General features: G+C 42.2%; 3 protein-coding genes and 1 pseudogene across 4 annotated transcripts in view; 3 read left to right on the top strand and 1 right to left on the bottom strand.

Annotated features, from left to right (window-relative positions):
• The window catches only part of LOC118837568 (zinc finger protein 2 homolog), a 16,832-nt gene extending 7,568 nt beyond the window's left edge, over positions 1-9,264 (top strand). For both annotated transcript variants that reach the window (XM_036744527.1, XM_036744526.1), the window contains exons 3-4: positions 4,230-4,356; positions 7,054-9,264. In XM_036744527.1, coding sequence (XP_036600422.1) covers positions 4,230-4,356; positions 7,054-8,804 — 1,878 coding nt within the window. In that variant the 3' untranslated portion in view covers positions 8,805-9,264. The remainder of the gene's footprint in view (positions 1-4,229; positions 4,357-7,053) is intronic.
• A 33,844-nt stretch (positions 9,265-43,108) lies between these two features.
• LOC118837576 lies at positions 43,109-44,938 on the top strand (annotated as a pseudogene).
• Positions 44,939-49,146: 4,208 nt separating this feature from the next.
• LOC118837564 (zinc finger protein 658B-like) lies at positions 49,147-63,662 on the top strand. Its single transcript, XM_036744519.1, has 5 exons — positions 49,147-49,229; positions 52,074-52,223; positions 52,783-52,865; positions 57,048-57,174; positions 60,260-63,662. Exons 2-5 carry the CDS (start codon positions 52,109-52,111, stop codon positions 63,271-63,273), a joined length of 3,339 nt encoding a protein of 1,112 aa, XP_036600414.1. The 5' UTR covers positions 49,147-49,229; positions 52,074-52,108; the 3' UTR covers positions 63,274-63,662.
• Positions 63,663-66,152: 2,490 nt separating this feature from the next.
• Positions 66,153-70,922, bottom strand: LOC118836189 (biogenesis of lysosome-related organelles complex 1 subunit 2-like). Its single transcript, XM_036743548.1, has 2 exons — positions 70,864-70,922; positions 66,153-66,658 (listed from the first exon to the last, which is right to left on the bottom strand). Exons 1-2 carry the CDS (start codon positions 70,920-70,922, stop codon positions 66,247-66,249), a joined length of 471 nt encoding a protein of 156 aa, XP_036599443.1. The 3' UTR covers positions 66,153-66,246.
• Positions 70,923-71,644: the final 722 nt, after the last annotated feature.

Here is a 71,644-nt window from a genome sequence, read left to right as displayed (position 1 = left end):
TAAGGAAAGCAAGGTTAAAGGGGTTGACAAGCTTACTTTAATTCAGCACACAAATATCATTCACTTAGTTCAGGGAAAAAAGCCAGCACCCTGAACTTCAGAGCAAATTACAAAGTACAAAATCAACAGACAGACCCAATACAGATTCATAGTTACCAGCATCTAGGTTCAGCCCCGGAGCTCAGAACAAGGGCTGGCCCAGAGTCACATGCACCACCACTGCTGTGAGTAAGAGAGCTCCAAAGGACAGACAGCCAACCCCTGATTTTTATATCTTTTTCACCCACATGACCTAGAATCATCACAGAGAGGCAGACTTAAACCCATGTGGTCTAAAAGCCTCTGCTGTCCCAGACATGTAAACTAGGCCCTCCCTGGAGTAAGCCCCACCTTGGGTCCCACCTTAGTTGCCAATCCACACCAACATAGGTTTTACACCTAATAGGGTTTTGGGCCTGGGGCTTAGCACCTAGTAAGACCCAAAGACACTGAATTAATCAAAGGAAACAAAGGCCAAACTCTTCAAGGGCACTTGTTGAACTAAGTGCTAAGGAGCCCGTTTTGATTACCAACACAAGCATTGCTATTTACACCAGTCCAAAGAAAATGGTACCTGCTTGATTAGTAGTTAATCAACATTTGCCACGCCCTCTGTGCCTTCTTAGACCGAATAACAGCACAGGAAGTGAGTCCCATGAGTTTTCTCAAAGAGAGTGGGGGAAGGGAGGTACTGAAGGGGACACTGAGGACATTGACCTCAGGACATCCAGTATAGCAGCAGGAGGAGTCAGTTATGGTTTCTCAGAAATTCGCTTTTATAAGCCCTCACCCACTTACTCTGTGAAAGCCTCAGTAGTCAGATTTGGGGATATGAGTGCCAAAGGTGGGATTGTGCTTGCCAGAATTTAAGGAGGAAAGAGATTTGGGAGGGGGTGGCATAAAGATGGCCAGAGAGTAGCAGTAGGGAAAGAAGGGTTGGGCCAATTGAGAAGTCTCCCCATGAAGGAGAGCACGGCCTCTGCGGGGCTCTAGAGGGCTGAGTGAAGCCGGAATCATGGCGTGATGGTGGCATCAAAGAACACTTCTTGGTCTTTGAAGGGTAGTCAGAGTACAGGTAGGCCATCTGATCTTTTTGACCTCCTGGGAACTCCAAGCCCAGCACTGGATTTTTAGAAGACATCTTTATCTCAAGGAAAAGGGCTGCTTCTTCCAGCCAGGGAGTCTGCCAGGAGGAGGACTAAAAGGCAGAAGTTGCCTAGAAATGTGGGCCCTATGGAAAGCCTTATGGCTTATGACCTCAGCGACCCAAGACCTTTCTGAGAGCATCCACCAGTCTCTTTCTGCCTCAATCATGAGGTCCCAGGATCATCCTCTTCCTCTATTCATACTCATGGTTAGAAACTCAGACCCCTGCCTTCTTCTCTACTCCTATTCCTGGTCTCCATCAGCTGCAATGCTGTGGGCAGGGGAATGACCCCTCTTCTACTTTGACCTTCTCCTAGTACACCAACTTCCATCCCAAGGTTCACATTGTACCTGGGCCAAAATGCAAAACACTGGTTCCCCCTGAGAACTCTTCTTCCCTCATCTGTCCATCAATTCCCGTTCTCCCTACTTTATCCCATTTTCTGACTGAGTCCCTTCTGCTTCTGAGTAGGAAGACTGCCACAATAAAACTCTGGCACTAGGCTAATCCAAAGGAGTGGGCCCTATACTTTGAGGTCCTGGCAGCAAATGGAACTGAGTGTGTCCTAAACAAAATTATGATATGGTCTCCTATAAAGTCACATAGACACTTGTGGTGTTTTACCCTCTACCGGTGCGTCATACTTTCTTGAAAAATACTCTTAACTTTTGATATTAAGGCCATATGTTCAGAAATTCTAAAGATAAGAATGAAGAACATCATTGGATCCAAATGACTCTTTCCTAATATCTGAATCCAGTCAGTCTAGAGCAGGGGTGGGGAACCTGCGGTCTTCTGGGTCCATAAGTGCAGCCTTTTAACTGAATTCAAATTTTACAGAACAAGTTCATCAGATTTGGTAATTAAAGCATCAGTGCTAAGTTTGCAGAGAGCCCTTTCAGGAGAAGGATGGAAGCCAAGATGGGAAAAGGGTTAAGCAGTGAGTAGAGGGCATGAAGGTGGCCCAGTGGGAAGAGCACTGGGCTTGGAAACAGGAAGATTCATGTGCACGAGTTCAAATCTGGCCTCACACACTTACTAGCTGTGTGACCCTGAGCCACTTAAGTCTCTTTTTGCCTCAGTTCATCATTTTTAAAATGAGCATGAGCAGGAAATGGGAAATCACTCCTGTAGCTTTCCTCAGAAAATCTCAAATGCAGTCTAAAAAAGTCAGACAGAACTGAATAATGCTATCTATGCACTGTGTTAAGGCCTGGGGATTTAAACAGAAAAGAAGAAAGCTTCTCCTGTCCCCATAAAGATTACACTCTTTTTTTGGAGGCAGGGAGGCAAGGCAATTGGGGTTAAGTGACTTAAGTGTCTGAGGTTAGATTTGAACTCAGGTCATTCTGACCCTAGGGCCATTGCTCTACTCACCTAGCCACTTAGCTGCCACAAGATTATACATTCAGTGGGAAGACAACACACCAAAGGAAGAGATTTTGGACAAAAGACACTTGGGCATGGTGGCAAAGTCAATGAGAAGTTCTAAAATAGTGCACTAAAGTGCAGATGATCCAGCGAGGAGACGTGTGAGCTGACCCTCTTCTTACGTAGGTCTTTGGAGTATATGAGCTCTCCCCATGGTGGGGGAGAGAGAATGTGGGAGAATGGGGAAGGAAAGAGATGGGCAAGAGCTTCTGAGAAGAACAAGTTACAGATTCAGTGAATGTGTTATCGCTGAAGACAAGCATGGCCTTCCTTTACGAATAAATAGACTCCAATGAAGAATCATGACTCAGAACACCCAGTGAAAAGAAAAGAATTGTAAATTCTTGGGAATCAGGAAAAGACTAAAACTTTTATTGCTCAGAAGTTCAATAATAGACATAAAGGAAGCTGTAAGTGAAATGCACCAATACAAGATAAATCAGATGTTTTCAATGAAATATAAAATGATAAAAAGGTGAAGAGATGTACAGGAAAGAGAAATGTTCCACAATAATACAACTTCTTAAACAGTGAATCATACCATTCTGCTAGAAATAAACAGCATCAAATGCCAAGTGCCTTGGCTAAACATATGTTTTGCATGTAGCAGATTGGAAAAATAGATGAGCCCTCCCATACATCAAAGGATTTGAAGAAGTGGCCACATTCTGGTATGATCCTCTATCAGTCTGCCTTTTGATTCATTCTTTTCACTCCCTAAACCTAACCCCAGTGTTCTAGAGTTGCAGTAGCATGTTGAAATAATTTTATTTTTCTTGGATTGTCAATGTCTTTCTCATACATTAGCTCAATCTCTAACCTCAGTTGATAACATTTTACATTTTTAGTGAAGGAAGGAACTCTCTTTTTTCCACATAGTTACTTTTATTTCTCTATAATTATTAAGATGAAAGAATGTATTTCATGAACAACTGAAAGCAATCATACAGGAAACATAGAAGATGTTTGATTGTGATTCATCATACCTAGGGTCGTGGTAACATTTCCTTGTGAGAATAGAGAACTCTTCACTTGGGTGGAAACAGTCTCATTCCACTCAGCCGAGGCCAGATTGTGAGTGATCTCCCTTTAGAATCCTTTTCATACTCTTCTCTACTTCAGACTTTATTACAGACTTTTAGCAAACTTGATCATGTCTTCCTTCTGTCCTCAGGGATTACTGTTAAGTTGGTTTTTTCTCCCAGAATGCACAGTACTTACCAACTTCTCACAAAGTGTTCATAGAATATTCTTAATATGTCCCTAAGGACACAGGAGGACACATGACCTCGTTATCTCCTCCACAGATTTTTGGGCATCACTGATATAGCACACATCTTGTCCCTAAGTCCATCAGGAGAAGCAATGTATAGTAAGACATTTTTCTAGCTTTTATTATTCCATCATGACTCTCACTTCAAATGTAAACTGCTTTTCTTCATATTTCATTAGATTCTTAATAACTGATTTCAAGTGTTGGCTCATAAAGGTTATGTGAGTTTTAGGAAAATCCTTCTCTGAGCTTCAGTTTCATCTTCTAAGTTGAAGAGGGTTGGACTAGGTGAATTCTGGAGTCTCTTAGCTCTAAATCTTGTGACTTTTGATGGTTTAGGAGTTGGTGACATTCAAGGATGTGTTTGTGGAGTTCACTAAGGAGGAGTGGGGCCTCTTGGACCATTCTCAGAAAGAGCTGTACAAGGAGGTCATGATGGAGAATATCCAGAACATGCTATCCCTGGGTAAGGACTATTCTTCTCTTAAATGTTACTTGTCAGGCCAAAATTTTCACAAGTTGCAGCGAATGGATCCATATTCTGACACATCTCAACCTCAGAAACTTCATTGAGTGCAGTCTTCTGGGTGCACCCATTCTACATCCACTGAAAATGCTATGCTAAAAGGAATGGGAGGGGTTCTGGCGAGATGTCAGAATAGGACAGGAATTACTTGGCTCTCCAAGAATCTCCTTAAAGGAAGAAAACAAATTGCCTCAAACTGTACATGCTATAAAATACCTGGGAGTCCAACTGCCAAAGCAAAAACAGAAACTATATTAACAAAATTATTAAAACCTTTATATACAAATAAAGTCAGACTTCAGTAATTGGAGTAATATTCATTGTTCTTGGGTAGGTACTGCTAATATAATAAGAATGATAGTTTTATCCAAACATTTCTACATTCAGTGCCATTCCACTTAGATTACCAGTATTATTTTTTTACTGGATCAGAAAAAGTAATAAGAAAATTCATTTAGGAAAGGAAAAAAGTCAAGAATATCAAAGGAAAAATGAAAAAAAGAATGTCAAGGAAGGAGGTTTAGCAGTACCAGATCTTATGCTCTGCTGTAAGGCAGTAAGTATGAAAACTCTGGTACTGGGTAAGAAATGGAAGGAAAGATCAATGGAATAGTGGGAACATACAGCGGGAAATAAATATAGTAACCTTGTGTTTACGAAGTGTAAAGACTTAATATTTGGGGATAAGAATTCAGTATTTGGTAAAAAAAAAAAAAGTTGGGAAAACTGTAAAGCAGTGTGTCTGAAACCGTGTACACAGACGTACAACCACAGAGACATACGTACCTATTTATATGTAATGGTAGCCAACCCCTGAGGGGAGGGACCAAAAAAAGAAATTTATTTGTTTATTCTGTTCTCAGTTTGAAAGGAATAGAAAGTTGTTCATAGTAAATTTGCAGTTTCATGTACAATCATCTTTTTTATGCTACTATATTATGGAAATACTTGTTTCATTCAATAAATTAAAAAAAATTTTAAAAAGTAATTTGTCAAAGAGGTGGAAATAGTTTATTTCCCTGGCCTGTGAATTCACATAATCTAAGCAATATTGAAAACCTCTGATGAGCTATGATGGGAATCAGGGCAAGTAGTGCTAGAACCTTATTCTCATGAGATTAACAGAGGAGGAACTAGCAGACCTAAGTAAACCTATTTTAGGTAAAGAAATTAAATAGGCCACAAATGAGCTTCCTGAGAAAAAAGCATCAGGAGCAGATGGATTTGAAAGGGAATTTTACCAACCATTAAAGATCAAATAATTCTAATATGAAATCAGTAATTTGGAAAAATAGGCAAAGAAGGGGTACTACCAACTCCTTTCATAAAATAAATATGTTATTAATACCCACACCAGGAAGAATGAAAAAGAGAAGAAAAGTGAAAGACAATTTTTTGATTGAATATCAAAATATTTGATTGAATAGCAAAAATCCTGAATAAAACACTAGCTAGGGAATTAGCAGAATATATTACAAAGATTGTGTACATTGAGCCCAAGTTGGATTTCTACAGGGAATGGAGGGATGCTTGAACTTACAGAAAATTATTCACATAATTATGTCAGTAGTAAGTAACAAAAGTCATATGCTTTTATCAATAGCTGAACAATAAGCTTTAATCAAATATAATATTCATTTCTATTTTTTAAAAATGCTTAAAACTATAGGTAGTTATAGATTTTTCCTTCAGTTGATTAAAAAAAGAGCATTTACCTAAAGATATCAGCAAGCATTATTTGTGTTGAGGATAAGGTGGAAGCCTTCCCAGTAAGATCTGGTGTGAAAAAAGGATGCTCACTGTCACCTATACTAGTCAATATTCTATTGGAAATACTAGGAATAACAATAAGAGAAGAAATAGATGTAATCAGAATAGGGAAGGAGGTAATACAACTCACTTTTTTTTTTTTTTGGTAAATAAGATCATATGCTTGGAAAATCCCAAAGACTCAATCAAAAGTTTATTAAAGCAGGTAATAATTTTAGCAGAGTAGTAGCAGGGTATAATTTAAACCCATATAAATCATCACCATTCCTATATATCACCAACAAAACTCTGCAGGGAGATATAGTAAGAGTTACCCCATTGAAAATAACTCTAGACAGTTTATAATTCCTGGGAGTACAGCTGTGACTACAAACCCAGGGACTGGTAGGCCCTGTAGAGTTTTCATTATTTCTTTATTAGGTTTGGCATTTCTCCATCATTTCCATCAAACCAGTTTGGATGGTTACAAGTGTTCTGACCCAAGTGAGTAAATGTGATGCTGTACAATCAATCTCTGAAAGCCCAATAAGTCCATCCCATCCAAGCAGCCAGCAAATCCCCAAACCAATAAGTACACTTTATCATAACAGCAAAGAACTTAAAACACAGCAGTTCTAACTTGCTCTGAGCATTTCCTGCTGCACCCTTTCCTGTGCCTCTTATTCAGCAAGCTCCTCCAACCAGATGTGACTTAGGTTTCCTGTGACATGAGAAGGTCACATGGGCCTATTAATGAGTGGGAAAGATCTTCAAATTTACATTACTATTATAGAAGGTCATGAGTCACATAAGTCTCCACTACCCATTGCAATTGCATATACTTATATTTGTATATCTTTTGGTATATATATGTTTGTTTGTTTTCAGATTTAGAGACCAGCTTGGAAGTAAATGAGGTGACTAGAAGTCTTGGAATTTTTCTGGAAAAATGTGACCTGCATAGATTCATGAATGATGGTCCCTGGGACTTCAAATGGAGAGAAATCTGTGATTCTGATCTCAACTTAGATAAAAATCCAAAGAGTGAATATGAATTTGATGAAACTGGAAAGAGATTCAGTCAATCTTGTATCCTGAATCAGTGTAAGAAAATGACCTCAGGGAATGAGTCTGTTCAGGAGAGTGAATATAGCAAATGCTTTATTGAACATGTAGAGCTTTTTCAGTCCCATGAGAAGGCTCCTGAAATGCCAGTATATCTAGGTAATCAATGGGAAATGGCCTGGAACTGGAGTTCAGACCTCATGAGACATCAGAAAAGTGATACTGGAGAAATGCTTTGTGTAAGTAACAAAGATGAGGGCTTGAGTCAAAACTCTAAGCTCATTACTCATCAGCAAATTCCCATTACAAAGGAGTCTGATGAATATAATGAATGTGAAGCAGCCTTATCCCATCATTCATCTCTTCCTTGCCAGCTTAGATTTCACCCTGGAATGAAAAGTTATGCATGTGCTCAGTGTGGGGAGGCCTCTAGGTGGGACTCCAATCCTGATAGATCTCATAAGATTCATACTGGGGGGAAATTTTATGAATGTCATGAATGTGGGAAGGCTTTTTGCCACAGATCACTCATTATTCGCCATCAGAGAATCCACACTGGAGAGAAACCTTATGAATGTAATCTGTGTGGAAAGGGTTTCACAGAGAAGAGGACTCTTGCTGCACATCAGAGAGTCCACACTGGAGAGAAACCTTTTGAATGCAATCAGTGTGGAAAGACATTCATAGATAGGTACCGTCTTGCTGCACATCAGAGAATCCACACTGGAGAGAAACCTTATGAGTGTAATCTATGTGGAAAGGGTTTCACAGGACAGGGCAATCTTGCTGCCCATCACAGAATTCACACTGGAGAGAAACCTTTTGAATGCAACTACTGTGGAAAGGCTTTCACACAGAGGAGCAATCTCACTACACATCAGAGAATCCACACTGGAGAGAAACCTTATGAATGTAACTTATGTGGAAAGGCTTTCAGTGAGAGGGGCAGTCTTGCTGCCCATCAGAGAATCCACACTGGAGAGAAACCTTTTGAATGTAATTTATGTGCAAAGGCTTTCAAAGACAGGTCCAATCTAGTTGTACATCAGAAAATTCACAGTGGAGAGAAACCTTTTGAATGTAATCAATGTGGAAAGACTTTCAGAAAGCATGCCCATCTTGTTTGCCATCAGAGAATCCACAGTGAAGAGAAACCTTTTGAATGTAATCACTGTGGAAAGGCTTTCAAAGACAGGCACAATCTTGCTGCACATCAGAGAATCCACACTGGAGAGAAACCTTTTGAATGCAATCACTGTGGAAAAGCTTTTACACACAGGGGTAGTCTTTTTGCCCATCAGAGAATCCACAGTGGAGAGAAACCTTTTGAATGCAATCACTGTGGAAAGGCTTTCATACAGAAGGGCAGTCTTTTGGCTCATCAGAGAATCCATACTGGAGAGAAACCTTTTGAATGCAATCACTGTGGAAAGGCTTTTACACACAGGGGCAGTCTTTTGGCCCATGAGAGAATCCACACTGGAGAGAAACCTTTTGAATGCAATCAGTGTGGAAAGGCTTTCACACAGAGGGGCAGTCTTTTAGCCCATCAGAAAATCCACAGTGGAGAGTAACCTTATGAATGTAATCAGTCTGTAAAGACTTTCCGAAAGACCTTCCATCTTGCTGCACATGAGAGAATCCACCCTGATGAGAAACTTTATGAATGAAATCAATGTGTAAATACTTTCAAAGAGAGGCAGAGTCTTGCTCCAGGAGGCCAGTGTCAGTGGATGGAAGAGGAAACACGGGGGGAAAAGGTATAAGAAGAGTGGAAAGGTGGGAGAGGGTTATTATATAGGGTTTTGAATGCCAAACTGCATTTTGTATTTGCTCCTGGAAACAGTAGGAAGATACTGGATATTGAGTGGGAGAGGGGCAGGACATGGTCAGACCTGCATTTTAGGAAAATGTCTGGGACTGGACTGGAATGGGGAGAGACTTGAGGCAGGCACACCCCTCCCCTAGCAGCCATTGTAATAGTCCAGGTGTGAGGTGATGGTGTTTTATTAAAAGCTGATTGAGAAACTTTAATGTGGAGTATAGAGGTGAGTGATTCTAATTCGTTATTGTTTTGTAGGGAAGAAGGGGGCCTGGGTAAATGGGGAGGGGAGCAGGTTACAGGTCTTTGTTTCCTTCCAGGCACAGAAGAATAACTGAGATCTCTCTGGGGAGTCCTAATTTTGATTCAATCTGGCATGGGGGTGGATGGGACATCAGATTCCCAGTCTCAAAGGAGGGAGTATCTGCTGGAGATGCCTCTGCATTATTGGGGCATGGCTGGCAGCTCTCTACACAAGCCACCTAACTAACTCAGGCTGAGTGAAGTGACCTTTGGACTTTCAGCCCTCCCCCGCCACTGTTTCCACAATCTGGCTAGCAGCTTCTGTGGGGTGTAAGATCCACCCACAGCTTCTGTGGGGGTGTAAGATCCACCCACAGCCAGCACCCAGAAAGCTGCCAACAGCAGCTTTAACTAAGGAAAGCAAGGTGAAGGGGTTGACAAGCTTACTTTTAATTCAGCATACAAATATCATTCACTTAGTTTGGGGAAAAAATCCAGCACCCTGAACTTCAGAGCACAAATTACAAACAAAGTACAAACATCAGCAGACAGACCCAATACAGATTCATAGTTACCAACATCTAGGTTTAGCCCGGGAGCTCAGAACAAGGGCTGGCCAAGAGTCACACCACTGCTGCAGGAATGAGCTCCAAGAAGAGAAGGCCAACCCCTAGTTTTATATCTTTTTCAGTGTCAGGGGTGAGTCACACATGCAACTCACCCAGGTGACCTAGAATCGTCACAAAGGGGCGGACTTAAACCCACATGGTCTAAAAGCCTCTGCTGTCCCAGACATGTAAACTAGACCCTCCCTGGAGTTAGCCCCACCTTGGGCCCCACCTTAGTTGCCAATCCACACCCACATAGGTTTTACACCTAATAGGGGTTTGGGCCTGGGGCTTAGCACTTAGTAAGACTCAGTGAAATACACTGAATTACTCAAAGGGAACAAAAGCCAAACTATTGAAGGACACTTTTTGAACTAAGTGCTAAGGAGCCCATTTTGCTTACCAACACAGCCACTTACCTCTTCCACACCCAGACTAAGTGGAGCCCATCCAAGCAGGGTGGAACTCAAGTTTTTACTTGTCTGTTGATAATACCCCCTGAGATTAATATGTCCATTTTGCATGAGTTACCTTAATAGGCACATGTACTGGACACAGAGTAATAAGCATGTTTGATGGAAGGAGCCTGCAGTGAGCCATAGTCTTGTTCACATCCAGATGCCTTTGCTGCTGTTCACTGGCTGACCTTGCTGTTGTACTTCCCCCCCACCCCCTTCCCCAAAGTAGGCCAAGCCAGCCTTGCAGTCCACTGTTCTTGCTAAACATCCTCCTACTGTGTCCACCTGATCCTGGGAAAGATCATCTATCCTCTTCCCCGACACCTCTCTGAACTTCCCCTTTGTGGTTCCCATGCATAAACCTCTGTCCCTGCTGGGCCATTGGGTTTTTGTGTGGCACTAATACCTGATTTTCTTCCTAATAAAACTTTTCTATTTTCAACCTAGCTTGGACTTCTCTGCATTTTGAGGGATAGGCTTCACCTGGTTGACAGAATACAACAACCTCTGTAAGGAAATGATAATTTTCATATTAATTGTTATGATATATGTAATCACTATACTAATAATTTTGTTTTCTCAAGACCTGCATCTCTGGTTTGTGAGTCAGAGCTTACAGTGGAGGTTGTACTGATTAATCAAAGCTCTGACTCCTCACAATCACTCTACCTTTAATGAAGGGAATGAAAGACTGTAGAACCTGTCCCTGTCACAGAACTCTGGTTCGGTACTATAGGGGAGTCACAACCGCCAAAGAATTGACTCCAGAATTGTTCAACTGTGGGACTAATTTGTCATGGGACACCACTAAATAATTGTTCCTAATCCACCTCCTTCCCCAGATATGACTTCAGTATATAACCTGAGGTTTTACTTGAGCTAAGAGAAAAGTCCTCACTGTGAAACTGATTAATTCAACTACTTGTTTACTGGTACTCCAGTCTCTAGGCCTGCTTTGTGGGGCTCAGAGCATTCTTAGGTTAGAGACTGACTCAGTAAAAATCCTAACACTGGTGTCAGAAGTTTGTAAGGGCTGGAGGTAGGTTGAAGCCTTGAACTCTAAAGTACAGGGAGAAGGGACAGGTGCCACTGGCATTTTCCTTCCCAGAAGTCTCGGCTCACTTGACTGACAAGTTCAATGCTCCCAGCTGTAGCTTCATTACAGGCCCCAGCCTCTGATCAGGCCCAGCTTTTTACTGTGAGGAATGCTCCACAGCCCCTTTTGTTGAGCTGGATCACTTTTAAGACTTCTGGGATTTTTTTGTTTGGTTGGTTGGTGGTTGGTTTTTTGGCACACAGATTTGGCTTTGCCTATGTCGTTTCACTTACAGTGCAGGTCCAGACCTGTACAGACCTCTGTTCTACTCCTGCCATTTTTCCTGGAGTTGTCAGGCAGCAAACACCATATTGACCATTTTTTGGCCCTTTCTGAAGCCACACTGGCTCTCAGATGACCATTCTCCAGATGAAGGATCAGCCTGTTAAGGAGGACTCCGGCAAGAATCTTGTCTGCACTGACTGAAAGACTGAGCCTCTCCCCACTTCCCACCCCTCCCCGTGATGGTCACAGCACAATCTATTTCCTTTGCCTTTATAGAGATGGACAATGGAGGCATCCTTAAACTCCTGAGGGATAGCCTCCTCTTCCCATAGAACCTGGAAAATTTCAATCAGTTTTTGTATGAGCAATGGATCCCCTTCATTGTAAACCTCAGCTGGAATAGAATCAGCACCAGGTCCTTTGCCACACAAAAGGAGCCTAATGACATTCAGTTGTCTTCTTCAGTTGGAACTTCAGCTAGGGAGAGATTGACTTCAACCTGAGGTAAAAGGTCAGTGGCCTCAGCATTGATTGATGGTGGTCTGTTGAGAACTCTATGGAAGTGTTCAGGCCATCTCTCTAGGATCATGTCCTTATTACTAGTCATTGCAGGTCCATCAGCACTGAGCAGTTGAGATGCACCACAGGTCTTTGGCCCAGAAATAGGCTTCAGGACGTCAGAAAGTGCTTTCTATTATTCCTATCAGCATAAAACTGAATTTCATCTGCCTTCTTACTAAGCCAAGAATCCTACATCTGTTTAAGTTTCACTTGTACTTTACTTTTGATGGAGTTAAGTGCTGCCTTCTTAGAGATGGATGAACTATCCTGCTGGCTAACCCTATGGAGTTCTCTTTTCTCATTTAGCAGCTTCTGAATTTCCCCATCATTTTCATGAAACTGGTCTTGATGTTTGTGAGTGTTCTTTCCCAGATGAGCAAATGCAGTGCTATGCACCAAATCTCTGAAAGCTGCCCACTCCTTTTCTGCTCCACTGTTGCCAACTGTGTGTTAGCTCAACTTTCCCTCCAAGTTACCAATAAACTTCTCCAGCTCAGAGAAGTGCTCTAATCTGTTGACATTGATTGTTCTGGGACTCATTTTGCCTTGGGCCTGATGCTTTTGTCGAATGGGAATATCTACCTTGGAGATAAGTCTGTGATCAGCACTCTGCACCACACATTGCCTTTGTCACTCTCACATCCTGTCTGTCTCTTCTCTTACAATCACATAGTCTGTTAAATGTCAAGGTTTGCTGTGATGGTGTGTCCACAAACTTTTATTGCATTTAGGTAAATGGAAGACAGTGTTGGTGATAAGAAGGTCATGAGATGCACAAGTTTTCATTAGTAAATGACCATTGTTGTTTCCAACTCCATTCCTCCCTAGGACTCCCTGCCAAGTCTGGTAGTCTGAGCCTATTTTAGGACTAAAGTCACCCAGAATTTTAAGCTTGTCCTCTTTGGCACATTGGTGATAAGGGTCTCCAGGTCTTCATAAAATTTTTCTTTGATCTCATTCGAGTTCATAGTGGTGGGAGCATAGGCACTAATGATACTGTTGTGATGCTTTCCTGCAAGTGTCAATAGCATTATCAGGAGCCAGTCATTCACTCCTTTTATCAGGAATACAAGCTTGTTGAGTAGATGAGTTTTGACTGCAAAGCCTACACCAGCTCCATGGCACTCCCCTTCATAGCAGCCACTCCAGAAAATGGTATGTCCAGCTCCAACTTCAATAAGCTGGCCTTCATTTGCGAGCCTTGTTTCACTCAGTGCTGCTATTTGGATGCAATACCTGCTGATTTCTCCTGTAACAAGAGTTATTTCTCTGTCTGGTCTCCTGGATTTTGTGTTGTCTATAAGGGTGCACACATTCTATGTACTGATTGTCAGTGGAATCTTTACAGACATTATTGTACATTTTTGTTTCTGTTTTGACCACAAAGTGGGATTCCTTGCCTGCCCTGGTAATCGGGCCAAGGTTGGGTAAGCAGACGGTTTTTAGGGCACATTTCTTTTTTTTTCCCCCTTTTTCTTTTTAAATTTATTTATTTTTAGTTTGCAGCATTCACTTTTTTAAATTTTGAGTTTCAAATTTTCTTCCCTTCCCCACTCCTCGAGACAACACGCAATCTGATATGTTCATATTAAACATATTTTCTTATTAGTAATGTTGTAAAGAAGAATTAGAACCAATGGGAGGAACCACGAGAAAGAAGAAACAAAACAAACAAAAAAGAACAAATCGTATGCTTTCATCTGCAATTCAGATTCCATAGTTCTTTCTCTGGATGTGGATAGCATTTTCCTTTTGGAATTGCCTTAGATTCTCGCATTGCTGAGAAGAGCCAGATCTATGAAAGTCATCATACAATGTGGCTGTTAATGTGTACAATGTTTTGGTTCTGCTCACTTGACTCTGCATCAGTTCATCTAAGTCTTTCTAAGTTTTCCTGAGGTCCACCTGCTCCTCATTTCTTATAGGACAATAGTATTACATTATATTCATATTCCACAACTTGTTCAGGCATACCCCGGTATTTATATTTTTTTTACATGTGGGGTTTTCCTGCATTTTTATAATATCGTTGGGATACAGTCCTAGAAGTGGTATTGCTAGGTCAAAGGTTATGTACATTTTTATAGCCCTTTGGGCATAGTTCCAAATTGTTCTCCAACTCCACCAACTATGAATTACTGTTCCAGTTTTCCTACATCTTCTCCAACATTTATCATTTTCCTGTTTTGTCATGTCAGCCAATCTGATAGGTGTGATGTGGTACCTCAGAGTTGTTTTGATTTGTATTTCTCTAATTAATAGTGAGTTAGGGCCTTTTTCACATGACTGTAGATTTTTTATTTTTAATTTTTAATTTTTTCATCTGAAAGTTGCCTGTTCATATCTTTTGACCATTTATCAATTGGGGAATGACTTATATTCTTAAAAATTTGACTCAGTTCTCTGTATACTTCAGAAATGAGACCTTTAGCAGAGACATCAGTTTTTTTTCTTTTTTTTTTACATTTATTTATTATTTTTATTTTTAATTTAACACACTCAGTTCCACAAGTTTTGGGGTTCCAATTTTTCTTTCCCTCCCTTTCCTCTCCTCTCCCCCTCAAGACAGCATGTAATCAATTGTAGATTGTACATATACCTTCACATTTAACTTTTTACATAATAGTCCAGTTGTAAACAAGAATTATATTGGATGGAGTGAATCATGAGAAAGAACTAATGACACCAAAAAAGAAGGACAAAAGGAAAGAGAGAGCAAAAAGTTTGCCTCAATCTGCATTCAGATTCCATAATTTTTTTCTGGATGTGCATAGCTTTTTCCGTCATGGGTCTTTGAATCTTGCCTTGATGAGAGGAGTCAAGTCTATCAAATATTCCTTACAGATACCGTGTGTCTATAATTATGTATAATGATCTCCTGGTTCTGCTCCCCTCACTCAGTATCAGTTCATATAATTCACTTCAGGTTATAATGAAATCTGTCTGCTCCTCTGTGTTGGTAACCAAAAATGGGCTCCTTAGCACTTAGTCAACAAGTGCCCTTGACTAGTTTGGCTTTTTCCCCTGAACTGAATGCTGTTTGTATGTCGGATTGGAGTAAGCTTGTCGGCCCCTTTCACCTTGCTTCCCTTGCTTAAGCTGATCGAAAGAACCTGTGCTTTCCCGGTCAACCCCTTCACCTTGCTTAAGCAGATTGAAAGAACCTGTGCTTTCCCTGGCGTACCTTACTCCCCCGAAGAAGCCGGATGGTTAAAAACAGCTTCCGTTGGAGCCAGAGGCTGCCACAGCCACAGCCACAGCCAAAGCTGAAGCAGGAGCTGCCGGTAGCAGAGCTGACCTACGGGAGGAAGCTGAACAAGGACTTGAGGCCAGTGGGTAATCTTTTTACCATAGAGGGGGAAGCATGATTTTGCTTTACACCATCATGCTTCTCTGTAGCCTCCTGGTTATTCTTGTAAGGCGTACTTATTGGGCCTGGAAGCTTTTGATCAATATGTCAAAATGGGGGTGCTGGTTCATGGGTTGGTTACTGTGGAGCCTAAATATATGCTTTGATTCTTCTGCCTCTTATCTTGAGAATTTCTTATATCCAGCGGTTCCGAACCTTTCAGACATATATATGATCCTCTTTGAGATTATAAACTCTGCCCTCCTAATACATCCTCATTTCTTATAGCACAATAGTATTCCATTACATTCATATACCTCAGTTTGTTTAGCCCTTCCCCAACTTATGGGCATCTCCTTGATTTCCAATTCTTTGCCACCACAAAAAGAGCTGCTATAAATATTTTTGAATATATGGATCATAGATACTGGTTTTAAAACTTCTTTCCCAATTTTCTGCTTCCCCCCCAATCTAGATGGCATTGGCTTTAGGGCACTTTTTCTAGCCCCTTCCTCACACTAGGAGGTGAGCAGTGGAATCCTTAAAAGGCTGTTCAGACACCCAGGGGGCTGCTAAATCCTACTGCTGCTTCCAGTGAGAAATGACCTTATGTTGTAGCCCACCTGTGTGCAGGATTGTGACTACAGCTCCCAGTGTATCCCCACCTGCTGCTTAGTCACTTGCCTGTCACCACAGGACTTTGAGATTGGTAAAATGGCATGGGTGATGTCTTTTGATTTGTGCATAAATTAGATTTAAGTGAGGCAGAGTTGCACAGAGTTATCAGCCTCACTCCTCCAGAGTCATCACAGCACAGTGGCCAGACAAAATCAAGATGGCTGGTGATGGCTTGAGATGCAGGGGATGACTTTGGTCTCTTTGATATTTAACCAAGCTTTAAGTGGTCCACAGCACCTCCTTCAGCTGTCTTTATGGCTGTTGAAACAACTTGTTCTCATCCACCCATTCCACCAGGGGAAGTCTTCATGTTTGTGGTAGACACCTCCCTATTTCACCAATGGGTTTGAGACCCCTTGCTTATCCCACCCCCCACCCAGTTTAGCCCATCTGCCCAAATGATTTAACAGGGTGTAGCAGCTGTGTTTGCTACTCCTTGGAGCCACAGGTGAGGGGTAGGTGGAACAGGGGGACACCAAAGGTGGAAAGCAGGCCTGAGAAGGGCTTGGTAGCCATAAAACCAGAGGTACCAGTCTTCCCTGAACACACCCTTTACCAATAAATGGAATTAAGAGCTGGTTTTAGAAAAAAAAAAACAATGGATAAGCCTTCGGTTAATTTAATTGCAAAAAGGAAGAAAACCAAATTATCAGTATCAGAAATGAAAAGAGTGAAAATGCCACCAATGAAGAGGAAATTAAAGCAATAATTAGTAGCTGTTTTGCCCAACTATACAGAAATAAGTCTGACAACCTAAGTGAAATGGAGGAATATTTATGCAAATATAAGTCACCCAGATTAACAGAAGAGGGAATAAAATAACCCCATTTTAGTAAAAGAAATCAAAGCCATTAATGAACTCCCTAAGAAAAAAATCCAAGGATAGATGGATTTACAAGTTAATTCCACCAATTATTTAAAGAACAATTAATTCCAATGCTATGCAAAGTATTTGGGGAAACAGGAATAAAAAGAGTTCTACCAAATTCCTTTTGTGACACAAATGCGGTACAGTTGCCTGAACTGGGAAGAGCTAAAACAGAGAAGGTTGGAGATCTAATTCAACTAAAAACTGACTTGAAACAACAACTTAAGCAAAGTTGCAGGATATAAAATAAAGCCACATAAATCATCAGCATTTCTATATATTACCAATAAAGCTCAGCAACAAGAGATAGAGAAATTCCATTTAAAATAATTGTAACAATATAAAATATTTGGGAGTCCAACTGCCCAGTTTAATAAAGTTGGAAAGAAATTGACACAATATTCAGTTTTAAATATCTGTAAGAACATGACTTTATTAAATTTACAGTTATTGGGATTTTTATCCACCTTTCTATCAGAGCCAGTATTTCTCACAAACTGGTCACTCATGAATCTAAGGTGGCAAGATTCTTTCACAGAAATGCTGAGGTTTTTTTTTTTAGCATTCTAATTCACTTCAGACCTGGTCCCTGCATCTGAAGAAACAAAGAAATATAAACAAACACACACAAATATATCCTCTATCTTCTGATGGCACGAAGGAAACTGATTTTTTTCTTCCATTTATTCTTCTAGTCAAAAAGAATTTTCAAACTTAAAGAGATAATATCAATCATTTGAAAAAAACAAGAATTCCCAGCAGCAGGGATGATTTAATTTACAAAGAGCTTCACCTAAAATAACACTGGATCTTCACAACAGACCTATGACACAGTCAGGGCAGGATTCTCATGACACTACAATTCAAGCCATAAGCTCAGGATGGCAGTGACAGATCTAAAATCATTCAAACAAAGGAACAGAGAGGGAAGTCTTTACCTTCCTTGGAGCAATCACCAGATTCCCTGGAACAAAGACCTTGTGCTAGCAGTCGTCCTGTGTGCTGGTGTTACTGGCCTTACACCTCCACAGCAGCTGCAAGCAACATCGTTGTTACAGTTGTTCCTCCCCCCCCCACCCCATTAGACAGCGAGCTCTTTGAGAGAAGACATTGCCATTAGCCTTCTTTTGAACATCCCCTACTAAGCACAGTGCTATAGTAGGCACTTAATAAGTGTAGAGTGAATAACTGCCTGCATTCTGTCCTCAGAACCTCTTCATGTGAGCTTACAGTGATTTCTTTCTTCCATTCTCCAGGAAAGTGGTAGCCTTGTTTTCACAAAGCCCAAACACCTCAAAGGCCATTTGATCTCTACCCACATTCTATCCTCCCCACCAGTTAGCACACTCAGTCATTCCCCACACCCAGTTCCCTCACATTTTTAACCTTTCTCTATCAGCTGGTCCCTTTCCTAGTGACTTCAAACATACCCATCTCCCCCACATTTAAGGAAGCCTTCCCTAAACCCTCACAACCCTTGAGCAATCATTCTATTTCACCTTTTTTCTCAGCCAAACTCCTTGAAATATCTGGCTGAACTTTCTCCTTTCCTCTCTCACTTACTCCTTAGTTATTGTTCAGTTATTTCAGTTGTGTCTGACTCTTCTTGATCCCATTTGAGGTTTTCTGAGCAAAACCACTAGTTTCCCATTTCCTGCTTATGCTTGTTTTTTTTTATTATTAATATATTTTTCAATTACATAGTTCAGTTCAGATATCAATATCCCCAAAGTGTTTTTTTCTTTTTTTATATATTAATTTCTTTATTTATTTTTAGTTTACCACATACGGTTCTACATAGTTTTGAGTTCCAGATCTTCTCCCCTCCCTCCCCCCTCCTTCCCCTCCCCAAGACGGCATGGAATCTCATATAACTGTCATGTATAACTTCGCATTGTATCAATTTATGCACTAGTCAAGTTGTGGAGAAGAATTTTGACCAAAGGAATGAATCATGAGAAAGAAGAAACAGACCCCCAAAAAAAAAAACCAACCCAAAAACAACAACTAGATAGAAGCAAAAATGGCGAGCATGTAGTGCGCCTCGATCTGTATTCAAACTTCAGAGTTCTTTCTCTGGATGAAGACAGCATTCTCCATCTTGAGTCCCCTGGAGTTGTCCTTGCCCCTTAGGTTGCTGAGAAGAGCGCAGTATGTCAGGGTTGGTCCTCACGGAATCCATATATCTGTGGCTGTGCACAACGTTCTCCTGGCTCTGCTCGTTTTAAATATGATGAACTAAGGCAAACAGAGTTAAGTGATTTAAGTGACTCAGGATCTCACAGCTAGTAAGTGTCTGAGGCCAGCTTTGAACTCATGCATGTGAGTCTTCCTGATTCCAAGCCTACTGCTCTAACACTGGACCACTTTGCTGTCATCCCCTCACTCCTTTATCCTTTACAACTTGGCTTTCATCTTTCCTTTCCTGAAAATGCTGTCTCCAAAGTTAAGGCTGGAGCTTTATTTGCCAGATCTGATGGGCTTTTCTCAGTTCTCATCCTAACCAGCCTCTCTTCCTCATTCAACAGTCTTGACTACCCATCTTCTACAAGAAGCCCTTCTTGGTCCACTTTCTCTCTGATTTCCTGAAATTTACCTTACACGTTGTGCCTACTATGTGCCAGGCACAAGCACTTTACAAACATCATCTCATCTGATCCTCACACTAACTCTGTTATGTAAGTCCTACTGCCACCATTATGCAGTAGAGAAAACTGAGACCAGCTCTCCAGGAAGTGTCTGAGGTCAGATGTGAACTCAGCTTTTCCTGAATCCAGGCCCAGAACTCTATCCACTGTACCTCCTAACTTCTGATCATGGGAGTACATACGTATGTATGTATGTAGGCATGTTAATAGTTAATTTACAAATTGTCTCCTGCTTTCCTTTTCCATTCTTGGAATCCCAAGCACCTATGAGATGTTTGGATCATACCAGAAGCTGAATAAAACCTCACTGACTTGTCGACTTGACCAAAGCCATTGGAAAGTGAGCTCCTTGAGGGCAGGGGCTGCTCACCTTGCTTTATACCCCCACCACTTAGAGTGCCTGGCCCATAATCATGCTTGTTCAAAGACTAGGAATGAGTCCCCAGATCCTGGGGATTGAAGCCATTCTCTCATTTTCTGGATTCCAAGGTATGATAATATTAATTGTATTCAAGGAAAGGATGCCATTCTGAATTAAGGTTGGGGTCTGTTGAGACTGAGTTATCTCAAACATGTGAACACCATGTGGTATTCCAGGTGGAATTCTATAATTTTCCTAGACCACTTCAGTACTTTCTTCAGGCAACTTCTTTCCCAGGCTGGTAAGATTTGATGACCTTGCTCAAAACCTGCTGAGTCCCTAAAGAACTGCCCAGATAAGGAGAATTTATAGGCTCCTTTGTAAATTTGGAATTATTTTTTTCAAATTAACAAATATCACCAAAAACTAGATTCATAATAATATAGATAACATAAACTTACTGTGAATCTTTAATAAGTTGAGAGTGGGAGACACACATATCCATCACCCACTTCTGGAGTATGTCAGGCTCTTGAGTGGATAAATGAAATAAATTTACTGTCTGTCTGTAACCCACATGTGGTCCCTTATTCTGGCTGTCCCTCACAAGGACCTATTTTGACAAATGCCTAATTATTAAATTAGATGATATTTATATGGCACCTAGTAAATAGAAATCACCATGTAACCAGCCTCTTAACCCTTTCCAGTCTTGTTACACCTTGATCCTCTTCTCTCTGACCCAGGCACACTGGCCTCCTGGCTGATTCTTGATCAAGACCCTCCATCCCCTGACCCTGTGCCTTCCCAATGGCTGTTTCTGATACTTAGGCTGTCCTCCCCCCTCTCATGGGCCTCCTGGCTTCCTTCACATCTCCAGTAACATCTCACCTGCAAACGAGCTTTTCTTGGCCTCTGACACTACTAGAACCTTCCCTCTCAGGGTACCCCCATCCATACTGGAGAGAGCTTATTTGGACAAAGCTCATGAAATGTTTTCTCCTCATTGGACTGTGAGCTCCTTGAGGTCAGGGGCTATTATTTTATAAACCTTCCTTTGCATGCCCAGTAGATTAGCACAGTGCTTGGCACAGAGGAGCCACTTTCTAAATGCTTGTTGATTTGACCTAAGAAATGGCAAATGAGAAGGATTCAGAGAGACCTGGGAAGGTTGTGTGGCCTGAGGCAGAAGGACATGAGCAGAACCAGGAGGACAATTTCGGCTCTGCTGACAGCACTGCAAAAGAGAACCTACATCTAACAGGATAAAGCTTCCTTGGCTCTCTGGGATTCCAGGTTTGCTGATGCTGGTCAGGTCTGTGAATAGACTGCATGAGGGTCTCTAGGCGCCAGGGGCCATTCTCTTTAGTTCAAGGCTCTCTCCAGGGAAAAGGCTACGCTCTCTGCAAGCTGACCTGGGGAGAGAGAAGAATCTCAGAGCGGGGGAGACATTGTCTTTGCCTTCTCTTCCTAAGGTGGATACTGACCTGCCAGGAATGACAGGGTGAGTTCTCCTAATGCTACAAAGGCCCTGTCCTGCCCTCAGGGGAGAGGCTCCACCTCAGGAGGAAGGGGGAGAAGGGTGTCAGCTTAGAAGTGATGGTAGTCTGAGTAGGAAGAGGACTTGCCACCCTCCAGAAATCCTTCACTTTGACCTCGTGCCCCTCCCCCATCCTCCTACAGGGACCCAAGAGGCAGAGGGTGCTTGGAATCTCAGATGGGATGAGACCAAGCATATCCTCAATGACCCCAGACCCAGAGCTCTGCCTCCACCTCATTGTAGGCCAGGTCACTGTGACCCAATGGTAAAACTGGGGATGTCATCATTGGACCTTTGGGATGTGACAGGGAGCCTGGACAAGTAGCAGGGGCAACCCCCAGAGCCAGGACTTGGAGGGAGGCCTGCTCTTGGGAAGCTTGGAGGACAGTCCCCAAGAGGTCAGAGCGGAGAGATGAGGCCCAATGGAAAGGGAAGCCAGCAAAAGTCGGGTGCAGGGAGGGGCCCATGTTCAGACTTAACTGGTACCTGCATGTGTAGAGCTGGCTGCCAGAAAGCAGAGAGATCTCAGCTCCAAGGGAAGAAGGCAGAGAGAGAGAGAGAGATCTCAAGTCCTAGGGTTTTGCTTCTAGCCCATCTATTCTGAGGTGGGGGGGCAGGGGGGCGGTCTGCCCAGTGCCAGGAATCCTGCCCTGCCCTCCCCTCAGTCTGGTGGAATGACCCTTCTCCTCTGCTCTCCCCAAACTTTCTAAACTTCACTGCAGGGAGAGAATTCCACCACCCACCAGGCTGGTCTTCTCTGAGCTCCCCTCCCCTATTGCTCTACCCCCTCTCTCCCTCCCTTAGCTTGCTCTCAGACTTCATCTCTTCTCAGCAGAATGCCCTGGTCTTCCAGCTCTGCCCCTGCTACACTCTTGTTCTTCCTCACAAGGCTATGCCCAGTCTACATCCCTCCTGGTTCTCCCAGCCATTCCCCTCCCCTGACTCCCTCCCCCCTCAGCTCCCTTTTCTTCTCTGCAGCCTGGGCCCAGACCTTCCCACCCCCACTGAACTCTCCTCCAAACTGAAGACATTTACCACCTTGGCCCACTTCCATTCCTGCCCTTGTCAACCTGAAAGTTAGAGGAGGCAAACAGGCTAGGTGATGTGTACATTCATATTGTTTATTCCCTTCAAGCTAACAGAATACAAAAATGTGTGGAACTGGATAAAATCTGACTGTCTGAACAAAAGAACGAGAAGGCATTATTCAAGATAGTGTCTCAGGTTGAGTCTCATCCTTAGTGGCCATAGACAGAGGAAAAAATGTTCTTAAGTCAGTCCCATCAGGCCTTGTTGACATAGGAAGAGGTAATCTCTGAGTAAACTCAAAGAACAAAGAGGCTGTTAGGTGCAGGCTCTTCTGTTTGATTAGTTCAGGCTCTGGCCCTTATTGAGGTTATTAAATTGATATTAAATGATTATCAACTTTTAGTACCCCAATCCTAACACTGAGGGGACATTTCCTTCTGTCTAGATTTTATTTCCTTGTTCTTATTTTCTATGAGATGTTCTCTCACTGGAAGACAACTAATGAGGAGCTGAGGCCAGGACATCAGGACCCTTGGTCCTGGGTACATGTTACAGCTCACATTATAAACTTTCTCTACTCAATGGGGTGCTTGGGTGCCTGTGCCTGGACCCTAATTCTCACATCACACCGGGCTCTAAAACTGTTGAGGGGGAAAATCTCAGGGATTCAGGGATCCCAAACCAAAGTTCGCAGGGCAAGGTCACCTGGAATGAATTCACAATCTCAGGCATTCTTTAGGTCAAGATGGCAAAGATTTATTAGGCTTTACAGTGGGCAAGAGTTCTTAGGCAACCTGCAAAGAAAAGAGGTTTGTGACTTTGATCTCACTACTGAATAGATACACATCTTTGTTTCTCAAGCTTGTTTACTCTTTTCTAGTTATACTCAGTCTGGGAGAAAGAGATACTTCAGCAGTCAAATCTTATTTACATATGATAAGTTCAAACACTAGTTTTAACCCTTGCTTAGGCCATGGAAGAGCTACAAAGTCAGATCAAGACAGCAAGGTCTGTTGTGCTTTACAACTCATCACATTAATTTAGTAATAAATTATCTTGAAAATTTATCCTGATATTGAGAGGAATAGTCACTAAACTTTCATGAAGAAAATAAGGTGGACAGCTCTAAAATGATATGTGTCTCCTCCTTAAAGAAAAAAGCCTTCTTTTTTCTCTCCTGTGCCCATTTTGACCTCATCATGATGTGTCGTATTGGTCTGAATCTCATTTCTCCTAAGCCTCTTTCCAGGTTTTGCAGCAATGTTAATCAAATAAAAAGTTGTTCTTCAAGCTCTTGGGTTTGTGGGACACTGTGTTGAGTTCAGCTTTCTCATCTGTCCTCCTCTGTTCCACCATTTTGCTTTTTCATTTCTCATCAGTGTGAAGTAGTTTGATGGGGGATAATTTTTAACAAATTGGGGAATAGGGGAAATCATAGAAGGTAAAAGACCAGCTTGAATCCTCAACAGTTAAAATGGTTTTGTAGAAGCAAAATTATTTCCTTCAACCTAACTCCTCTCTAGCCTATCCTGTGAGAAGGTAATCGATTGATTTGAGATGTGGGAAGAGACACTGACCCCTGACCTTAAGAATTTGATACCTTTTTTCCCCTGCCATTTTTAAAATTTTCAATTTCATATTTCTCTGACCACACCAGTTGCCTTTGCTTCTTGAAGTCTTTCTCCTCAGAGTCCTTACTCTTTCAACAATCCGGCTAGCAGCTGTTGTGGGGGTAAAAGACCAACACAAGCCCAACAGCAAGAACACTGCCAGCATGCTGCAAAAGCCCAGGTTCTTTTGATCTGCTTTACTAAGGAAAGCAACATTAAGGGATTAACAAGCTTATTTTAATCCAGCATACAAATATCACTCACTTAGTTCAGGGGGAAAAGCCAGCACCCTGAACTTCAGAGCAAAATACAAAGTACAAACATCGACAGACAGACCTTGTCTGATTCAAATCCCAATACATAATTACCAGAGTTTAACAAAGTCCCAACATCTGGGTTATGAGCTGGAGGGCTTCTTAGCTACAGTCTCTGTATCAGTGCACCAGCACGAGTGAGAGCCCCACGCAAATGGCTTTGTCCTCTCTTCTTATACCATTTCAGACATCAACAAACATCATCTGAATGACCAGAACTTAGGCTCCTATGATTGGCTCTTGAGTTAGCACCTCCCCTTAGTACCCTGGGAGCTTCACACCCACATAGGCTTAGCACCTAATAGGGGTTTGGACCTGGGGCTTAGCACCGAGTAAGACTCAATGAAATACACTGAATTAATCAAAGGAAACAAAAGCCAAACTCTTCAAGGGCACTTGGTTGAACTGAGTGCTAAGAGCCCATTTTGCTTACCAACACACTTACCTCCAAATGACCCACATTTCCTTCTTGTTCTGATCAAGTCATTCTCTTGTCCTCCTCCTCCTCCTCTTCCTTCCATATCTTCTATGCCATCTCAAATAAATTACTAAAAAAAAATTCCTGATTTAGAAAAAAAATATGAACAATTCATTTTTAAGAAAAAATTCAAGAATATGAAAGGATCTAAAGAAAAATAATGGTAAAAGAAAGAGGTTTATCAGAACCAGATCTTAAACTGTATTATAAGGCAGTAATTATCAAAATTATCTGGTACTGGTTAAGAAATATGTAGATCAATGTTGATCAACAGAGTTGACATTCAATTTATAGCAGCAACTAAATAGAAGAACCTTGCATTTGATAAAGGTAAGACTTTAGATTTTGGGATAAGAATTTATTATTTAGTAAAAAAAAAAGTTGGGAATACTGGAAAGAAGTATGGCAGAAATTGGACATAGACTAATATTTTACATGATTTATCACAATAAAGGAAAAATGGATATATGAACTTGATGTAAAGAGAAATATTACAAGAAAACTTGAAGAACATGGAATATATTACTTATCAGAATTATGGATAAAAGAAAAATTTATGAATAAACAAGAGATAGAGAACAGAGTGAGGTGTGAAATGAATAATTCTGCTTAAAGGTTTTGTACAAGTAAAAGCAATATAACCAAAATTAGAAGGAAAGCAGAAAACTGATGCAAAAAAATTTGTATACAGTTTCTCAGATAAAGTTCTCATATCTCAAATATACAAAGATCTCTGTAAAATCTTTAAGAATACAAGTAATTCTCCAACCGATAAATAGTCAAAAGACATGGACAGGCAGTTTTCCAATGAAGAAATTCAAACAATTTGTAGTCACATGAAAAAATGCTCTAAATCATTATTGATTACAGAAATATAAATTCAAGCAGTCTTAAAGTATCGTTTTACAAAAATCAGATTGGCTAAAATAGTTGAAGGGGAAAGTAACAAATATTGGAGGGGCTGTGGAAAAATTTGGGACTCATTCAACATTAGTGGAATTGTGAACTGATCCATCCATTTTGGAGAATGATCTGGAATTATGTTCAAAGACTGTGACCAGAATGGCCTTTGTTTTCTTTGAGTGACTCAGTTTATCTCATTAAGCCTTGCTGGGTGCTGGGCCCCTGTTAGGGGTAACTCCGGGGAGGGCAAGGTTTACATGTCTGGGACAGCAGAGGCTTTTGGACCATGTGGGTTTGGGTCCGCCTCTGTTGGGTGTTGACCTGGTCTGCGTGGATGTGCTGCCTCTCTTCCAGGGCAGGAAGCCCAGAGACCCATGCCTGGGAGCAGAGAACTTCCTGTGTGACGATTCATGGGGCCGGCTGAGGGAAGGTGTTGACTCCAGAGCCACGCCCTATTGGGTGTTAACCTATGTGAACCTCCCAGGGTCCTAGGGGGAGGGCCCAGCTCAAGAACCAATCGGCCCTGGTCATTCAGGCGGCGCTTGATGATGTCAAAAACTCTATAAGAGGGGAGAAGACAGCTTGAAGATCCTTTTTTCGGTTGGAGCAGCAGCGGGAGCAGTGGCGAGTGTGACTCTGGGCCAGCCCTTGCTCTTGGGCTGAGCCCAGATGTTGGTAACTACGAATTGTATTGGGTCTGTCTGTTGATATTTGTAATTTATTTGTATTTTGTTCTGAAGTTCGGGGTGCTGGTTTTTCCCCCCTGAACTAAATGAATGTTCTGAACTTCAGGGTGCTGGCTTTTCCCCTTGAAGTAAGTGAATGAATCTGTATTTGGTCTGTCTGTTGATGCTTGTAATTTGTTTGTATTTTGTTCTGAAGTTCGGGGTGCTGATTTTTTTCCCCTGAACTAAATGAATGTTGCCTGTATGCTCCCCTGAACTAACTGAATGCTAGATTAAAGTAAGCTGGTCAACCCCTTTGCCGTGCTTTCCTTATTTAAGCAGATAAAAAGAACCTGTGCTTTCCTGGCGTGCCGGCAGCCTCCTGGATGCTGGCTGTGGGTTGATCTTACGCCCCCACAGAAGCTGCTAGCCGGATTGTTAAAACATATGGCGTAGTTGGCAGGATCTGGCTTTAACAAGAGAACATGGTGTTTTGGGGTGCTGGGTTGGTTGAATGTTTCCCTGTTTTTGGACTGCTCTTTGTACTTTGGAGCCTCAGGAGTAAGGAAGGCCTGAAGGAAAACAGGCAGGTGGAAGTGCTGGGCCAGGTTTCCCAGGGGCTCAGAGCAGGAGATAATCTCTTCCTCCCAGGGCTTAAGCTGATAAGCCTGGCCCTGGAGGACTGTGCTGAAAGGGCCAATGTCTTGAGATTATATTGTACATGGAGTTTTGAAACAGGAGCAAAAGGGTCTTGCTCCATTGATAGAATAAAGTTGGGAGCTAAGGTATGGGTAAAACGGAAGCCAGATGAAGTCATACTCAGAGGGAAGATAACCTCGTGTGATTGACAGAGGAAAGTTTGTACATCTGGGGAAAGTCTGGAAGGACAATCCTAGTCTCCATCTAGGGTGGGATCCTCTTGGCTTCCTCATTGTGTTCCTTTAGAAAAGAAACATTTCCCACCTGAGTCTGGCTCCGATATTGGATCTTTGAATAACTGAAATCTCAACCAAACTGGAGATGATTTTATTTGAAGGATAATAGCCCATACTTGCCTACCCTTTTTGTTCTTTGTTTTGGTTAACTTTGTTGCTAGTTCTGTCTCCTTTAGGCTTAAAACAGTGTCTACCCTTTGACCCAGCCATATGACTATTAAGTATCTTTCCCAAGGTGATTAAGGAAAATTAAAAAAAAAAACCTTTATATCTTAAAAAAAATTTATTTCACATTTCTTCTTGGTGACAAGAATTGTAAATTATGGGTATACTAGTCAACTGGGGACTGGCTTGAGAGGGATTGAGTACTGTACCAGCAGTGGCAAAAATACGCAATGGAGTAATGAACACAAAAAGACAAAGACATGGGGCTAGGCGAGTCATATAGTCATGCTATAGACTGATTTTAATGGAGTTACTGACAGTATTTTATACAGGTTAATTGCTGAGTTATCTGGACTTCAAAGAAGAGTACAATAAAGCATTGGTTAAGTTTTTTATCTCCTTGTTCCTGGGAGCGAGATACTATTTTTACTCAAGGCTAACTAAATTGAAACATTTCTGTCATCTCCCAGACTGAAACATTTCTGTCATCTCCCATATAGATAGTCAGCTACAAAGGCGGGTTTTCTTTGCCTCGTCTTCTTATCCTGAAACTGGCCCTTGCCATGCACAGACCCATTCTCAATTGACCTTGCTGTGCAAAGATCTAAGAGTTTGCCTTGCAGAGGTCTGATGAGGCCTAATCAGGATATAGCTGTCTCTGCACAGAGTACAACCTGAGTTAAATGGCCAACAGTGTCAGCAGTGGTTGAGGATGATCTCTTGAGAATTCTATGGAAGCGTTTAGCCTGACCCTCCAGGATGATGTCCTTATCACTAATCAATGTGGTTCCATCTGCACTGAGGAGTTGAGATGAACATTAAGTCACTGGCTTGTAAATAGACTTGAGGGCATCATAAAAGCAATTTGGATGGTTACTCTCAGCACAAAACTGGCTTTCATCTGCCTTCTTACTGGGCCAAGAAACCTGTATCTCTCTAAGCTTTGCTTGCACTTAACTCTCAGTGGAGTTAAACATGGTCTTCTTAGAGGTGGATTCAGTAATCTACTAGTAGGCCTGCTGAATTCTCATTTTTTTATTTAGCACCTTCTGAATTTCCCCACCATTTTCATCAAACCAGTTCGGATGTTTACAAGTGTTCTGGCCCAGATAAGTAAATGTGAAGCTGTACAATAAATTTCTGAAAGCTCTCCACTCCTTTCCTGCCAGAATGTTGAAAACCATGTATTGGCTCAACTTTCCCTCCAAGTTAGAAACAAACTGTTATTCCATGGAGAATCACTCTAATCTTTTGATATTAAGTCTTCTGTTAGTGACCTTGTTTGGGTCTGCTGATTTTCTTGAATGTGAATATGTCATCTCCTCTGGGTCCAGCACTCTGTGCTGCACACCTCCTTTGTTACTCTCACATCCTGTCTCTTCTCCTTACAATGACACAGTCTATTTAATGCCAATGTGTGCTCCAAGAGCACGTCCACAAAGTGTGATTGCATTTAGGTTGGTGATGAGAAGGTCATGAGCTCCATAAGTCCTAAGTAACCATTGTTTCTGCATATACTTATGTGTGTATGTCTTTTGGTGTATATATGTTTGATTATTTTCTTCAGATGTAGAAACCAGGTTCGAAGTAAATAACTAGAAAACTGAGAATTTTGTGGAAGAATGTGACCTGCAAATATTCCTGAGTGATGGTCCCTGGGACTTTAAGTTGAGAGAAATCCATGATGCTAATATCAAGTTTGATAAAAATCCAAAGAGTGACTGTGAATTTGATAAATTTGGAAAGATATTCAGACAGCTTTCTATCTTAAATCACTGTAAGAAAAGGACCTCTGGGATGACTACGTTCAGGATAATGAGCAGAGCAAATGCTTTACTGAAGCAGTAGAGTTTTTTCAATCCCATGAGAAGCCTCCTGAAATGCCAGTGTATCCAGGTAATCAATGGGAAATGGCCTTGAGCTGGAGTTCAGACCTCATTAGACATCAGAAAAGTGATACTGGAGAAATGCTTTCTGTAAGGAATAAAGGTAGGAAGGCCTTGAGTCAGAACTCTAAGCTTTTTCCTCATCAGCAAATTCACATTAGAGAGAAGTCTGATAAATATAATGAATGTGAAGCAACCTCATTCTATCATTCATCTCTTCCTTACCATTCTAGATTTCACCCTGGAATGAAAAGATATGCCTGTCTTCATTGTGAGAAGGCCTTGGGTTGGAACTCACATCTTGATGGATCTCAGAAGAGTAATACTGGGGAGAAGTTTTATAAATGCAATAAATGTAGGAAGGCTTTCTACTACAAATCACTCCTTATTGGCCTTCAGAGAATCCACACTGGAGAAAAACCTTTTGAATGTAATCAATGTGGAAAGACTTTCATTCAGAGGCACAATCTTGCTGCACATCAAAGAATCCACGTTGTAGAGAAGCCTCACGAATGTAATCAATATGGAAGGACTTTCAGAAGGAGCTTCCATCTTGCTGCATGTCAGAGAATCTGCGCTGGAGAGAAACCTTTTGAATGTAATCAATGTGGAAGGACTTTCATTCAGAGGCTACAGTCTTGCTGCGCATCAGAGAATCTGCGCTTGTAGAGAAGCCTCATGAATGTAATCAATATGGAAGGACTTTCATAAGGAGCTTCCAGTCTTGCTGCACATCAAAGAATCCACGTTGTAGAGAAGCCTCATGAATGTAATCAATATGGAAGGACTTTCAGAAGGAGCTTCCATCTTGCTGCACGTCAGAGAATCTGCGCTGGAGAGAAACCTTTTGAATGTAATCAATGTGGAAAGACTTTCATTCAGAGGCACAGTCTTGCTGCGCATCAAAGAATCCACGTTGTAGAGAAGCCTCATGAATGTAATCAATATGGAAGGACTTTCAGAAGGAGCTTCCATCTTGCTGCACATCAGAGAATCCACGTTGTAGAGAAGCCTCATGAATGTAATCAACATGGAAGGACTTTCAGAAGGAGCTTCCATCTTGCTGCACGTCAGAGAATCCACGTTGTAGAGAAGCCTCATGAATGTAATCAATATGGAAGGACTTTCAGAAGGAGCTTCCATCTTGCTGCACATCAGAGAATCCACGTTGTAGAGAAGCCTCATGAATGTAATCAATATGGAAGGACTTTCAGAAGGAGCTTCCATCTTGCTGCACGTCAGAGAATCTGCGCTGGAGAGAAACCTCATGAATGTAATCAACATGGAAGGACTTTCAGAAGGAGCTTCCATCTTGCTGCACATCAGAGAATCCACGTTGTAGAGAAGCCTCATGAATGTAATCAACATGGAAGGACTTTCAGAAGGAGCTTCCATCTTGCTGCACGTCAGAGAATCTACGTTGTAGAGAAGCCTCATGAATGTAATCAATATGGAAGGACTTTCAGAAGGAGCTTCCATCTTGCTGCACGTCAGAGAATCCGCACTGGAGAGAAACCTCATGAATGTAATCAACATGGAAGGACTTTCAGAAGGAGCTTCCATCTTGCTGCACATCAGAGAATCCACGTTGTAGAGAAGCCTCATGAATGTAATCAACATGGAAGGACTTTCAGAAGGAGCTTCCATCTTGCTGCACATCAGAGAATCTGCGCTGGAGAGAAACCTCATGAATGTGATGAACTTGACAGAGAATTTTAGTTATCACTCGACGTATTAACAGTAGAGGTTCCACATTTGAGAGATGCTTTATGAATATAACTAAGGTGGTGATGTCTTCAGGCAACAATCATTTATTTCCGATCTTAGAATTCATATGAGATAGAAATCTGATCATTGTCATGAAGAAGGAAAGGCATTCAGATAGAGTTCACAGCTTCTTCAGGATTAAAGAAACCAATCTGAGGAGCAGCTCCCTATGGGCTCAGTGTGGAAAGGCTTTTAGCTAGAGATCCTCTTTTACTTTCTATCGGAGGAATCACTGTGGAGAGAAGCCTCACAAATGGGCTCATGGGTGCTGTGCTTTTCTCTAGAGGAGGGTGATCAGGAGACAACCTTGTTTCTACTGGAATGAAGGTGGATAAAGACAATGGATATGTGAATGGCTTCTCTTAGAGCTCCTCCTTGACTGTACTTTGGAGAAATCATGCTGGAGAGAAAGCTTTGGGATCTAATTACCAAGGAAAGGCCTCCTGCTGCAGCAAAGACTTCATTAGACCTCCCAACAAGACCGTCTCCAAATTCCATCCTGTCCATAAAACCCTATACTTGTGATGCTTTTTTCTCTGAAATCATAATGTTTGTCATCCCTCCTCAATATTTCATGACATTCATAGGCTTCATTTCTTCAGCCATTCCCCCATTAATTGGTACTCACTTTGTTTCCTTTTGTTTGCTGGCAGAAAAATTCCTTCTTTCAATGTTTTGTTACCTGTTGGACATTAATTTCTGTAATGCTTTCTTTAAGGGGCTAGATGACCTGGTGAATGAAGTCCTGTCCTTGGAACCACAAGATCTGAATTCCAGTTCAGTCTCTGGCACTTCCTACTTGTATGTCCCTGGGCAAATCATGTCCCCTAATCCTGCCTGAGTTTCCCCATCTCTAGAATGGGGATAATAAGGGCATCTACTTCCCAGAGTGAGGTGAGGATTTAATTAAACAATATTCATTAAATGTTACATTGTTAATGTATTGTTAATGGTAATGGGAAGATCTTTTACATCCCTTGATAGGCCTATGTGATCTGTTTGAGTCACATGGAGCCTGTGGTGGGAGGAGCTTGCTGAAGGAATGGCACAGGAAGTTGGTGTATGTTGGAGCCTGGAGAGAGAGAGGAGGCAGGAAGACAGAGACAGCTAGGTTGGGTGAGAGAAGGGCATTTTGCTTAGTGGAGCCCATTTATGGGGATGCCTGAGGGAGAGAAGGCTTGAGGATGGTGGTGTTCCCTGCAGTATCAATGTGTATAGACTTCTTGTTTACTATGATGGATTTGGCTTTCTGGCATGTGAATAAATATCTTGGTTCCTTCTTTAACGAAGGTCTGTTATATCTTGAAATTCAAACCTGGGAATGCACTGGCAGATTCAAAGCAGCCACTATGAGTATCTCATCGGCAATATAAATGCTTTGCAAACATTAAATCACTATGGAAATATTATCTATTTTATGACTATTGTTCCTTGGGTCATCAGTCTCATAATAAAGTCAGTTGGCTAAAACATGGATAGTTCAACTGAGAAAGAGAGAGGGAAAACGAAGCAGAAAGAGACACAGTCAGAGATAGAGTCACAGATTTTACCCAAGGGAAATTTGCTTACATTTCTCAATTCTGCAGAGGAAACCCATTTTCTTCAAACAATCGCAGTGTATATTGTAAAACATACTGTCTCATTTGAGCTACATTGATTTTGTTTAAGTAAGTAGGTTGTTTAAAAATTGAAATTGGGAAATGATTAAAGATAAATGATTATCGTATATATCATATGAATGTAACTACTGAACCCCCAGTTAGTGGATGGGGTTGCCCTAGTTAATCACATGTTTCCATATCCCAAAGAATGTCAGCAAGGTCATCAAACCAAGATGTCAAATGAAGCCTCTGGCAAATGTTCCTTGGGTGTGTCATACAGGATTGAGCACCAGAGCAACCACAACGTGCTAGGCACTATATAAGCACTGGAGATTGAAAAAATGGCAAACAACAGTACATTCTCTCAGTAAGGTTACAATTTAAGGGGAAACAACCTACAAATCTGTACAAAGTAAGCTGTACACAGGATAGATGGGGCATAATTAGCAGAGTCAAGACACTGGAATTAAGAGGGATTGGAGAAGACTTGCCGCCAAAGGCAGAATTTTAGCTGTGACTTAAAGGAAGCCAGGTCAGAGCAGAGGGTGGAGACTGTTTCTGGAATGGGGGACAGCCAGACAAAATGCTGGGAGATGGGAGCTGAAGGGTCTTGTGAGTGAAACCTCCAGGAGGCCAGTGTCAATGGACAGAAGAGGAAATTTGGGGGAGAAAGGTATAAGAAAACTAGAAAGGTGGGAGAGGGTTGTTATGCAGGGCTTTGAATGCCAAGCAGAGAATTTTGTACTTGCTCCTGGAAACAGTAGGGAGTCACTGGAGTTTACTGAATGGAGAAGGGAGGTGATATGGTCAGACATGCACTGTAAGAAAATGACTGGGTCTGGACTGGAATAGGGAGAGACTTGAGGCAGGCAGACCCCTCCCCCAGCAGCTATTGTAATAGTCCAGGTGTAAAGTGATGTGTTTTGCTGAAAGCTGATTGAGAAACCTTAATGTGGAGTATAAAGGTGAAGATTAAAATTCATTATTTTGTTAGGGAGAAAGTGGTCTGGGTAAATGGGGAGCATAATAGACTATAGGTCTGTTTCCTCTGAGGGGCAGAAGAATAACTGAGATCTCTCTGGGGGGGTCCTCAATCTTATTCAGTCTAGCATCGGGGTAGATGGGGAATCAGATTCCCAAGCTCAAAGGAAGGAGTGTCTGCTTGGAGACATCTCTGCATTATTGGGGCAGGAGTGGCAGCACTGAACACAGGCCAACTAACTAACCCAGGATGGGTAAAGTGACCTTTGGACTTTAGCCCTCCCTGCCTCCCCCCACTTACCTCTCCAAGACCTGGACTAAGAGAAGGCCAACCAAGCAGGATGGAATCAAGTCTGAACTTGCCTGCTAAGAAGTTCACTTGAGATTAATATATCCATTTTACATGAGTTACCTTACTAGGCACATGCACTGGACACAGAGTAAGCATGTTTGATGGAAAGAGCCTGCAGTGAGCCAGTCTTGCTCACTTCTAGATGACTTTGCTAGTGTTCACTGGCTGACCTTACTGTTGTACATCCCCCTTGCACCGTGGCGTGTCCTCCCCCACCCCCCAAACTAGGCCAAAGCAGCCTTGCAATCAACTCTTCCTGCCAAACATCCTGCTCTTCTGTCCACTTAATCCTGGGAAAGATTGTCCATCCTTTTCCCCAGCACCTCTCTGAATTTCCCCTTTCTGGTTTTCATGCATAAATCTCCCCTGCCCCCCCGGGCTGTTGGGTTTTTGTATGGTACTAGTGTCTGATGTTGTTCCTAATAAAACTTTTTTTGTTTTCAACCTAGCTTGGACTCTTCTGCATTTTCAGGGATAGGCTTCACCTGGTTGACAGAACACAACAACCTTTGGAAGGAAAGAATTCATCAAGCATTACTTTCTTCTTTCTGACACTGGCACACTGGCTATAGTCTCACAGAAACTATGGAATGACTGACTTGTGTTACCAAACAGTTCCCTTGAAAATCTCCTACACAGAAGAATAGCAACAAACAGAAAAATAAATTCGAATCAGAAAGTAGTCTGAACACCTCAATGAGAGGCAACATAAGGTCTGTTTTTTAAGAAAGTTTGAGGTGGGTGGCCCATGATGGTTTCAAGATGGGTTGTAAGGTGCAAGCTTACTGATCATGTTTCTCAGGGTCTGCTTTCTGCAATGAAAGAAACACAAACGTCTCTAGCATCTTGACGTGGTGATTACAGCACTGATGACATGATATTACAATTAACCTTGGAATGAAGTGACTACTTTGATGCAGCATACAGAAAAGAAATCAAGATTTGTTCATAGCTTTGGCCATCCTCTGGGAATTCATTTGCAATTGTATGTCCCATCTCTCTTCCAGTTTGGAAAAAATCTGATGTCAGGTTGAAAAACTGAAAGAATTTGTTGCATTTAAAAGTGGACAGAGTTTGATGTAATTACTGCATAAACACCAAAATCATTGTATAGTATACATGTATTGATCATGCTAGTTTGGAGTCACTGAAGATGCATTTTTAAAAATATATGTGTAATAGCTATTCTAAAGAAGTGATTGCTCAAAATAATCTATTCTATCCCAGGGGAATAGAAAAAAAGTGTCTGCCAGTCATGTTGTAGTCTCAGTTCTGTCAACAGAAAAAAATAAGATTAACAAGCTTCACCAGGGAAATTTTTATACTTAATGACTTAATAGATAGCTAAATCATGTGAACATTTTGGATATGTATAGTAAATGACAAAATATCAATTTTTCTTAATGAAATATGAGAAAAGTTGGATACAACACTGAATATTATTTGTGTATATTATTACATGACAGTTCAAAAGTATAAACCTATTTCTCATTTTATCAGAAGAAATTTAAAAAGAATAACTATGTGATAGTGCACCAAAACTGATAAGTACAGAAAAGCAGGAAGATTATCTAAGATTGACAAGACAAAATGTAAAATTAAATAGGTGTTTGAAGAAGTTATTTAAAGGGCAATGGAGAAAGGCCCTCTAGTAATGTGGAAGGAGCCCCCAGTCACAGGGTTTAAGTCCTAGTTCCAGCTTCAGGGATTTAGGTTAGGTCACTCAGCCATTCTGAGCTATTGGCCTGATGTGTGAAGCTAGGACATGCAGGTCATGATGAACCCCAGAGATGTTCCAGGGGATCTGGTGATTGCTGCAAGGAAGGTAAAGACTTCCCTCTTTGCTCCTTTGTTTGAATGATTTTGGACCTGTTATAGCAGCAATTTTAATGTGAAGATATTTCCCACCCATTAATAGGCCATGTGACTTGCTTATATCACAGGAAGCCAAAGACACATGTGGTGGGAGGAGCTTCCTGACATGAAAAGGAAGTTGTGACACAGAAAATGCTGAGAGAGAGAAAGATGTTATGGCTGCTGGTGTTTGCTATTGGCTGCCCTCATGATTGTTAGAACTGAACAGGATGACTTAGCTAAACTCTGAGTTTGTTCTGGGGAAGACCACAGCAGGGGGTCAGAGAGGTTTCGGGAAGGCCAGGCTCCATGTTGTGATATTCTGTATTGAATGTTTGGATTCTTTGCTGTTATGATGAAGTAGACTGACTGGCTGTGAGAGCTGAGCATTTGGTTATGGGATCTGGTTCTCTGGTGTCTGAATAAATGGTTTGCTTCTTCTGACTTCTATGTGGAGAGTCTCATATACTTTGCAATACAGAACTACATAGGCATTTTGACAATTATCATCTACATTGTTACTACTGCCTTACTGTTTCATTTGGCAACTAGGAGGATGGGATTGCAAAGTATAAGTTCTCTATTTAGAGGTAGAAGGGCTTCAGAAGAAGAAATGGTTGTACCAGGATGGGAGGATGTAACTTATTGCTCCCTAGCAAAGGAATGATCTAAGGGCACTCGTCTCTGTAGGGACTGGAAGCAGAAGCTACAGGGTAGAGGACCCAGAGATTTGGAGCGATGCCTCAGAACCAGGAATGGGGATCCCAAGAGTGATCTCTAGACAAGGCTGGATTTTACTCACAGCCTATTGTTTTGTATGTGAACACAGAGACAGACTCTTAAGAGACTTAAGAGCTCAGACTTAGACAGTTGCTGAATGTCTGAGAATACTCAGATTACACCACAGTAAGATGGAGAAACTCAGATGGCAGAATAGCAGGAAGCTAACAGTTTTGTAAATTCAGCTAGAAGGCAGAGGGAGCCAAGTAGGTCAAGAGCGTACCTCAGTTCAGCCAAGGTTGAGCATAGCAGTCAGTCTGGTTACAGTGGTAACAGGGACAGAGAATCTAGACAGGAGGACACAATGTCAGAACCACAGATGCAAGGTGATACTTTGTTGCATGGTCCTTCTCACAGAGACAGCGAGACAGCATCACACCAGACTTCTCAAGAGAAGTGTGCCCCATAGAGTGGAAGAGGCAGGAAACAGAAGGTGATGCTATTCAGTTTGGGCTGGTTTTAGAGGATTTTACACAACAGGAAATCACAGATATCTTGAGTAGGTTCACCCAGAGAATGAGAGAATCATTAATATCTTGGATGATGAGAATCAGTGATGAAGGGGCTGTAGGAATGTCTGTAGATTCTATGGATTATAGGAGATTCATAAGTATTAGAACTCTTTGTACAGCAAGCTTTTAGGGATTAAGATTCACAAAAATCTAATCAAACAACCAATTTGTTGGCTTTGGCTGTGACAAGCTGTAAACAGGAATATTCTGCCAATACCATGTGGCCTACTACAGATAGACTCTAGTATTCAATTAGGGATTGCACAAGAAAGTTAAGGGAGGAAGTAATGAAGACTGCTATTATGTTGGGGAACATGGTGGGCCCTCATTAGAAAAGGTGTTGTGAACGATGAACACAGCAGAATTGAAGTAGGTTAAAACAAATGCCACCCCAAATGTTCACATGGATTACTTGTGTCCAACCTGTGGTAGAGCATTCCTACTTCATATTGATCTAATCAGCCACAGTCAGACACACATAACATGGTGAATTCATTTTGGTCGTCTTCTAGAACAAAGGAAAAGAAGGAATTGTGCACCTAACATTGAAGGGCGTGGAGATCTCAGTACCTGGGGGTTCCTATTTTAATGAGAGAGGCTGGAAAGAGGATGATGGTGGCCTAACAGGAGAGATTATGATTTGTTCTCATGACTTCCAGGAGCTGAAGGCAGAAAAAGATGGGTTGGGGGGTAGGAGGGTGGTGAGATGATGATGGAAGAAATCAATGGGCCAGGAAGGAGGTTGGAGAAACATCAAGAATGAGGAGCTCAATACTTTGGGCAATCCTCCCCAAATGGGACAAAGCTCTTTCGGGGCAAAAACCATGTAATTCTAGTTCCTTGGAGGGAAATCCTGGTGTCTCTGACTGGGGAAGATGGGAGAACATGTATCAGAGCATTGCCTATTTTTGACACTACTAGCCAGCTGCACCCCCTACCCCTTTGGAATCTCTTACTTCCCTTGGTCTCTGACCTTGCTTTGCTTACCTCCCTGGTCCTACTTAGCTGTATCATCAATCATCACCAACTTCCTAATTGAGGAGGCCCCCAAAGCATTCTACTCTTTTTTTTGCTTGATTATACATATTTATTTAATATATTTAGTTTTCAGCATTGATTTTCACAAAAGTTTGAATTACAAATTTTTTCCCCGTTTCTACCCTTCCCCCACTCCAAGATGGCGTGGATTCTGGTTGCCCCGTTCCCCAGTCAGCCCTCCCTTCTGTCACCCCACTCCCCTGCCATCCCCCTTTCCCTTCTTCTCTTATAGGGCAAGATAAATTTCTATGCCCCATTGCCTGTGTATCTTATTTCCTAGTTGCATGCAAAAACTCTTTTGTTGTTGTTGTTTTTGAATGTCCATTTTTAAAACTTTGAGTTCCAAATTCTCACCCCTCTTCCCTCCCCACCCACCCTCTCTAAGAAGGCAAACAATTCAACATAGGCCACATGCGTATCATTATGTATAACTGTTCCACAATACTCATGTTGTGAAAGACTAACTATATTTTGCTCCTTCCTAACCTATCCCCCTTTATTGAATTTTCTCCCTTGACCCTGTCCCTTTTCGAAAACATTTTTGATTACCTCCTCCCCCCATCTGCCCTCCCTTCTATCATCCCCCCTTTTTTATCTTCTTCCTCCTTCTTTCCTGTGGGGTAAGATACCCAATTGAGTGCGTATGGTATTCCCTCCTCAGGTCAAATCCAGTGAGAGCAAGATTTACTCATTCCCCCTCACCTGCCCCCTCTTCCCTTCCTACAGAACCACCTTTTCTTGCCACTTTTATGCGAGATAATTTACCCCATTCCATTTCTCCCTCTCTCCCTCTCTCAACATATTCCTCTCTTATCCCTTAAATTGATTTTATTTTTCTAGATATCATCCCTTCATATTCAACTCACCCTGTGCCCTGTGTGTGTGTGTATATATATATATATATATATGTAAATATACCTACACATATACGTACATAGACACACACATATGTATATATGTATACACACACACACACACACACACACATATATATATATATATATATGCATATTCCTTTCAGCTACTATGATATTGAGGTCTCATGAATCATACACATCATCTTTCCATGTAAGAATGCAAACAAAACAGTTCAACTTTAGTAAGTCCCTTATGATTTCTCTTTCTTGTTTACCTTTTCATGCTTCTCTTGATTCTTGTGTTTGAAAGTCAAATTTTCTATTCAGCTCTGGTCTTTTCACTGAGAAAGCTTGAAAGTCCTCTATTTTATTGAAAATCCATATTTTGCCTTGGAGCATGATACTCAGTTTTGCTGAGTAGGTAATTCTTGGTTTTAATCCTAGCTCCTCCGGAATATCATATTCCAAGCCCTTTGGTCCCTTAATGTGGAAGCTGCCAGATCCTGTGTTATCCTGATTGTTTTTTTCCACAATATTCAAATTGTTTCTTTCTGGCTGCTTGCAGTATTTTCTCCTTGACCTGGGAGCTCTGGAATTTGGTGACAATGTTCCTAGGAGATTTCTTTTGGGGATCTATTTGAGGAGGTGATCTGTGTATTCTTTCAATTTCTATTTTACCCTCTGGCTCTAGAATATCAGGGCAGTTCTCCTTGATAATTTCTTGAAAGATGATATCTAGGCTCTTTTTTTGATCATGACTTTCAGGTAGTCCAATAATTTTTAAATTATCTCTCCTGGATCTATTTTCTAGGTCAGTGGTTTTTCCAACGAGATATTTGACACTGTCTTCCATTTTTTCATTCCTTTGGTTCTGTTTTATAATATCTTGATTTCTCATCAAGTCACTAGCTTCCACTTGCTCCAATCTCATTTTTAAGGTAGTATTTTCTTCAGTGGTCTTTCGGACCTCCTTTTCCATTTGGCTAATTCTGCCTTTCAAGGCATTCTTCTCCTCATTGGCTTTTTGGAGCTCTTTTGACATTTGAGTTAGTCTATTTTTTAAAGTATTGTTTTCCTCAATATTTTTTTTTCAGTATTTCTTTGGGTCTCCTTTAGCAAGTCATTGACTTGTTTTTCATGGTTTTCTTGCATCATTCTCATTTCTGGTCCCAGTTTTTCCTCTACTTCTCTAACTTGCTTTTCCAACTCCTTTTTGAGCTCTTCCATGGCCTGAGAACAGTTCATGTTTTTCTTGGAGGCTTTTGGTGTAGGCTCTTGCACTTTGTTGACTTCTTCAGACTGTATGTTTTGGTCTTCTTTGTCACCAAAGAAGGATTCCAAAGTCTGAGACTGAATCTGGGTGTGTTTTCGCTTCCTGGCCATGTTCCCAGCCAACTTACTTGAGTTTTTCGTCGGGGTATGACTGCTTGTAGAGCAAAGAGTACTTTGTTCCAAGCTTGAGGGGATGTGCCGTTGATTTCAGAGCTATTTCTATACAGCCAGCTCTGCCACACCAGCACTCCTCCTTCCTCAAGAAACACCAACCCAGACCTGACACAAATCTTCAGCAGGCTCTGCACTCCTGCTCTGATCTGCTACTTAATTCCTCCCACCACATGGGCCTGGGGCCGGAAGTAACTGCAGCTGTAATTCTGTAGCTGCACCTTCCCCGCTGCCCCTGGGGCAGTGGCCGAACCTCGAACTCTGTCCCCTGCAGCTTTTCCCACTAACCTTCTCTGTTGTCTTTGGTGTTTGTGGGTTGAGAAGTCTGGTAACTGCCACAGCTCACTGATTCAGGGTGCTAGGGCCTGTCCTGCCTGGCTCCTGGTCCGGTTGGCCCTGCTGCCTCCCACACTGAGCTCTGCTCCCCTCCACTCTGTGCGTGATAGACCTCATCCAGTGACCATCCAGGCTGTCCTGGGCTGGATCCCTGCTTCCCTCTGCTATTTTGTGGGTTCTGCCGTTCTAGAATTTGTTCAGAGCCATTTTTTATAGGTTTTTGGAGGGATGTGGTGGGGGGCTCACGCAAGTCCCTGCTTTCCAGCCGCCATCTTGGCGCCACCCCCGGAAGTCCCCCATTCTATTCTTTATATGCTCTCAGTGGTCTCATCAGATCTCATGGATTCAGTGATCCCTTTTATGCAGATGACTTCCAAGCTAAAGGTATGGCCTCTGGTTCCCTCCTCAGTTCTAGCCCTACATCATCAACTGCCCACTGGACATTGTGAACTACATGACACTGAAGGGAATGACTTCAAGCTTACTACTCATGACTACCTAAACATTTAAAAGTGCTACAAAAAGCAGGTCTTGGAAATTCTTTAAGTTTCTTTAAAGTGCCCCTTTGTATTTGTACTGTTAATGTATTTTTGTTTGATTTGAAGATCTTCCCATCCATTAATAGGCCCATGTGCCCTGCTTAAGTCACATGGAAGCCTAAGTTATATGAAACCTGCAGTGGGAGGAGTTTGCTGAATGAGTGGAACATGACCAGAGTCAACCTTAGGGGCTGTCTTTAGGCCCTGCACTGCCTCGATGAGTCGGAGAAATCTGGTTGTGACAGAATAAGATGGATGATAGCTTTCATTGTGATTGTGGTAAACTGGAGCCACCTGATCACTAACAAAAGACATCTCCTATAAACCAACAGCTGCCAGAGCTTCCTAGTCAAATGGTGACCATTTCAGAGCATTTGAACCCCAATAAGGGCCAAAGCCTGAATTAATCAACCAAACTGCTTTACTTTGCTCTAAAAATGCCCTTTCCTGAGTCAGCAACTTCAAAGACCAGATAAGGTTGACAAGGAGTATTCTTCCTGTTTGTAACCATTAAATGATAGGCCAGAATAGTGGGACTTCTCTTATGTTGAGATCCTAGGGGCATATGCTTATACAGGGGAAACCCAGACATCCTGGGATCATAATTTCCAATTGACACTACTTTATCAACTGCCTTGTCAATTTGTAGCCCACACAAGAGACCACAAATCTGAGGGGCACAAACATCCTGACTTGTGATTGTCCTGAAATGTATTTAAAGCTGTTCATTCTTTTGTCAGACAAGTCAGAACTTATGTTTTGGCCCCCTGCAGTGTGTCACTGCTAGCTTTAAGGGAATAAACAAGATGAATTTAGAATCACCTAGCCTATTTGCCTCCTTTAACCAAACTTTCAGGTTGACACAAATAAATAGTAAACAAATAAAGGAGGAAAAGAAACTAACATAGTGCTTACTGGCTCCCTAGTAATGCTGCTGCTTAGGACAAGTCCAACACTGAATGTGTCTGCACTGAGAGGAGAATGCTCAGAGAAGCCTATTGTGGGCCTATTCACTTTTTTGTTAAATGTTAACTCATTTAGAGAAGTAAAGCTGAGCGCATAGTATGTCATTTCATTCCATTTGAGTTTCTTGAGTGTTTCCTTGAGATGTCTGCAGAGTTGCTGCCCCTACCTTGAGCTAAGGATATTGCAATCTTTCTAATTCTCAGTATGAGTTAGAGCTTACAAGCTATAAATTTAAAGGGAACTCACCAGACCTTATTGTCACATGTGATAAGTATCAAGAAACCATCTTGCAGTGGAAGCAGAATTATTTTGCTCCCTTTTTGAAAGATTTTTCTTTTTGATGCCAGTTTCCTTCCATGTTTATACAAGTTCATCAGTTTGAAAGGAAAAATAATATTAAGTGCTTCAAAATGGCAGAGAAGTTTCAAAGGCTCATGAACATTCATGGTTTTGATCTGGCCTCTCAGTATATGGACTTAAAACCGCTGGGTTGTGGTGACAATGGTTTAGTTTTTTCTGCTGTCAATGATGACTGCGACAAAAGAGTGACTATCAAGAAAATTGTTCTTATAGATCCCCAGAGTGTTAAACATGCTTTATGCAAAATCAAAATTATTAGGAGACTCGCCCATGATAACATTGTCAAAGTATCTGAAATTTTTTGTCCCAGTAGAAGCCAGTTAACAGATGATGTGAGCTCTGTGACAGAACTGAACAGTGTTTACATTGTTTAGGAGCACTTGGAAACAGACTTGGCTAATCTGCTAGAGCAGGGACCTTTAGTGGGTAAGCATGTCAGTCTTTTCATGTATCAGCTGCTCTGTTGGCTCAAGTATATTCGTTCTACAAATGTATTGCACAGGGATCTCAAACCAGCCCATCTCTTCATTAACACCGAAGACTTACCCTTAATTCAGTTGCTTCCAGATATTAGTTGTGAAGCATTTGACTTCTTGGAGCAAATTTTGACATAGTTCCATGGATCAGTTGACAGCAGAAGAAGCTCTAACCCATCCTTATGTGAACATTCATTCCTTTCTAATGGATGAACCAATTTCAAGCCATCTTTTTCACACTGAAGATGAAGTTGATGATATTTTGCTCATGGATGAAACTCACAGTCACATCTAGAATTGGGAGAGGTACCATGATTATCAGTTTTCACACCATGTTTGGCCTGTATGCAGTAATTTTGATATTGAAGAAGTTCGATGTGACCCAAGGGATCTTTCTCATGTTACCGATAAAGAGAAAGTAAAGTAAATCATCGAAAATATTTGGATGTAGATCGTGAAAAGTATCTGAAGGATCCTGCCTTTGATACCCATTTGTCTACTGAGCCTTGTTGGCAATATCCAGATCATCACGAAAATACATATTGTGATCTGGAATGCAGCCATACTTGTAACTACAAAATGAGGTCAGCATCATTATCTACATAACTGAGTTTGGAGAGAGAGTGAAGTTAACCATTACTATGAACCCAAACTTATTATAGATCTTTCTAATTGGAAAGAAGGTGAACAAAATCTGATAAGAAAGGCAAGCCAAAATGTGAAAGGAATGGATTGGCTAAATCTCAAATAGCTCTTGAGGAAGCATCACAGCAACTGGTTGAAAAAGAAAGGGAGAAGAATCAAGAATTTGACTTTGATGCCTTTAGTGCAGGAATGATTCAACTTAGTTCACAACAGGAGTCTACTGATGTTGTTGATAAATTAAATGACTTGAATATCTTAATGTCCCAACTAGGTTTGAAAAGTTTGATATCAAAGTCAGTAAGCATGGAAAAACAGGAAAAAGCAGTGGCAAATTCTGCTCAGTTAGAAGCTTTGTACCAATCTTCTTGGGATAGCTAGTTCATAAGTGGCGAGGGGGAATGTTTTCTCATAGAATAGTTTTGTTGTGAAGGAAGAAAGGATGAAGAAACTGAAAAGGAAAACACTTATACCGGTTACTTGGACAAGTTCTTTAGCAGGAAGGAAGATACTGAAATGCTTAGGAACTGAGACAGTAGAAGATGGCAAGTTTGGGCAAGAAAAAGTAAGGAAGGTTTTCTTAACAGTAGTAGGGAGTTCCTGTTTAACAAGCAGTTTGAGTCTATAGGCATCCCACAGTTTCAAAGTCCAGTTGGTTCACCACTTGAATCAATTCAGGCCATATTAACACCTTCTGCTATGAAATCTTCCCCCCAGATTCTCCATAAAACATACAGCTACATTCTGAAACATCTGAACTAAAACACTCAGCAGACAATTCTTTTTGTATTCATGAAATGTGTTTTGTCTTTTTTATTACTAGTATAAGTGATTTTTTTGCTTGAATCAGATGGTGTCCTTTTAGTATGGATTTCATTAGTTCTTGGTTTTTAAAATCCAGAATTACTTTCTATACATGAAATAGTTTTCATTTTAAACTGGCATGTTGTTTGAAAACAAAATGAAAGAATAGAGGAAAATAATGCAATGCAGAAGGAGACAAAAGAAACGGACTAAGCCAAATAAAAACATTCTCTCAGTAAAACGGTTATCTGTTTTACAGGAAAAAAAAATCTTGCCTTGAAACTTACACAGCGAGACTGTATATAATTTCAAGAAAATATCTATATTTTTTTTCCTAAAACATTTTTCATTCATGAGCATTTTCAAGTTCTTCATACTGTACACATTTCTTAAAACAAATGATAACAGCAGCAACTGAAAACGAATGTCAAATTTGGTACACGTGTTATCTACCTCAAGGTAACAGAAGCATGTGGCAAAACATGTACCACCCATACTGCTTCACAACATCCACTTACTTCTATTTAGCCAGTGTTATTATAGTAACTTCTAAATAAGAATCATTCACTGTTTATAAGTGTTCTGGCATGCATTCTTTCTAGTGAAATGTTAATACACCATGCCTTATTTATGTTAGCAAACCAGTACATTTTCAGTATTTAATTATAGAAAGTTAACATAGTTTTCTAAAAATTTAATTGCAAATAAAGTTTTTCCATTTGGCACTATGGTTTGTTTCCTACCTAGCTGAATATTATACTGTCAGCTTGTTCTGAGGCTGTCCACATATTCAATTTACTGAAGTGTTCATTTTAAGTAAAGCACTCACTGTGTACAGGAATTTGTATTTTGGAGGTGCTTGATCTATCTACAAAGAAAAATTAGGAATTACTTTATTATAAAATGCTCCTAGAAGTCTTAATTGTGTTTATTTTTTTAAAAATTGTAACATTAGACTCGTGTACGTGGACATAAGGTATATCATTATTACAGGTAAAAGCTGTTTATGTTAAACATATTTTGTTTTTACCACATGTTTTGACTGAATGATCTATTCCCCATCCCAAAGCAAGCATGAATAAAATTAGGTTAAATGTAAAAAAAAAAAAATGTAAGCAATTTTCCGTTGGGTAAGATCTGGGACTCTTTGTCTCTCTGACACTGCTTCTTTCTCCTTCTGTCTCCCTAAGTTGAGCTATCCATGTTTGAGCCAAATGACTTTACTATGAGACTGATGATCCAAGGAATGATAGTCATAAAAACAGCCAGTATTTCCAAAGTGATTTAATGTTTGCAAAGTGAAATACAAGGAGGAAGTGCCAGTGACTGAACTGGAATTCAGGCCTTGTGGTTCCAAGGACAACACTTCATTCACCGTGTCACCTAGCTCCTTAAAGACAGCATTGCAGAAATTAATGACCAACAATTACCAAAACATTTAAAGAAGGAATTTTTCTGCCAGCAAACAACAGGAAACAAGGTGAATACCAATTAATGGGGGAATAGCTGAAGAAATGAAGTCTATGAATGTCATGAAATATTAAGGAGAGATGACAAACACCGGGATTTCAGAGAATAAAAACAAAACATTACATGTATAGGGATGGAATTTGGAGATGTTTAATGAGGTCTCTTTCGGTGGGAAGTCCAATGAAGTCTGTGCTGCAGCAGGAGGTCTTCCCTTGGTAATTAGATCCTGAACTTTGTCTCCAGTATGATTTCTCCAAAGTACAGTCAAGTAGGAGCACTAGAGGAAACCCTTCCCACATCCATTGCCTTTATCCACCTTCATTCCGGTAGGAACAAGGTTGTCTCCTGATCACCCTCCTCCAGAGAAAAGCTGGCCCCCATGAGATCATCTGCGAGGCTTCTCTCTACAGTGAAGCCTCGGAAAAAAGGAGATATCTCTAGCTGAAAGCCTTCCTAATGTGATACCTGAGTAGCCAGCTATTGCTGAAAAAACCCTGCCCCCAGCCCCTAACTGCAGACCCCAGTCTGCATAAAAAAACAGATTGAGTTCCTGCCATTTGGCAAGGGGCCTGGGCCCCTAAGACTCTTCTAAGGAATGTAACCTAATTACCAGGAAAAGTCTAATGCCTAACGATCTTCCTCTGGCTGAGTGGGCTCAGAGATGTCTCTATCTTATGTCAACAGACTGAGCTGGAACATCTCTCGGTCTGTCCATGGCCATTAAGGATGGAAGCCTCGGCCATAGACATTATCTTGAATTATATGACTTTTGCCTTATCTTGAGCCTTCCTAGCTTCAAGAGTTATGGCAAGTTGGACACAGGGATCCTGGGTTGTAATTTCAGTTGACACTGTCAGCTATCTGATATGTTGTATTTACAATCTATTCAGGAGGTTCCTCTAATGTATCATGGTCATAAAAAGTGAAGTAACACAGGCTTGCTGAGTCTGCAAAATGACAATTCAAGAGATAATTAAGCACTGAATCCTGTATTCTCTATATAAACTACCCTTTCGCTTCAAACGTTGCCATTGATTTGGGAAGCCCCAATGGCCCCCGGCGAAATAAATTCTCCACTTAAAACTTATGCTCTGTGGCGTGTCTCACTGGCTTCTGGTATAACACTAAACTGAGAACATAGGGAACTGGATCCTCAGAACGGTTTCCCTAAAACTGAAGCTCTGAACTCCATTTGAATACTTTTCCTTCTTCCTGACAATGATCAGATTTCTATCTCATACGAATTCTAAGATAGGAAACAGGAGATGATTATTGCCTGAAGGCATCACTACCTTGATTATATTCATAAAGTTTCTCCCAAGTGCGGCCAAATCACCAATCCTCCTCCAATGAGTGTGCCCCCAAAACAAACAAACAAACAAAAAAAACCCGCCCACATCTGATGTTATGTTGTTATGATGTTATAACATTACGATGTTATGATGACACATCTCAGTGCCAAGAAGCACTCAAACAGGAAACAGCAAAAAGTCCCGTTTTGTTTGCCATTACATTTGAAAGGCAAGACTGAAAGAGTACTTGATTGCCTTAGCATTCCAAAAGAGAACAGTAAAAAAAAAAAAAAAAAAAAGGCCCATTCAATTACCATCACAAGTTCTTAGGGGAGCTGCAATACATGAGGGGACAAAGGTGAAGTTTATGTAAGATATTGTACGGTAACACACTCGCCAGATGTGCTAATTAGGTGATGGGGACAGAAGCAGGGCATGGTTAAGGCGAGTCGACTCAAGGTCAGGGCTGGTGGGAACCACCCAGGTTGCCTCTCCATGTCTCCTTAAACGACATAAACCTGGGTGAGTGTCACTTCCATCCCTGGGGGTGGTGAATGAAGCCTTTCCAGGCCCCAGTGACCGGCCGAAGAGAAGGGCCGGGCGCTCCTCAGCCCCCCGCCCCTCCCCCCCATCTCCCTGAGCCCATCACCATTCACAGCCGTTTTAAACACCATTTTCATCCCCTCTAGGAGGCGGAAGAGCACAGGCTCCCTGTTTCCGTCCGGGTCCCTGTGATCGTTCCGCCCAAGCCGAAAGCTGTGGCCCCCGGAAGGGCCTGGGGGGCGAGAGCCCGGCCAGATCTTCCCCAGACCTCAGGGCTCGATTCCAGATCCTCCTCTGTTCCTCAGTGATCGGTACAACAAGGGGAGAGAAAGATGTCCGTGTCTCCCCCACAAATCAAGCTGGAGAGGGACCGCTCTGAAACCCTCGACAAACTCCAACAAACTCCAGAGCGTTTTCACAGTAACAGCGGAGGTTTTCCTTCACGTGGCTGAGATCAGTGCTTAAAAAAGGAACCGGCACCTGAATGTTCCTCCACTGGCATCTGCTACTTCCCATAAGGGAAATAGTTTGGGGGGAACGGGCCAATCAGGAGCTTGGGATGGAGAGAGATAGGAAGTTCCGCCCCTTGTAAGGGAAAGATTAGGGAGCGAGGGATTCTGGGAAACCGAGTCAGGCTGTAGAGGTCTTGGAGACCAATGAACAGGCGGATCAGGTAGATTCAAGGGCTGCTGGGAAATGGAGTCCGGAAGTACCGCTGGCGGTGAACGCTCTGGAAGCGGAGGTTTAGGGAACCAATGAGCAGGCGGCACCTATGGGTAAGGGGGCGGGATATCCTGTAGAAACCGGCTAGCTTCCTGGTAAGCTGCCTACCTTACGGTGGAGGGAGAAGGGATTGACAGAAGAGTGGGAGAGGCAGCGGCAGTGTCGGGCGGATCCTGCTCCAGGAGCCCAGGCTCTTGGGCCTGAGAGAAGGGGATCGTCAGGTAAGTGAGGTGCGTCGTGTTTCCCTTTTCTGCAGTAAATTTAACTAGGGGCTCCCTACATTGTTCCCACAGCTCTGGGTCCTGGGGAAGGGACGTCAAAGCGGGTCGGAGGGAACCTGTGTCCCCCTCCCTTCCCGGCTGCAAACCCGATGGCGCCCTGGAATGGCTCCGGAATTCAGAGCTCCGCCGCAGGCCATTTGTCCTCAGGAGGGTCCAGGCCGGGCAGTGTAGCCAGAGGACACGAGGCACTTCTGTGTAAGGGCTGGAAGACCGAGGTGTTCCGGTTGTGTGAGAGGTGTCCTGGGGTGAGGCCCAGGTGCGCACGGAGCCCGGGCCGGCCTGTAGGCCTGTAAGCCCAGGGAGCTCCTGGAGCCCACCTGGGCCGAGCAGCGTCCTGGAGGAGGCAGACAGAGGGACCGAGTGTCCCCAGACAAGGCGCCCCATCAGGAAGGGGGATTATGCCCGATCCCGCGGAGGGCTCAGCCCAACGTCCCTGCCGGCCTGGGGTGGGGGGGAGGGGCAGTGCTTTCAATCCTGTGGAAATAAAACTCCTTCCATCTGTTTCCCACAATTACTACCTATGGGATAAACACTTGGCCTTGGAGATTCCCCCCTATCCTGGTTCAACTCCTGCCTGTTGGACTGATAACCTGGGGATCCATAAGTCCTTCCTCTGATCTGACCTGGCCTCCTTTGCTCCCTGCTCACCTCCTTCCCCATGGGGGTAACTCTCCCTCAGTCCTGGGACCAATATTTTGTACCTAACTCTCAATCATCTCCATGATGGGAACTAGCTGCATGGTGCAGTGGGTAGTGCTGGATCTCAGCTAGACCTGAGTTCAAACCCTGCCTCAGACACCCGTCAGCTGTCAGGTCACTTGATCTCTTAGCCTCAGTTTCCTCATCTGTATGGTCCAGACACTACACTGGGTGCTAAGGAGAAACAGTGTCTTGCTTTAAGCAAATTGAAGTGAGTGCTGGGGAATTCCTCAGCCCAGAGTTCCTAACAACCTCCCAGAGAAAAATCCAGATAATAATAGGTGGCGCTTAAATCACACCCATGTCCCTGCACTGCCAAGCACTTGACCAATGGAATCCTCAGAGCAGCCTTTGGGGAGAGGTGCCATTATTCTCCCCACTTTATAATTGAGCAAAGTGAGACTAACAAGTCCAGTGACTTGCCCAGGGTCACAGAGCTAGGAAGTGTCTGAGGTCAAATGTGAACTCAGTTCTTCCTGACTCCAGGCCCAGGCCTCTGTCCCCTGTTCCACCAAGTTGGAATTCCTCCCAGAAGATAAAGTAGCATCAGCTCCCTGGCAGTTGCCCTGTGGGTAGGTCACACCTCAAGGGGACAAGGGGAAATAGAGATATACATAGGGTTTAGCTCAGCCTCAGTCCATCTGGGAGGCTGGGCAGCCACTCTCCTCACTGGGCTGGTTGGGTAAGAGAGACAGAATATCAGGAGATTTGGGTTTGAGGGGGATGTTAGGCCTGGTCTCAGGAGTTGCAGAGTTTGTTTCAGTGGGGCTGTTTTCCCTTGCCCAGAGTGCCTGGTGGGGCCAGGGGAGCTAGGTCTCTAGTTATTTCCTTCAGAACATCATGATGGGGACTGGCCAGTTAGTGGAGGCCTCCTTCAAGATAGAATCAGTGGGAAAAAAAGTGCAGGGTAGGGTAGAGTTGTCTGTGGTGGGTAGGAGGAAGTACCCGGGATCCCCAAGGACCCCACCCTTTTGGCTTTGTTGCCCTGCCACCTTCAGAACTTGGGCTGGAGGAGTGTGTGGCAAAGGACACACCCCCAAGAAGGACTTTATTTGGACATTTTTGTTTTGGATCGAGGTGATTATAAAGTTATGTATTTTGTGACTGGGGGAACCAGGAGGGAGGTAGGCTGGGCATATCCTTGTGGGCAGGAAGATGAGTGTAGCAGGGGGAGAGCTGGAAGAGCAGGAGATTCTGATCAGGAGATTTGGGTTCCTAGAGAAGGCTAAGGGAGGGAGGGAGAGAGGGGGTAGAGAAGAGGGGTAAGGGAACTCTCAGACATCACCAGCCAGGCAGGTGGTAGCCCTGGTGGAATTCTGTTCCTGGGGTAAGGCCTGGGAGGAGGGGAGAAGAGGGGTCAGTCTATAGGATGGACAACAGGGCTGGACAGGACTCTTGGAATTAGGAGATCCCATCCGGAGCAGGTTTGCTGGGAACAGAAGTGCTAGAAGCTGATATCTCTGCCTCCTTTGAAGCTAAGGTCTTTCTGCCTTCTTCCCTTGGCGAAATCTCTTTGCCTCTTTCCTTTGGAGCTGAGATCTCTTTGACTTCAGGGAGCTAGCTCTGTACATGCAGGTGCTAGGCAGGTCTCAGCAAGGGCCCCTCCCCACACCCCACTTCTGATGGCTGACCTTTCCATTGGGCCTCCTCTTCCCCCTCTGACCTCTTACTGAGGGTCTTCCAGGCTTGCCAGGAGCAGGCCTCCCTCCAAATCCTGGCTCTGGGGGTTGTCCCTGGTACTTGTCCAGGCTCCCTTTCACATCCCAGATGTCCCAGGCTGTTTAAAGGGGTTAATGATTCCCATATTAATCGATATGCTATGTGTAATGAATATACTAACTATCTAGGTTTATCAGAACTACCATTTTCCCGGGGGATTTTGGCTTGGGAGTCAGAGGTTCACAGCAGCTCAAAGTGATCAATCAACTTTTGACAACTTGGACATTCCTGTGCTTCTCTAAGTTTAGTGAAGTGAATCAGAGACTGTGAAACCTGTTCCTCCCACAGAACACTGGCTCTGTGCCCCACAGAGTAGCCACAACCCTCAAGACTTGAGACAATCAACTTAAGAACTGTTTTCCACAGGACCCAGGAATGTTCTGCATGAATCTGCCCCAGAAATGGCAAGTCAAGACCTAAGAATGATTGTCCGGATCCTGCCCAATTGTGATTTGCATGTGTATAAACTCTGCCTTTACCCCAGGTGGGGAAGCCCTCCCCAAAAGAGGACTTCAGGTTTGCAAACCTCCCCCCTGCCTCTGAAATGAATTAATTAAACCCCTCCTTGGTTGCTGGCACAACTGCTTCTGATCTGCCGAGTTTTGCCTCTGGCCATGCCCAGGTTAGAGACCTGTACAGTACAATTCTGTTGTCAGATGCCATCCCCAGTTTTACCATTGGGTCACAATGGCCTGACCCACATATCTCACCCGTAGTATCAGGCGGAGGCAGAGCTCTGGATCTGGAGCCATTGAGGCTTTGATTGGTCTCATCCAATCTGGGATGCCAAGCCTCTCCTGCTTCCTGGGTCCTTGTAGGAGGATGGGGGAGGGGCATGAGGCCAAAGGGAAGGAGTTCTGGAGGGTGGCAAGTCCTCTTCCTGCTCAGACCAAGTTCACTTCCAATCCTGACCCTTCCTGCTGCCCTCCTCCTGTGGTGGAGTCTCTCCCCTGAGGGCAGGGCAGGACCTTTGTAACTGCTCTGAGACCTCACCTTCTATCACTCCAGCATCCACCCTAGGAAGAGAAGGCAAAGTCAGTGTCTCTCCCATTCTGAGGTTCTTCTCTCTCCCCAGGTCAGCTTGCTGAGGACCGAAGCCTATTCCCAGGAGAGACAGCAAAGAGAATGGCACCTGGGAGCCAGAGACCCTCATCCCAGGTGAGTGCAGTCCATCCACAGACCTGAGCATCATCAGCAAAGGTGGAATCCAAGAGAGCCAAGGAAGCTTCATCCTGTTAGACATAGGTTGTCCTTTGTAGGGCTCTTAGCAGAGCAGAAGTTGTCCTCCTGGTTCTGCTCATTTCTTCCTGCCTTGGGCCACACAAGCCTCCCCTTGATCTCTTTGAGTCCTTCCCAGTTACCATTTCTTAGGTCAAGTCAGTAAGCATTTAGAAAGTGACTCCTCTGTGCCTAGCACTGTGCTAACATATTGGTTGTGCAAAGAAAGTTTAAAGAAATAACAGTCCATGCTCTCCATGAGCTCACAGTCTAATTGGGAGAAAACATGTCAGCATCTGTGTGCAAACAAGCTCTGTACAGTATGGATGGGAGGCTCTATGAGAGGGAAGGGACCAGGAATAGCTTATTTTCAGGTCAAATGTTACCTGAGAAGTCAAGGAAGCCAGGAGGCCCAGGTGAGGTGGGAGGACATTCCCATCATGATAGACAGCCATTGGGAAGGCACAGGGTTAGAGGATGGAGGATCTTGATCAAGGATCATCCAGGAGGCCAATGTCCCTAGGTCAGAGGGGAGAAGAGGACCAAGGTGTAAGAAGACTGGAAGGTTTTGAGGGGCTAGTTACATGGTGTCTGCTATGTGCCAGGAACCATATAAATATTATCTTCTTTGATCCTGTTGTGGGAATTGTCAGTGTTATTGCTAGGGACAGGCAGAATAAGGGAGCACAGGATATAGACAGACAGTGAACTGTGGGTTATTTATCCCCTCAAGATTGTGACACACTCCCTGATGGACATGTGTGTCTCACAGTTGCACAGAGGACATAGAGACTGGCTCTTCTGCTAAGCTACATGACCTATCCTTTGGGTAGGATCTCTGAGGTCTTATAGGCAGGCTTACAAAGAAGTTTTGGGTAAGATCAAGTTAGGGGACAGAAAGAGGGAAAGGGACATTTTCAGGAAAGGAAGGAAAATGTGGATTTAGAGCTAGAAAATTCTGTTACAAAGGTCTTTAGCATCACTACTTACTCCAGTGCAAAGAAAGGGGTAGCTGCTTGATTAGTCAGGTAGTTAACCAGCATTTGCTAAGCCCTTTGTGCCTTCTTAGACAATAACAGGACAGGAAGTGAGTCCCATGAGTTTTCTCAAAGAGATTGGGGGAAGCAAGGTACTGAAGGAGACACTGAGGACATTGACCTCAGAACAGCCAGTATAGCATCAAAAGGAGTCACTTATAGTTTCTCAAAAATTCACTTTTGTAAACCCTCAGCCACTTTCTGTGTGAAAGCCTCAGTGGTCAGATTTGGGGATATGAGTGCCAAAGGTGTGATTGTGCTTCCCAGAGTTAAAGGAGGAAAGAGATTGGGAGGGGGTGGCATAAAGATGTCCAGAGAGTAGCAACAAGGAAATAAAAATTGGGTGAATTGAGAGTTTTCCTCATGAAGGAAAGCAGGGCCTGGGAGGGGTGGGGGGCAGGGCAGTGTGGCTCTAGAGGGCTCAGTGAAGCAGGAATCATGGCATGATGGTGGCATCAAAGACCACTTCTTGGTCTTTGCAGTCTAGTCAGGTAGAGGACAGGTAGGCCATCTGAACATTTTGACCTCTTGGTTCAGACCTACTTGGAAACCTGCAAGCCCAGCACTGGATTTTTAGGTGACTTCTTTATCTCAAGGAAAAGGGCTGCTTCTTCCAGCCAGGGAGTGTGCCAGCTGGAGGAGTCCAATGCAGAAGTTGCCTAGAAACGTGGGCCCTATGGAGAGCAGAAGAAGGCCTTATGGGCCTCAGTGAACCAATGCTGTTCTGAGAGAGTGCAGAAAGCTCTTTCTGCCTTAGTACTGATGCACCATGATCATCTTCTTCCTGCATTCACACTCATGGCTAGAAACTCAGGGCCATGCCTTCCGCTCCACACCTATTCCTGGTCTCCAACAACTGCAATGCCATGGCCATGGGAATGACCCCTTTTCTGCCTTGACCCTGTCATAGTGCTCCCACTTCCACTCCAAGGATCACATTCTATTTGTGCCAAAAATACATTACACTGGTTCCCCCTGGGAGCTCTTCTTCCCTCACCTGTCCATCAACTCCCATTCTCCGTATTCCATCCTGTTTGTGGACTGAGTCCCTTCTCCTTCTAAGTAGGAAGACTGCCAAAATACAACTCTGGCAGTAGACTAATCCACAGTAGTGGGCCCTATATTTTGAGGTCCTGGCAGCAAATGGAACTGAGTTTCTGCTAAACTAAATTATGATGTGGTGTCCTGTAAAGTTACATGGATACTTATGATGTTTTACTCTCTATCAGTAGGTCATACCTTCATGAAAAATAGTCTTAAAATTTGGTATTAAAGCTATATGTGTGGAAATGATAAAGATAAGAATGAAGAGCGTTGTTGGATCCAAATGACTCTATCCTGGTATCTGCATGCAATTAGTCTAGAGCAGGGGTGGAGAACCTGCGGCCTTCTGGATCCATAAGTATGGCCTTTTAACTGAATCCAAATTTTACAGAACAAGTAAAATATCAATGCTAAGTTTGCAGGCAGCCCATTCAGGAAAGGAAGGATGAAAGCTAAGTTGTATAAAGGGTTAAGGAGTGAGTAGAGGGCAGCAAGGTGGCCCAGTGGGTAGAGCACTGGGCTTGGAATCAGAAAGGCGCATGTGGGTGAGTTCAAATCTGGCCTCAGACACTTACTAGCTGTGTGACCCTGAGCCACTTATCTCACTTAACTCTCTTTGCCTCAGTTCATCATTTTTAAAATGAGCATGAGCAGGAAATGGCAAACCACTCCTGTAGCTTTGCTCAGAAGACCTCAAATGCAGTCTAGAAAAGTGAGATACAACTGAAACAACTGAATAATGCCTTGCACTGTGTTGATGCCTGGGGATTCAGACAGAAAAGAAGACTCTCCTGTCCCCATAGAGATTACACTTTTTTTCTGGAAGGGGGAAGGCAAGGCAATTGGGGTTAAGTAAGCTAGTAAGTGTATCAAGTGTCTGATGCTAGATTTGAACTCAGGTCCTCCTGACTCTAGGGCCAGTGGTCTACTCACTATGCCACCTACCTGCCCCGAGATTATACTTTCAATGGGAAGAGAACACGCTAAAGGAAGAGATTTTGGACAAAAGACACTGGGACATGGTGGCAAAGTCAGCGAGAAGTTCCAGTGTAGCACACCAAGGTGCAATTGTGCCAATGTGGAGATATGTGAGCTGACCCTCTTCTTATGTAGGTCTTTGGAGTACATGAGCTCACCCCATGGTGGGGAAGAGAGAATGTGGGAGGATGGGGAAGGAAAGAGATGTGCAAGAGCTTCTGAGAAGAACAGGTTAGGGATTCCAGAGATGAATTATCAATGAAGAAAAGCATGGCCTTTCTATACTGATTGTTCACATTACGAATGAATACAATGCAATGAAGAGTCATGACTCAGAACACCTAATGAAAAGAAAAGAATTGTAAATTCTTAGGAATCTAAAAAATCAGGAAAAGACTAAAAAATTCTCTGATTGCTCAGAAGTTCAGTAATAGAAATAAAGGAAGCCATAAGTGAAATATACAAATACAAGATAAATCAGATGCTTTCCATGAAATCAAAATGATAAAAAGGCAAAATGACAAAAAGAAAGAGAATTGCTCCACAATAATACAACTTCTTAAACAGTGAATCAAACCGTCGTGCTAGAAATGAACAGCATCAAATGCCAAGTGCCTTGGCTAAACACATTTTGCATGTAGCAGATTGGAAAAATAGATGAGCTCTCCCAAGCATCAAAAGATTTGAAGAAGTCGCCACTTTCTGGTATAATCCTCCATTTATCTGCCTCTTGATTTATTCTTTTGACTCCCTAAACCTAACCCCAGTGTTCTAGAGTTGTAGCTGCATGTTGAAATAACTTATTTTTTTGTGAATTGTCAACATCTTTCTTATATGTTAGCTCCATCTCTAATCCCAGTTGATATTCTCTCAGAATACACAGTACTTTCAACTTATCACAAATTATTCATAAAATATTCTTAATATGTCACTACACTGGAGGAATTACCGATGACCTTGGTACCTCCTCCACAGATTCAGTTTCCTCTTCTAAGTTGAAGAGGGTTGCACCAGGTGAATTCTGGAGTCTCAGCCCTAAACCATGTGACTTTTGATGGTTTAGGAGTTGGTGACATACAAGGATGTGTTTGTGGACTTCACTAAGGAGGAGTGGGGCCTCTTAGACCATTCTCAGAAACAGCTGTACAAGGAGGTCATGCTGGAGAATATCCACAACCTGCTATCCCTGGGTAAGGACCATTTCCTCTCTTTTCTTGATGTTAATTGTCAGGCCAAAATTTTCAGAAGTAGCAGAGAATGGATCCATATTCTGGTGCATTTCAGCCTCAGAAGCTTCGTTGAATGCAGTCTTCTGCGTGTACCAGCTCTTCGTCTACTTTGGTCTTGGTTTGTCACATTTTAAGGTTAAATAGTTTACCACCAGTCAGGTTTCTGGCCTTGATGCCATATTCCTCCTCTGTGAAGGTGTCTAATTACTTCACTGAAAATGTCATCCTAAAAAGAATGGGAGGGCTTCTGGCAAGATGTCAGAATAGGACAGGAATTACTTGGCTCTCCAAGAAGCTCCTTAAAGGAAGAAAACAAATTACCTCAAACTCTACACACTATAAAATACCTGGGACTCCAACTGCCAAAGCAAAAACAGGAACTATATAAATGAAATTATAAAAACCTTTATATACAATTAAAATCAGATTTCAATGATTGGAGAGCTATTGATTGTTCATGGCTAGGCAGGGCCAATATAATAAAAATGACAGTTTTATCCAAACATTTATATATTCCATGCCATTCCACCTAAATTTCCAAAATTATTTTTTTACTGGATTTGAAAAAGTAATAAGAAAATTCATTTGGGAAAACAAAAAAGTAAATAATATCAAAGGAAATAATGAAAAAAAGAATGTCAAGGAAGGAGGTTTAGCAGTACCAGATCTTATGCTCTGTTGTAAGGCAGTAAGTATGAAAACTCTCAGGTACTGGGTAAGAAACAGATAGATCAATGGAATAGTATATACATACAGCAGCAAATAACCTTGTATTTGAGAAGTATAAAGACTTAATATTTTGGGATAAGAATTCATCATTTGGTAAAAAAAAAATTGTTGGGAAAACTGTAAAGCAGTGTGTCTGAAATTGTACAAAACATACAGACACACACATACCTATTTGTATGTGGTAGCCAACTCTGAAGGAAGGTAGAAAAAAGAGAAATTTATACAATAATTCTGTTCTCAATTTGAAAGGAATAGAAATTATTCATAGTAGATTTGTAGTTTCATGTACAAACATCTTTTTTATGCTACTATGTTATGGAAACGCTTGTTTCATTCCATAAATTCAAAAAGCAGATGGATTTGAAAGAGAATTTTACCAAACACTAAAGATTATCTAATTCCAATATTAAATCAATGATTTAGAAAAATAGGCAATGAAGGGGTACTATAAACTCCTTTTATGAAACAAATATGGTATTGATACCCACACCAGAAAGAATAAAGAAGAGAAGGAAAGACCAATTTCTTTAATGAATATGAATGAAAAAATCCTGAATAAAATACTAGCTAGGGAATTACCACAATATATTACAAAGATTGTACATTCAGCCCAATTTGGATTTCTACAGGGAATGAAAGGATGTTTGAACTTACAGAAAATTATTCACATAACTGATTATACCAATAGTCAGTAACATAAAAAATTGGTTATATCAGTATCTGAAGAATAAACTTTTGATCAAATACAACATTCGTTTCTATTAAAAATCCTTGAAAGTATAGGTAGTTACAGATTTTCCTTCAATTGATTAAAAAAAATCATTTACCTGAACATATCAGCAAACATTATTTGGATTGGGCATAAGGTGGAAGCGTTCCCAGTAAGATCTGGTGTGAAATGATGCCCACTGTCCCCTATACTATTCAATATTGTATTATAAATACCATGAATAACAATAAGAGAAGTGGAAGTAATCAGAATAGGGAATGAGGTAATAAAACTCACTTTTTTGGGTAGGTGATATGATGATGTACTTGGAAAATCCCAAAGACTCAATCAAAAAGTTTATTAAAGCTGTTAATAATTTCAGTAAAGTGGCAGGGTATAATTGAAACCCATGTAAATCATCACCATTGCTATATATCACCAACAAAACTCTGCAGGGAGAGATAGTAAGAGATACCCCATTGAAAATAACTCTAGACAGTATACAATTCCTGGGAGTACAACTGTGAAAACAAACCCAGGGACTGGTATGCCCTGTAGAGTTTTCATTATTTCTTTATTGGGTTTGGCACTTCCCCATCATTTTCATCAAACCAGTTTGGATGTTTACAAGTGTTCTGACCTAAGTGAGTAAATGTGATGTTGTACAATAAATCTCTGAAAACTTCTCACTTCTTTTCTGCTGGAATACTGCAAACCCTGTATTGGCTCAGTTTTCTCTCCAAGTTAGTAACAAACTGTTCTCCCATGGAGAATCACTCTAATCTGTTGACATTAAGTCTGGTAGCCATCTTGCCTTGTGGCTGCTGCTGTTGTTGAATGTGAATGTTTAGCTTGGAGTGAAAGAGTCTCTGATGGGGCCAACACTCTGGGTTATACACTTGCTTTGTCACTCTCACAGCCTTTCTGTTTCTTCTCCTTTCAGTGATAGTCATTTTAATGCCAGTGTTTGCTCCAAGAGCACACAAAATTTTGTTGCATTTGGATTGATGTGAAGGTGTATCAGGAAGGTAATAATCACAATGTCAACAATTATTGTGAATATGCCTATGTAGTTCTGTATTGCAAAATATAAACGACTCTCCATTTAGAAGGTAGAAGAAGTAAAATATTTATTCAGACACCAGAGAACCAGATGCCAAAACCAATAAGTCCAACCCATCCAAGCAGCAAGGAAATTCCCAAACCAGTAAGTCCACTTTAGTATAACAGCAGAGAACTTAAAACACAATATCACAGCATGGAGCCTTGCCATCCCATAACCTTCCCCTCTGCTGGTGCCTTCCCATAAACACTCACAAATCCTAGTTGGATACTTGCCTATGTCCTCTCCTCCAGCAGTTCTAGCTTGCTCTGAGCATTTCCTGCTGCACCTTTCCTGTTCCTCGCATTCAGCAAGGTCCTCCCTCCAGATGTGACTTAGGCTTCCTGTGACATAAGCAGGACTTTTATTTATGGGTGGGAAAGATCTCAGATTTAATTACCATTACAGAAGGTCATGAGCCACTTAAGACTCTACTACCTATTGCTATTGCATATACTTATATGTGCATATCTTTTGGTGTATATATGTTTGATTGTTTTCTTCAGATTTAGAGACCAGGTTGGAAGTAAATGAGGTGACTAGAAATCGTGGAATTTTTCTTGAAAAATGTGACCTTCATAGATTCATGAGTGATGGTCCCTGGAGCTTCAAATGGAGAGAAATCCATGACCCTGATGTCAACTTAAATAAAAATCCAAAGAGTGAATATGAATTTGATGAAATTGGAAAGAGATTCAGTCAGTCTTGTATCCTAAATCCCTGTAAGAAAATGACCTCAGGGAATGACTCTGTTCTGGATACTGAATATAGCAGATGCTTTATTGAACATGTAGAGTTTTTTCAGTCCCATGAGAAGGCTCCTGAAATGCCAGTGTATCCAGGTAATCAGTGGGAAATGACCTGGAACTGGAGTTCAGACCTTATTAGACTTCAGATGACTGATATTGGAGAAATGCTTTGTGTAAGTAGTAAAGGTGGGAAGGGCTTGAGTCAGAACTCTAAGCTCATTCCTCATCAGGAAATTCCCATTAGAAGGGAGCTTGATAAATATAATGAATGGGCACCAACCTTATCCCATCACTCATCTCTTCTTTGTCAGCCTAAATTTCACCCTGCAATGAAAAGTTGTGCATGTGCTCAGTGTGGGAAGGCCTTTGGTTGGGACTCAAATCTTGATAGATCTCATAAGATTCATACTGGGGGGAAGTTTTATGAATATCATCAATCTGGGAGGGCTTTTTGCCACAGATCACTCATCATTCGCCATCAGAGAATCCATACTGGAGAAAAACCTTATGAATGCAATCACTGTGGAAAGGCTTTCTCAGACAGGGGCACTCTTACTGTACATCAGAGAATCCAAACTGGAGAGAAACTTCGTGAATGTAGTCAGTGTGGAAAGCCTTTCACACACAGCTCCAGTGTTGCTACACATCAGAGGATCCACACTGGAGAGAGACTTTATGAATGTAATCAATGTGAAAAGACTTTCAGAAGGAGCTCCCATCTTGTTGCCCATCAGAAAATCCACAATGGAGAGAAACCTTATGAATGTAATCACTGTGGAAAGGCTTTTACATACAGGAGCCAACTTGGTGCCCATCAGAGAATCCACACTAGAGAGAACCCTTTTGAATGTAATCACTGTGGAAAGGCTTTCACAAACAGGAGCAAACTTGCTGCCCATCGGAGAATCCACACTGGAGAGAAACCTTATGAATGCAATCACTGTGGAAGGGCTTTCACACAGAGGGGCAATCTTACTGCACATCAGAGAATCCACACTGGAGAGAAACCATATGAATGTAGTTTATGTGGAAAGGCTTTCAATGAAGGGGGCAGTCTTGCTTCCCATCAGAAAATCCACACTGGAGAGAAACCTTTTGAATGTAATTTATGTGGAAAGGCTTTCAAAGACAGGGCCAGTCTTGCTTCCCATCAGAAAACCCACAGTGGAGAGAAACCTTTCGAATGTAATCAATGTGGAAAGACTTTCAGAAAGCACTCCCATCTTATTGGTCATCAGAGAATCCACAGTGGAGAGAAACCTTTTGAATGTAATCAGTGTGGAAAGACTTTCATAGAGAGGTACCGTCTTGCTGCACATCAAAGAATACACACTGGAGAGAGACCTTTTGAATGTAATCAATGTGGAAAAGCTTTCATAGAGAGGTACCATCTTGCTGACCATCAGAAAATCCACATTGGAGAGAGACCTTATGAATGTAATCAATGTGGAAAGACTTTCAAAAGGAACTCCCATCTTGTTGCCCATCAGAAAATCCACAGTGGAGAGAAACCTTATGAATGTAATCATTGTGGAAAGACCTTCACATACAGGAGCCAACTTGGAGCCCATCAGAGAATCCATACTGGAGAGAGACCTTTTGAATGTTGTCACTGTGGAAAGGCTTTCACTAACAGGAGCAAACTTGGTGCCCATCAGAGAATCCATACTGGAGAGAAACCTTATGAATGTAATCACTGTGGAAAGGCTTTCAATGAGAGGGGCAGTCTTGCTGCCCATCAGAGAATCCACACTGGAGAGAAACCTTATGAATGCAATTACTGTGGAAAGGCTTTCACACAGAGGGGCAATCTTACTGCACATCAGAGAATCCACACTGGAGAAAAACGTTATGAATGTAATTTATGTGGAAAGGCATTCAATGAAAGGGGCAGTCTTGCTTCACATCAGAGAATCCACACTGGAGAGAAACCTTTTGGATGTAATTTATGTGGAAAGGCTTTCAAAGACAGGGCTAGTCTTGCTTCCCATCAGAAAACCCACAGTGGAGAGAAACCTTTTGAATGTAATCAATGTGGAAGGACTTTTAGAAAGCATTCTCATTTTGTTGGCCATCAGAGAATCCACAGTGGAGAGAAACCTTTTGAATGTAATCAATGTGGAAAGACTTTCATAGAGAGTTACCGTCTTGCTGCACATCAGAGAATCCACACTGGAGAGAGACCTTTTGAATGTCATCAATGTGGAAAGACTTTCAGAACACGCTCCCATCTTGTTGACCATCAGAGAATCCACAGTGGAGAGAAACCTTATGAATGTAATCACTGTGGAAAGGCTTTCACATACAGAAGCAAACTTGGTGCTCATCAGAGAATTCACACTGGAGAGAAACCTTATGAATGTAATCACTGTGGAAAGGCTTTCAAAGACAGGTACAATCTTGCTTCCCATCAGAGAATCCACACTGGAGAGAAGCCTTTTGAATGTAATCACTGTGGAAAGACTTTTACAGAAAAGGGTAATCTTGCTGCCCATCAGAGAATCCACACTGGAGAGAAACCTTTTGAATGCAGTCAATGTGGAAAGGCTTTTACACACAGGGGCAGTCTTTTGGCCCATCAGAGAATTCACACTGGAGAGAAACCTTTTGAATGCAATCACTGTGGAAAGGCTTTCACACAGAGGGGAGGTCTTTTTGCCCATCAGAGAATCCACACTGGAGAGAAACCTTTTGAATGCAATCACTGTGGAAAGGCTTTCACGCAGAGTGGCAGTCTTTTTGCCCATCAGAGAATCCACACTGGAGAGTAACCTTATGAATGTGAAAGGGCTTTCACAACCGGGCAGAGTCTTGTTGCACATCAGAAAATCCACAGTGGAGAGAAATTTTTGAATGTAAGCAGTCTGGAAAGACTTTCAGAAAGACTTGCCATCTTGCTGCACATCAGAGAATCCACACTAATGAGAAGCCTTTCAAAAGGAGGCAGAGTCTTGCTCCAGGAGGCCAGTGTCAGTGGATGAAATAAGAAATATGGGGGGAAAGGTATGAGACTGGTAAGGTGGGAGAGGTTTGTTGTGCAGGGCTTTGAATGCCAAACATTTTTTGTTTGCTCTTGAAAACAGTAGGAAGACATTAGAGTTTACTGAGTGGGAGAGGGGTAGGACCTGGTCAGATCTGCACTTTAGGAAAATGATGGGCTGGACTGGAATGGGGAGAGACTTGAGGAAGGAAGACCCCTCCCCCAGCATCTGTTGTAATAGTCCAGGTGATGGTGTTTTATTAAAAGCTGATTGAGAAACTTTAATGTACAGTATAGAGGTGAGTGATTCTAATTCATTATTATTTTGTAGGGAAGAAGGGGGCCTGGGTAAATGGGGAGGGGAGCAGGTTACAGGTCTTTGTTTCTGCTCTGGGGAAGTCCTAAATCTCATTCAGTTTGGCATCAGGGGAGATGGGGCATCATCACCAAGCTCAAAGGAAGGAGTGTCTGCTTGAAGACATCTCTGCATTATTGGGGCAGGGGTGGTGCCACTCTACACAGGCAACCCAACTAACTCAGGCTGATTAATGTGACCTTGGGATTTTCAGCCCTGCCCCCCCACTTACCTCTCCCACAACTGGACTAAGCAGAGGCCAACCAAGCACGGTGGAATCAAGTTTGAACTTGCAGGGTGTGAACTTCCTCTGATATTAATATGTCCATTTTCCATGAGTTAACCTTGCCAGGTACATGCACTCGACACAGAGTAAGCATATATGATGGAAGGAGCCTGCAATGAGCTACAGTCTTGCTCACTCCCAGATGACTTTGCTGGTGTTCACTGGCTGACCTTGCTGTTATACTCCCCTCCCCACACTTCCCCAAACTAGGCCAACCAGCCTTGTAGTCAACTGTTCCTGCTAAACATCCTGCTTCTGTGTCCACCTGTTCCTGGAAAAGATCATCCATCCATTTCTCCAATGCCTCTCTGAACTTCCCCTTTGTGGTTTTCATGCACAAATCTCCCCTGCCCCTCCTGGGCTGTTGGGTTTTTGTATAGCACTAGTGTGATTTTCTTCCCAATAAAACTTTTCTGCTTTCAACCCACCTTGGACTTCTCTGTGTTTTGAGGGATAGGCTTCACCTGGTTGACAGAATACAACAACCTTTGTTAGGAAATTATAATCTTCATGTTAATTGATATGATATATGTAATCACTATACTAATAATTTTGTTTTCTCAAGACCTGCATCTCTGGTTTGTGAGTCAGAGCTTACAATGAAGTTTGAACTGATGAATCAAAATTCTGACTCCTCATGATCACTCGACCTTAAGTGAAGGGAATGAAAGGTTATAGAACCTGTTCCTGCCACAGAACTCTGGTTCTGTACTTTAGGGGAGGTGGTCACAGCCCCCAAAGACTTTACTCCAGAGTTGTTGTATTGTGTGACTTACTGATTTGTCATGGGAAAACACTAAACAATTGTTTGTAATGCATCTTCCCCCCCTCCTTCCCCAGTTGTGACTTAGGTATACAACCTGTACTTTGACTTCAGCTAAGAGAACAGTCCTAACTCTGAAACTGATTAATTAAACTACTTGATTACTGGCACTCCAGTCTCTATGCCTGCTTTGTGAGGCTCAGAGCATTCTCAGGTTAGAGACTGACTAAATAAAAATCCTAACCCTGGTGTCTGAAGTTTTTAAGGGGTGGAGGTAGGATGAAGCCTTGAACTTTTCAGTACAGAGAGAATGGACAGGATTTTTCTTCCCTAGAAGTCTCAGCTCACTTGACTGACAAGTTCAGTGCTCCCAGCTGTAGCTTCATTACAGGCCCCAACCTCTGATTAAGCCCAGCTTTTCGTTGTGAAGAATGTTCTATGGCCTCTTTTGTTGAGCTAGATCACTTTGATAAGGCCTGTAGGGTTTTTTTGGTTTGTTTGGTGGTTGGTTTTTTGGCACACAGATTTGGCTTAGCATGTGTCTTTTCACTTATAATGCAGGTCCAGTTATGTCCTGTGTTTTTTCTCATCTTTCTTTTATAAATGCTGTCTGAGCAGGGTTTAGAGTCCAGTTTCAGTGTGTCTGACTGTGGCTGATTAGACCAATATGAGCCCAAAATGCTCTACCACAAGTCAGGAAAAAGTAGTCCATTCTTGGAATAAGAGCTATTTGTCTGTCTGGTCTACTGGATTTTGTGTTGTCTGTAAGGGTGCACACATTCCATGTACTGATGGTCAGTGGAATCTTCTTTTCATATGTTATTGTACATTTTTTTTCTGTTTTGACCTGCCTGCCCCAGTAATCAGGCCAAGGTTGGGTAAGCAGACAGTTTTTAAGGCACATTTTCTTTTTCTTTCCCCTTTGTTCTTTTTTTTTTTCAAGTTACTGATTTTTTTTTTCATATGTTGGCATTTATTATTTAAGTTCAAGAACAGGTTGTGAAAGGGGTGGGTGTGGGAGGGCCTAGAGGAGAGGGAGGGAAGAGACAGGGAGACCAGAGTCTCTCGTCTGTGTCTGCTCTAGACGGGGTTGATCCTGATTTCTGAGCCTTGGTCCAGGGCACACAACGAAGCACGCGATTAAGATGAGGTTGGGGGGCGGGGTACAGGTTTAGGAAAACACGGCGGGGGTGGGGGTGGCCAGAGTTACACATCCAACCAGAGGTGGGGGCTGGGATTCTCCTTGGATCAGCAGCACGGCTTCTTTTTAGGAATTGAAGCGTAGTGATAAGTTCCATCCCACTTATTTCAGCTCTTATAAAATATTCTTGTAGTTAAAAGTTTGAGCTAAAGAATTCTTTCATCGCCTCTCTAACTTCTTGTACTTTGCTTCTAGTTTCTTTGAATATGCATCCAATTTGTAAGCTGCCTGCTCAAGAGCTGCTACTTGCTCCTCAATTAGAGTGATCTGATCCAGATAAGGCTGAAGTGCTGCATATTTCTGGTTTAAGTCCTTTAGGTTTCTACTTATGTTTACTGCAATATCTTTCATTTCTAGATACTTCAAGCTAGTCAGTTTGTTCATATTTTCCAGAAGTTTATAGTCTTCACTGGTAGCTGTGAGCTCGCCCGTCAGGTACGTGGCCATTTTGGAGAACATGTCCTGGCACAGCCCCGTGATGTCCGCCTCGGCGGGCTCCATGGCCTCCTCCGCTGTCTCCACCACGGCATCGTCTAGGCCGGGGAAGGGAGGTAGGAGAAAGGATGGAGGGAAGGATGGGATGGCGAAGAAAGGGGAAAAGAAGAGAGGGGGAGGGAGGGGAAGGGAGGGAGGGGGGAAGGGAGGGGAAGGGAGGGAGGGGGGAAGGGAGGGGAAGGGAGAGGGGCAAGAGTGGAAGGAAAGGGAGAAAAGGGGAAGAGTGAATAGTCTGAGGAGAAGATATAAAGGGAGGGGCTAAGTTACTGATTTTTAGTTTGCAGCATTCACTTCCTTAAATTTTGAGTTTCAAATTTTCTCCCCCTCCCTCCCCTCCCTGCTACCCAAGACAGCATGCAATCTCATATATTCATATTAAACATTTTCACATTAGTAATGTTGTAAAGAAGATTTAGAACCAATGGGAGGAACCACGAGAAAGAAGAAACAAAACAAACAAAAAAGAATAAATCGTATGCTTCAATTAGCATTTAGATTCCATAGTTCTTTCTCTGGATGTGGATAGCATTTTCCATTGTGAGTCTTTTGGAGTTGTCTTAGATCCTTGCATTTCTGAGAAGAACCAGGTCTGTGAAAGTCAGTCATCATACAATGTGGCTGTTAATGTGTACAATGTTCTTCTGGTTCTGCTCCCTTAACTCAGCATCAGTTCATGTAAGTATTTCCAAGTTTTTCTGAGGTCCACCTGCTCATCATTTCTTACAGCACAATAGTATTCCATTATATTCATATACCACATTTTGTTCAGGTACTCCCCATATATATGTTTTTTTTACATGTGGGTTTTTCCCCCATTTTTATGATCTCTTTGGGATATAGCCCTAGAAGTGGTATTGTTGGGTCAAAGGTTATGCACATTTTTATAGCCCTTTTGGCATAGTTCCAAATTGTTCTCCAGATCAGTTCACAATTCCACCAACAATGCATTGCTGTTCCAATTTTCCCACATCTTCTCCAACATTTATCATTTTCCTGTTTTGTCATGTCAGCCAATCTGATAGGTGTGATGTGGTACCTCAGAGTTGTTTTGAATTGCATTTCTCTAATTTATAGTGGTTTAGAGCCTTTTTTTTATATGACTATAGGTAGCTTTAATTTTTTCATCTGAAAACTGCCTGTTCATATCCTTTGACCATTTATCAATTGGGGAATGACTTATATTCTTATAAATTTGATTCAGTACTCTATATGCTCTAGAAATGAAACCTTTGGCAGAGATACTTTTTTTTCTTTTTTACATATTTTTTTAATTTTTAGTTTACAACACTCAGTTCCACAAGTTTTTGGGTTCCAATTTTTCTCTCCCTCCCTTTTTCCCCTCTCCCCCCAAGATGGTATGTAATCCAATGTAGGTTCTACATATACCTTCACATTGAACTTATTGCCTTGATAGTCCAGTTGTAAAGAAGAATTACATCTGATGGAATGAATCATGGGAAAGGAGAAACGAAACCAAAAAAAGAAGGAAAAAAGAAAAAGAGTTTCCCTTAATCTATATTCAGACTCCATAATTCTTTTTCTGGATGTGCATAGCCTTTTCCATCATGGGTCTTTTGGAGCTGTCTTTGAACCTTGCATTGATGAGAGGAGTCAAGTCTATCAAATATTCCTTACAGATACCGTGTGTCAGTAATCATGTATAGTGACCTCCTGGTTCTGCTCCCCTCACTCAGCATCACTTCATATAAGTCATTCCAGGTTATAATGAAGTCTGTCTGCTCCTCATTTCTTATAGCACAATAGTATTCCATTACATTCATATACCTCAGTTTGTTTAGCCCTTCCCCAATTGATGGGTATCTCCTTGATTTCCAATTCTTTGCCACCACAAAAAGAGCTGCTATACATATTTTTGTACATACGGGTCAGAGACACTGGTTTTAAAAATTCTTTCCCAGTTTTCTGCTTCCCCCCCAATCTTGATGGCATTGGCTTTAGGGCACTCACTGGGTGTGTGTTGGTTCCTTCTCGCCCCCACTAATCCTCACAGCACAGCTGGGTCTGGCGTTCCTCATCAGGAGAGGTTCTTGCTATCTTCCTGGGCTCAGAGGCATGACTCCCCTCACTATCCTGGGGTAAAAAGTTCCAGTGGCTGGGACTGAGGCAGCCTCTCAAACCAGCTAACCCCAGGGCTTGCCCCTTGTTTTTAAATGCAACCTATCCTGGAAGTGTTTACTCCTCATGGTGACCAAACCCAGTCCTGGGGTTCTTCGGATCTTCTCAGACTGCCCCTGGAAGATCCTGGTTGTGCCCCTATTCTTCCTTGTCTCCACCCCACTTTATTTGCCGTAAGGTGCTATTTCAACTCTTTTTGTGGGGTGAAATCTTGAGAGCTTGGAATTTTCTGACCTACTGTGCCATCTTCCCAGAATCCTCTCCAAATTCCTTTTATGACGCAAATATGGTACAGTTACCTGAACTGGGAAGAGTTAAAATAGAGAAAGAAAATTGTAGACCATTTTCCCTAATGAATATTGATGTAAAAATTTTAAATATTAACAAAGAGACTACAACAATTTATACCAGAAATACAGGTTGGCTCCACATTAGGAAAACTGTCAGCTTAATTGACCATACCAATAACAAAATTAACAGAAATCATATGATTACTGCAATTGATGTAGAAAAGGCTTTGGACAAAATTTGGCACCTATTCCTATTAAAAACACTATAGAGAGTATAGGAATAAATTTTTCGTTAAAATGAAAAGCAGTGTCTAAAAGCATCAGCAAGCATTATATGTAATAGGGATAAACTAGAAGCATTCCCAATAAGATCAGGGGTGAAAAATGATGCCCATTATCACCAGTATTATTCAATATTGTACTAGAAGTGCTAGCTTTAGCATTAAGAGAAGTAAAGGAAGGAACTAGAATAGTCAATGAGGAAACAAAACTATCACTTTTTACACATGATATGATGATTTACTTAGAGAATCAACTAAAAACTGAAACAATTAACAACTTAAAGTTTCAGGATATTAAATAAGTCATCAGCATTTCTACACATTACCAATAAAGCTCAGCAGCAAGAGATAGAGAAATTCCATTTAAAATAGCTGTAGACAATATAAAATATTTGGGAGTCCACCTGCCAAGACAAATGCGGGAACTGTAAGAACACAATTACAAAACACTTTTTATACAAATAAAGTAAGATCTAAATAATTGGGAAAAAGTTGCTCATGGGTAGGCCAAGCTAATACAATAAAAATGATGATCCTACTTAATTTTATTTTTAAGTGCCGTACCAAACTATCAAAAAATGTTTTATAGATCTAGAAAAAATAATTCATCCATGATATATTTTCACATAAGTCACTAGTCAACAAATATTGAACATGGAGTATTCCAAATCTGCAATCCTTTGAGAACCACTGCTGCCCCACCCCCACTCCCCATATGTGTACACCCTGGAAGTAGCATGGGTCTCTTTGGAACTTTGAGAGACAGGTCCCTTCTGGAGCAGGAATGTTTGACATTTCAACATGCAGTTATATCTCAAGATATGACTTCACCAGGAAGGACTGGAAACTGGAAACTCTTGAGTCCTTCTCAGAGGCACCTCTGATTAGATGCTGGATAACCATGAGAATGTTGTCTCTGTGACTGAGAATATCTTTCCTTAGGGACTCACAATTTGTCTTTGGGATATTCTTTCTGTAGAGGGCCAGCTATGAGATAGTCCATTGTGTGAAGGTTACATGAGAGGTTTTCTTTTTAGCCTGCGCTCGTTCTTCTCTGGGCTGTGTACTCAGGAATATTGGCTTGCCAACTCCCTTCTAACTTCCCCCGGGAAAGTACTGGACAGCATGTGAAGTTCCAGCTATATCTTGATAATGTCTCCCTAGGCCTCTGCAAGGCAAGGCCATCTGAGGCAAGGTCTCCCTGCTAGGTGAGACCGTATCAAGATAAACTGTTATCCACATGGGAAAGAACAGTAATGTTTCAATGCGGTTAGCATGGTGTATCTAAGCTACATGGGCCACATGAAGCACGTGACAGGATGTCCCGGTAAAGTAACAAAGCAGTGCAACGCTTGGTCCACTTATCTGATTCCATAGATTATGTAAGTTCACAGCTTCTGCTCAATAAACGGAGTTGTCCTATACTCTTCCACCTGGCCTGTGCTTCTTTTACTCTCTCTGGCATCCTTAGCACACACAGTGCAGCACAGTTGAGCACACATAGTGCCAGCAGCACAGACACACACACACACACACACACACACACACACACACACACACACACGCCGTGCCACCTCCGCTGGTGGTAGGTGGCGCCCAATGTGAGGCTGCGGACTGAGAACAGGGACCACATGACGGACACGAGGACCACATCAGGAACACAGGGACCCGAAGCAGACAGGGTCAGAGAACAGAGGGTCTGCAAGAGTGAGTCTCCCGGAGACGAGGCCCTGGACGTACAAAGGAGTTCTGGTCGGCAGACACAGTCAACTTAGATAATGGTGATAAACTTTCAGTCAAGGTCCATAACTCTTTCTCTCAATTTTCTTTTTCTAAGTATCACCAGGCTTATACGGGAATTATAATTCACAATGGGACAAGGACAGTCAGGAGAAAAGGATCAAGAATATTACCTAAAAGTTTTAAAAAAGTTGGTTAGAGACAGGACTAATGATAACCTCCAGCCAGTTACAAGAATTCCTGGAAATTGTAGAAAAATGTTGTCCTTGGTTCCCCACCAAAGGGACTATAGATCTAGAGAAGTGGGAGGTTGTAGGAAACCAGATGAGTGAATACTTCATGGATGTGGGACCTACAGCATTCCTGATAACAGCTTTTTCAATATGGAACATTTTAAAAATATGCTTGCACAAGCCTGAAGCAGTACCTCTTGGTACGAAAGTTTTAAAGACAGTTGTGGCTACAGGAATGGAGCAAGAGGAGAAACTTGCCCACTTGTTAGAATCCAAGTGCAAAGTGCCAGAAAAAAGCAACTTAGGATATGACTCAGGGGAACAGCCAAAGTCTCCCTCGGCCCTCCTCCGTCTCCTCACTATAAATCCAATCCATGCATTT

The sequence above is a fragment of the Trichosurus vulpecula genome, chromosome 2 (genome assembly GCF_011100635.1).
Source record: "Trichosurus vulpecula isolate mTriVul1 chromosome 2, mTriVul1.pri, whole genome shotgun sequence".
NCBI classification, from domain to species: Eukaryota; Metazoa; Chordata; class Mammalia; order Diprotodontia; family Phalangeridae; genus Trichosurus; species Trichosurus vulpecula.
Note: the sequence above shows the minus strand (reverse complement) of the source record. Positions and strands in the feature narration are given on the sequence as shown.

What these genes read in the sequence shown, in the direction of transcription:
- LOC118837564 (XM_036744519.1), top strand. Translation starts at nt 52,109, where the DNA reads ATGGCAAGTCAAGACCTAAGAATGATTGTCCGGATCCTGCCCAATTGT. An exon ending in TCCCCAAAAGAGGACTTCAG is followed by an intron (nt 52,224 to 52,782) that starts GTTTGCAAACCT and finishes CTCTCTCCCCAG; the next exon opens with GTCAGCTTGCTGAGGACCGA. An exon ending in GCCAGAGACCCTCATCCCAG is followed by an intron (nt 52,866 to 57,047) that starts GTGAGTGCAGTC and finishes TTGATGGTTTAG; the next exon opens with GAGTTGGTGACATACAAGGA.
- LOC118836189 (XM_036743548.1), bottom strand. Translation starts at nt 70,922, where the DNA reads ATGTGGTCCCTGTTCTCAGTCCGCAGCCTCACATTGGGCGCCACCTAC. An exon ending in GCCACCTACCACCAGCGGAG is followed by an intron (nt 66,659 to 70,863) that starts GTGGCACGGCGT and finishes CATCCCATCCTT; the next exon opens with CCCTCCATCCTTTCTCCTAC.